The sequence below is a fragment of the Saccostrea cucullata genome, unplaced genomic scaffold (genome assembly GCF_032062105.1).
Source record: "Saccostrea cucullata isolate Sc308-1 unplaced genomic scaffold, CSIRO_AGI_Scuc_v1 ctg3166, whole genome shotgun sequence".
Taxonomy (NCBI): domain Eukaryota; kingdom Metazoa; phylum Mollusca; class Bivalvia; order Ostreida; family Ostreidae; genus Saccostrea; species Saccostrea cuccullata.
The window spans coordinates 34,868-106,956 of record NW_026923775.1 but is presented as its reverse complement, the minus strand read 5'-3'; the positions used below and the strand labels follow the sequence as shown (position 1 = coordinate 106,956).

The 72,089-nt window shown below is 34.5% G+C and overlaps 3 protein-coding genes across 3 annotated transcripts; 2 read left to right on the top strand and 1 right to left on the bottom strand.

Moving 5' to 3' along the window:
- Positions 1-22,670: 22,670 nt before the first annotated feature.
- On the top strand, positions 22,671-24,368 carry LOC134264882 (uncharacterized). Its single transcript, XM_062747140.1, has one exon. It carries the CDS (start codon positions 22,812-22,814, stop codon positions 24,366-24,368), a length of 1,557 nt encoding a protein of 518 aa, XP_062603124.1. The 5' UTR covers positions 22,671-22,811.
- A 7,864-nt stretch (positions 24,369-32,232) lies between these two features.
- Positions 32,233-34,471, top strand: LOC134264888 (uncharacterized). The gene has a single exon (XM_062747145.1). It carries the CDS (start codon positions 32,235-32,237, stop codon positions 33,786-33,788), a length of 1,554 nt encoding a protein of 517 aa, XP_062603129.1. The 5' UTR covers positions 32,233-32,234; the 3' UTR covers positions 33,789-34,471.
- Positions 34,472-53,592: 19,121 nt separating this feature from the next.
- Positions 53,593-61,821, bottom strand: LOC134264887 (SCO-spondin-like). The gene is made up of 3 exons (XM_062747144.1): positions 57,555-61,821; positions 57,342-57,461; positions 53,593-55,351 (listed from the first exon to the last, which is right to left on the bottom strand). The coding sequence occupies exons 1-3, from the start codon at positions 61,777-61,779 to the stop codon at positions 55,254-55,256; spliced, it is 4,443 nt and encodes a 1,480-aa protein (XP_062603128.1). The 5' UTR covers positions 61,780-61,821; the 3' UTR covers positions 53,593-55,253.
- Positions 61,822-72,089: the final 10,268 nt, after the last annotated feature.

Genomic DNA, 72,089 nt, shown 5'->3' with positions numbered 1-72,089 from the left:
CACGAGCTTTCAGGCGAAAAAAAATTATGTAAACTAATGGACCGTTTCTGCAGCCTATTATCTAGTTGGCACGACCGAGAATGAGAATTAAGTACCCTGATACCCGGGGTAGATTGCAATTCCCGACCACCCCCGGGCCTGTTTTTTGAAATCTGGAACTGCAGAAGTCTGGGTGCTTTGAAACTGGTTTTTGCTGTGCACAGAGAAACAAGTCGCGTCTCTTTGGGGCACATGATATTAGGGAAATGCAACAATCATTTCTCCCGGCATAATATGCAGATTTTTATCAATGTACAGATGTCAAAACCAAGAAGATGGATTGATTGCGATCTAACGAACAGATAACAAGCGATTTTTGTCGGATTATATTTTTTTCTTTGTGTTGGTCATCTCTCATAAATTTATCTTGAAACATGAAGGATTTTTGACGTATTGCAAAAATATAGCTAATTGCTCAACATGACTTGAGGTATTTCCGCAACAGGAAATACAAAAGAGATTGCATTAATAACAAAAATAAATCATGTTCTCTCTTTAGTCAATAATAAAAATTAAAGCTTTATTATCATTTTTGTGTCAATTTTTTGGTAAATTAGGGCAATAAAATAATAAATTTGAGATGTCATAGTAAAAGCTTTTATTAATGACATGTGTACCAAGTGACCAGATTTTTCTCAATACACATTATTTATTAGTGATTAGAAACACAATCTTTGACAATATTTAAAGTCTTCAAATAACTATAAAAATATAATTACACTGTATCTCTTAAAACATTTATATAAATTTTCCCTAAAATATGTACGCTGTAATATTCATTGATTGTAAAGTATACAAGGGAATGTTTATCCAAAAAATATATTTAAAAAAAATAAAATTCATATCTGAAAATAATGTTTTCAAAAAATACAACTTTAACATTTTTTGAAAATAATTATGATTTGAAAAATCATTTTAAAAAATATTTTCTAAATTTTAGGAAGACTCATTTATATTTGAATTGGGTGAATAAATAAATGGATGTTATGTTATTTATATTTATGTAAATTTTTAAATTAAAATTAAAAATGTATAATGAAGGTTGTTTTGAAAAATGTCCTCAGAATTTATAATGATTTAATTATGAGAAATTTTTATTGGTTAGATAAATAAATGATATTGTGTAGTTCTCACCCAAAATTAAAACATGCATATGTTCACGTTATTAAAGATTAGGAGACTTGTTGGATTAAACATCTTGTTTAACATTTACACGTGTTCTATTTGTGGTGTGTATTGCGTACGCACCTGTTTACATAAAACATATGCATGTACTTCATGTAATTTTATTCCTGTACCGTGTAATTTTCAGTGCGTTGTTAACACTTAAGACATGTATCAATAAATGTGTCTATTTTAAAAATGTTTGTTAATATTTTGATATGTGTATCAGACGTACATGGATTGTATTGTTCTGAAGAAAAAAAACGGTATACATTTTTCCTGGACAATCATATAGTGTGGATTATTAAATGTATGCATGTAAGTATACAATAAGAATTTTTTTTACAGATTCATGATTTCAGTTGAAATTTTACAAAGTGTTTTTTTTTTTTAGTTCAAACTATTTTTTTATTTAAAAAAATAATAAATACGGAATTTAATATTTTTAAAGGATTAAAAAAAAGTTTTTTTCTTTTAAATTTTGCGCTATTTTCAAAATGGGAAATGCAAAATGAATGAAAGCGAATAAGAGTAAGTGCAAGGAAAAAGCTTATTTTAATGCAGTTCAATTTGGAGGGTGGGACAATTGACAGAATTTTAATCCAAATACTGGTAACAGAAAAACGGAGAGAGAGTGAGTTAGTGTAACTACTCATTTTTTTTTAATGTAGAAGCTAAGGTACGGTGAATTTACATCATGAAAGCGTAAAGGTTTTTATATTATTAGTTGTTGTTTTTCCAGTTGATTTTTTGTTTTTTTCTTTGTTTATTTGTATCAGTGTTTTTATTATCATAAGGGTTTTTTTTAATTAATAGAATGAATTTTCATGTAATTGAAATTTTATTTTTATTCTATTTGAGAATTACTTACTTTTTCCCGATTTTATTTTTAAAACAGTACAAAACACGATTATAAGCAAAATATTATTACTTTAATAATACTTATCTCGTTTCTTATCGATCAGAAAGAGTCATTTAAACCGATATTCTAATGGGCAATAATGTTTTTAATACGTGTAAATACAATTTACCAAATATTTATAGGTGAATGTTATTATTGGCCAAATAATAAACACAAATTTTCTTTAAAATAACCCATCTTTTAATTCACTTCTCATTCATCTAACAAATTATTTTTGCAGTATAAAATACCGAAGCATCAGTGTGTCTGAACCACGTGTCAGAATTTTCTTAACGACCTTAAACCCGAAGGTGACCTAGTTTTATCGCATACCCGGAAGGGAAACTCACACCATCCAATATTATTATCACCATAACTTATGTTATCTTGAAATAATTATTGGTTATTAATGGCAGCGTATTAACACATTTGAAGCATTTAACGATTCCCAGAAACGCTGTGTGTTTTAACAAACGGAAAAAGAGTATCATTGAGGTTATTTTAGGAATGGTATACTGAGATATTGCAATATAATTAATTATTCATTTATTAAAAAACGATGGTATACTTATGATATTTTCCACCACAATAAAATTGTCTAAAATTGCAAGTTAAATTTAGAGATGTTTATATTAAAAATAATATTTGAGAGAGAGAGAAGGAGCTCATGTATGCATGTACTAGTACATGTAGATGTGGATCTCTAGCTGTTCTCGAAATATGATAAAATAATAGACTAAAAACTTACAAATACTGCATGTACTTAGCTTTATGATGGTAAATTTAAACTTTAAAATCAAACATGAAATTTTATACTTTAAATTTTCAATAATTCTTGATTCATGATCTGCAAGTCTATGCAGGAGTTATCATTCTTTACATACTACAGGGTATTCGAGTGCATGAATCAGGGGTAGTAAACATTATCAAAACAAATGTAACAATATTTATATAAATTACATTTGTAATTTAAAAGGACCACAATCTCAATAAAAACATGGGGCATGGTAAGAAGAAGTACATGTTATAAAGCACATTTCTGAAAAAAAAAATGGTTATCCCATCCCAAAAACATGAATACACCCATCTTTTTCTGACCTTGATGACAAAACTTGGAATAGTGGCAAAAACAATAATAACCACAAAAAAGATTTAGATTTAAGGTCCACCTATATGACCCCTTATTGTATTCTCCGAAAATCGTGATTGATGTATTTCTAATTAATTAACGAGTTTCCAAAAGAGAGAGATAGAGACTAATTCGGCATTTGTGCAAAGTTCCAGATAATGGAAAACTCATATATAATTCTACTATGGAAATCACTTGAATTGAATATATAACAAAATTTAGGTTATTTTTCTTTAAGACGTTTTAAAACCATTGTAGACATTACAGAATAAGTAACATGTAGGATAAAAGAAATTTCACATCACAAAGAAATATTCTAGAAATGCATTAATTTTCAAAAGTTATTCATAACAGGAAATAGTAAGGGACATTGCATTCGTGATAAAGAATGATTGAAGTTTTACGATAAAGACATTTATTCCATCTCTATATATAGAAAATCACTATACAGTCTTAGATATTTAGAATATTTTTCGTGTCTGTAAAATACTGATTAGGGAAGCGTTACATTAAAAGTTTTAAAATTATCTACAGATAAGTTTAAATTGATCCAAAGCAACCGTTCTGTTCCATTTTGCAAAGAATTGCTTCACATTTAATTTGGAACCAACATCAATCACCCTTTGAAAATATTTAGGAAAATTGAACAGATCTTACAAATGAAAAAAAAAATACAAAAAATATACTAATACTAGAGCGTCTGTTCTAGAGTCGCGAAGTAAGGAGTTGATCTTTACGTCGCTGTTCGAATCTCACTGTGAGACATGGAGACCAGTCCTTCGAATGAGACTGTATAAACCGAGGTGTCTTCCTACTTTGTCAACTCGACATTTAAGGGTCATTGATACTTTAATAAGAGAGATAACTCTTAATGACATAAATGTCTATTATTCCTTTATACGTTTGCCAAGTTGAGGTGCCTTTTTTGTCAAATTTTGCCCCAGAAGCTATGCTAAAATTGTCAGTATTGTGCTTATAAATTACATTTCTCTTGGGAAATCAAGGTTCAAGCAACATTTTATATGAGTGAGCAGAGGGTTTATGAACCTTAAATATATAATATACCTTCATCACCTGCATATGGAGTTTATATATTTCAGTTGATTCGATACGTGAGAGCATGCTTTACGTATGAACAAATTCTAAAACGAGGTAAATTATTCATAAACAAGTTGATAAAACAAGAATATCAGCAGTCTCGTTTAAAGTCATCATTTCACACCGTGCATAACCCCACATATGGGGGCGCGGAATGGTGCCACCCGGGGTGAAGAATTCGAAGCGGAAATTGCAATGTTCGTTGACCTGATTAGCTTTCCTACAGTGATTGAGATGAAAATAATCCTAAATTCACTTATGGCGGAACACAGTGATATCCTAGCTTACTGTTACTCGTTTCCCAGCTCGGGACTCGTCCTAGAAATACATGAACACTTCTGCAATATCTGGCAAGAGCATGCGGGAACGCAAATTTAACCGTTTCTTTGTGAAAGTTGGTGCCTTATATATCACTAAACTTCATTTGACTTATGTGAGGGACTTCTAGATATGATTTTGCTCCAGACACTCTAATGTTTTGGAGAAATCCACCTCAAATAAATGGGACAGACTTCAATATAAGTGTGTGGCACTCGGGGGTGAAGAATTTAGTGGAGACTGGGGGAAGGAATAATTTTTAGTCATTGTATATCAGTCGTAATTCTTAAAATCTGCTCTGTTTTAATTGTTTAGATCTTGGTATATAGATTTAAATTGGAACTGTCTTTTTTAAATGATTCGACACTGCTTTGTACAGGCACGTAGCATCGTTTTTGAAAGGGGGGGCAAGAAAAAATTTTACTTACCTGTAATAGTTGACAAGCAAAAAAGAAGGGGGGGGGGGTGTTGAAAAAACTCGAAAATCCTATTTCGGGGGCGGGGGGGGGGGGGTAGTGGCCAATTTTTGTTTGGCATAGTGATACAATACTACATTTCCTTGATATCACTATACTGTGGTAAGAAATGGGGGGGGGGGGGTCAACCAACCTTTCAATGGACATTTTCAATAGTAAAGGTGATGTGAAAAAAAGTGGGGGGAGGGGGGCTTCTGGTCATCCTGTTGCTACGTGCCTGTTGTAGCAAAGATTTTTACAAAATGATCAATAAGATGATTAATGACACATTTTATGTTTGTTTAACTTTGATTTTGTTGTGCAAGTCTTTCCACAGATTTCACAGGGAATCCGCGCGTACTTTCAACTTCTACATGAAAAATACATTTAACAAAAAAACAGAGAAACTTAATTCTAATTACACTTGATAATATTTATCCAATTTCCTAAACAACAGATCTATGTTAAACTGAACATTGTCATTTGTACTACTACGGAAAATAGTCGAATATGGCAAGCTAATCCTATGGTGCGACAAATATGAAGGTGAAATAATACAATTCAGTCATAACAAAAGTTCCTTTCATCTATCATTAATTTCTTTTGAAGAATCTCCACAATTTGCAAAAATCTTACAAAGATTGAAATTATTTGCCAATAAAATAGCATACATGCTTGTAGACTTAAAAGGCCAAAAGGGTTCATTTTCTCATACTTTAACACAATTTTTCGATTGCAGTGGGCCTTTTTTCCATTTTGTAACAGGAAGTTTGCGTAAAATTTACATTTTTGGGTAACAAAAGCATGGAGCAAAGACCCACTATCCTTTAGAATACATTTCTATGACACAACATTCGATTTTTTTTTCGGATAAATACTTAAGTCCATTTAGATAAGAGTCTACTCTAGTCTGGTCCGATTTATAGAAAAAAATACTTCTAACGGCAAATAATTATTATTTGGTCCAGCATAGTCTTTTAACCTATTTCGAGTATGCTAAATCCGAAAAAATATGCTGGCCTTCATGAAAATGGCGATTCAAAATGGCGGACATCCAATTTTTCTAATTTTCTCTTAATATCGTTCAAAAAGGAGAAATAATGTGTGAATATTTCACTGAGTGTAATACAAGTATAAAAATGACAATAGAATGCTAACATTATTAGTTTAACTCAGAAAATTTAGTCGTTTCTACACTTAATTCGAATTTTCTCTGATTTATTTGGTCTATTGTTCTATATTCCGCTTTGTTCAGGATTTTACTTTTGCAAATATCCATACACTGCAGATTTGTATTTTTCCTCTGCATCTCACTATTCTACAACTGAATAATGGCGCAGCTGTAAGTTAAAAGTCATGGCGATTCAAAGTGGCGGATATTCATCTTTTTTCTTAAAATTATTTCTTAATGTCGTTCACATAGGAGAAAGGATTTGTGAATATTTTACTGAGCGTAGTACAACTATGTAAAATGCCAACAGAACACTAATTTGATCACTTTAAATCGAAAATTTAGTCGTTTAAATTTGAAATGTGTTATATAGGTCAAAATGGCGATTCAAAATGACGTCTGATACACTCGAATTTCGTAGAAACTGCTTAATTCTGGTTCGTTTTGCACAAAATACATTACAGTTTTTTTTTTTTTTATATATATGGTATATTGATTAGTCCATTAAATGTGAGCAAAAAATACTTGAAAAGATTCCTTTTTTTTTGGAAATAGTTAAAACAAAATGACTTAAGAGTTTCCAAATTTCCCCCTTCGTATTTGACCGTACGTGTTCCAAAGCCTCTGAGCCCCCGTCCACCTAAAATCACTCCCGAATCCTGTCATTATCAACTCGCACTTCTACCTCAACATCCCTCAGCACACCATCAAATATATCTGAAGAAATTCTTGTCCAATTTCATCAAACACTTTGTTCTAGCTTTTTAGCACTTATAAGATCCTAGTATTATCCCCTAACATCTTCTATTCCAGCTTTATTTGCTATATGTTTCAGTCTGTCTTCGGAATTTTGGTATTTTCAACACTCAAGTAAAATGGTGCCCCGTGTCAAGGATGACAACCCCATTAGCATGTAAAAGATCGTTTCTCTGGAGTTCGAAAAAGGGTAAGCTCACTGGGGGCCACCAGAGAAACCAAAATCCTTCAAAACCCGATTATTTAAACTGAAAGTCCGCAGAAACATGGCTGAAAAATTGCCGACTCGGCGTTAAACAATATACAATCAATCAACCAACACACAAGGAACAACACATTTATGTTCAAATGTGAAAGTCCATTTTGTTTTCCAAAACTATATGCAAAATGAACTAGAGGTACTGTGAGCAATTAGCTCTCTAAATGATACCCCGGTCTCCCATATGAATATAATGACAGTGTCCATGTTTTGCTATGGGAAACCCAAAATATGTGTCGGATCAAAAAATAAAATAGGAGGTCACAATGGCAATATGTAATAAAGATTCTGTGAAAGTTTCAAATTTCATTCAGTGGTATGAGAGGAGTTGCGGATAAGAGATGGGTACCCCAAAGCGTAACAGACGGAGGGACGGACGGACATACCGATTACTCTATACCCTCCCGCTTTTCAAGCGGAGGGTACAAAAATATCTCTGATATTCAAGACATGTAGCTCTTTATTTTGTGACCTCGTATAGATTTGTTGTCTTTTAGGGTAGAAAGGTCATTCTATTAGCAAGAAAATTCTCAAACTTGATCATCTGAATCACATTGTGTGCATATTTTGGTGAGAAAAGTTGCAAAATTATGCAATTTAAGAGCGCCTGCAGATTCCTCGTGATTCCTATCACTTACAAGCTTTCGTACTAATAGGCCTAAGCCATTCCTGATTTCGATCTAGTTTACACTTCTCTTGACAACAAAATTTTCTTGAACACTTTAAGAACTTTACAAGGCAACTTGATCCACACTTTTTTGTTAGGATAGTGTAAGGTTGTATCAAGAATCGACGGGGGATTGAACACAAAATTTTCCACATGAATATAAACATTTATTTCTGTCTACACTGGACTAAAAATAGATCAAGAATTTCCAACAACTGAATGTTCACTCGCCTTAATGCTCGGGGGATACTGCTCTTGGGGTAGCTTAATTTTCATATTGTCCTCAAAACAGAAATTATTGTATGATATTATTAACTTTTTATATCAAGAAGCATGGTGAGACGGGTAAAAGGTAAAATGTCTTCGGAATTGTCGTCAAAAATTAATCTTAACAATAGAAGTAATTAAACAAAAATCCGTGTTTTAAAAATCCTAAGTCATTAACAAAAATATCCCTCAACTTTCATTGCATATTTGAACATTATTTCATGAATTAAAAAAAAAACAACTGTAATTTATTTTCTACAAAATGTAGAATTAAACAGCTTGGGTATTTTTCGAATTTCGAGTGTATAAGATGTCATTTGAATTGCCATTTTGACTAAATAACACATTTTAAATTTAACGACTAAATTTTCCGATTTAAAGTGATCAAATTAGTGTTCTATTGTCATTTCATATAATTGTACTACGCTCAGTAAAATATTCACAAATCCTTTCTCCTATGTAAATTTCATTAAGAATTAAATAATTTGAAGAAAAAGATGAATATCCGCCATTTTGAATCGCCATTTTGACTTTTAACTTACAGCTGCACTATCATTCAATTTTAGAATAGTGAGATGTAGAGGGAAAAATACAAATCTGCAGTGTATGGATATTTGCAAATTTAAAATTTTGAACAAAGAAGAATATAAAAACAATAGACAAAAAAATCAGAGAAAATTCGAATTGAGTGTAGAAACGACTAAATTTCCTGAGTTTAACTAATAATGTTAGCATCCTATTATAATTTTTATAGATTTATTACACTCAGTTAGATATTCACTCATTAATTCTCCATTTTGAACGACATTAAGAGAAAATTAGAAAAATTAGATGTCCGCCATTTTGAATCGCCATTTTGAACTCTTTTACGCCATTTTCATGAAGGTCAGCATATTTTTTCGGATTCAGCATACTCGAAATAGGTTAAAAAAACTATACTGGACCAAATAATAATTATTTGCCGTTAGAAGTTATTTCTAGCCTTCTTTTAAAAAATCAGGACCAGACTACTCCACTTTTTATCAGGAGATGTGCAGTAATAACATTTTCGACTGTATCAGTCTGAAACGATTTACTAGTATTTGAAAAGGCTTATAGAAACAAAAGGGTTACATTATCAATACATGTATCAAGTAATGCGTAGTATATATATGTAATATATGAAAAAAACTTCGAAAAGTGTGTCAATCCCAAATTTAAAAAGAAAAAATGGAAAGAGGGGTCCAGCCCTCAAGTGTCTGTGGTGATACTCAATGTTTTTATTGCTAGGGGTTCGAACCCCAGGAATACCCTTTACAATAACAGGTCTGGAATAATTTTTTTTTTTCGATAAAATTTTTCTCAGAAAGGTTTTGTTTACCTTTATTTCAATAATGAAAAAACTACTCCAAATTCTTTTCACAAATTGAATATGATTTTTATATATCTGAAGCTATGGGTATTCTGAACGCCTTGTTAGCTCCTCTCCTTTCAATAGTCAGTATATTTAATTAACTTCACTGCATGAACACGCGTATATATAATTCTAAATCAATTCTATATACATGGAACATATGGAGATAATGAACAGTATTAAAGATCAAAAGTTCATAAAATAATACAAAACAGGAGCAGAGCAAACACGGACCTGCTAAACATCAGAGGTGAGATCAGGTACCATGGAGGAGTGAGCATCCCCTGCCGACCGGTCACACCCGCCGTATGCCCCTTGTCATGATCTGGAAAATCCCTCGTCAATTCAGTGTATGAATAACGGACTAACAAGTAGTATATATGTAATATGTACTCTTAACTATTGCTCAAGTGTCTCTTTACTGTAAAAGAAAGATATGTATGCCTCAAGTTTATTTAAGGAATGAATCTTATCTTAACCTATTATATACGATAAAACTTGGACCAATTTATGTATATACATGTATCGTATAACATGGGTTACATTAAGCTTCATTCCTTTTAATTTCAGTGTAAACAAAGAGTCAATTTTTTCCTCCAAAAATGGCTTCAAACTGAGCAAATTTTAAAATTAACGTCAAGCGGAGTATAAACGTTTTGTCGTAGCTCATTGTGACGTAGCCAAGTTATGTGATACAATTTAAGTTAAATCTTTTATCCAATCAAATCACGTGTTACAACTAAAATTAAATTATATCAAAATACTCAGTATACAAATAGATGTCTAGTAAACAGTTTAAATATGCGCTAAAGCGCACTTATTCAGGGAAAAGGTTTATGAAATTATGAGAGAGTTAATAAATTTATTGTAGCAATTCAATGCTTGTATAATCAATATAATTTTTATAGAAACGATTCCTTTCCATTAGTTAGAGATTTATTCCTTCCCCCAGCCTCCACTAAATTCTTCACCCCCGAGTGCCACACACTTATATTGAAGTCTGTCCCCTTTATTTGAGGTGGAATTCTCCGAAACATTAGAGTGTCTGGAGCAAAATCATATCTAGAAGTCCCTCACATAAGTCAAATGAAGCTGAGTGATATATAAGGCACCAACTTTCACAAAGAAACGGTTAAATTTGCGTTCCCGCATGCTCTTGCCAGATATTGCAGAAGTGTTCATGTATTTCTAGGACGAGTCCCGAGCTGGGAAACGAGTAACAGTAAGCTGGGATATCACTGTGTTCCGCCGTAAGTGAATTTAGGATTATTTTCATCTCAATCACTGTAGGAAAGCTAATCAGGTCAACGAACATTGCAAATTCCGCTTCGAATTCTTCACCCCCGGGTGGCACCATTCCGCGCCCCCATATGTGGGGTTATGCACGGTGATTTCGTAAGTTCTATGGTCGATACAATGGCCTTGTCAGCAAATACAATTTATCATCAATTGAGTCAAATGCTGACTGACGTTTTTCATACTAATTGTTAGTCCATTATTTATACACTGAATTGACGATGGATTTTTTCTGTTATTCCCCGATCATGAGCACACGGCAGGTGTGACCGGTTGGCAGGGGATGCTCACTCCACCATGGCACTTGATCCCACTTCTGATGTTTTGGAGGGCCGTGTTTGCTCTGATCCTATTTTGTATCGTTTTAGTGACTTTGATATTGAATGCTGTTCGTTATCTCCATATCCTTCATTGAAAAAAAAATACATGTAAAACACAGATAAGTCTGTGTTGGCTAAGTTGGAATTGGGTGAAATTAGAGAACAAAAGATATACATGTACACTGTAAAGTATTTTGTTAATATATTAATCATTAACCTACTTTAAAATGACATCATTTGCTTCGAAAGACTCTATTCTTGTCAATTAAATCATTTCAGAAGTCTCTGGTCGAATCTCTTAATCGTAAACCACTCATTTATTCCTAAAAAATTACCTCGATACAAATTAAGACATCTTATAAGATACATTTACTTCCGGTTGGTGTTATAGATGTACGATAAAACCAGAGACCTCGGAATGAATACTCGGAAATATTTTGGTCAGTAGCAGTATATTACAGATAATATAAATTATCTGTCATCTATGTCCTAACAATTTACTGAAATTTAGTTTTTGAGAATGTATTGTAAACCCTTCTTCGTCTTCTCTATCCTTTAAAATAACACTTATATATACAAAGGTGCTCGTTTTCATTCCGGTTAATGGTTCTGCAGTCAATGCCCGGGCCTAAATCAAAGCCTGTTGACGTAATGGTTGATCCCCCTGGGAGAAACGGAGGGAAATATATGTATAAATGGTACATATGCACTTTTCCTACTAAAGTATCGTGTTATTGTATAGTACCTCAATTGTATGATTTTAATGTATATTTTCTGAAAAAAAAACAAGAATGAAGTAGATACATATAATATTCACGTTGTTTTTACATTGAATCTTCATGGTAGAAATGATAAAATTATCCCCTAATATTTTGTACATAAAACGGAGCCGATGATGTCTTTTTGAATAATTGCGATTTTAATATACTACCTATAAAATTAAGGGGACGGGGAATTTTATGTTTCAAAGAGAACAAGAAGTGTATGCATAGTTTTACTTTTATTTTTTTTTTACGCCATTTCACACTTGCAAACAATTTTGCCCAGTTTTAAATTCGCAGTCACAATTCTGTTCAAGAAATTATACCGTTTTTTTTTTTGGTAATTGAACCGTTTTAAATTCGTATCATATTAAAACCTATAATGTATTTAACTCTGTCAAGTATGTTTGAGAATGACTCGAATTCTTGGCAGTAAATGACTTAATTACTAGTTCAATAAAAATACAAGTAGTACTACTTATTCGCTTTATTTTACAATGCAAAACAGCTATAAAAGGCTACAAAAAAATATTTCACTGCAGTCTTATTTTACCCATTAATATTTTGCATGCGTTGAGTGATGATGTAGAGATACTAATGCGTTACTCAAGTGTTCATCGGGAAGTTGTCTTTTTTTTACTTTTCAGTATGTATATTTTTATCTAAATTTATTTACATCTAATCAAGCTCACGGTAAAGCAAATAGTTATTTCCTTATTACCAGGATATAATTTATAAAATACTATCCACTCCCACGTTCGCTTGCATAACATTGCGTCTGTAAGTGATAAAATATCAACTGTTATCACAGTAATTTGTTTATTTTATCAAATGTTAAAGCATTTGAAAATGTGATAGTTTGTAAATCCTTGTGTAGTGTGTGAAATACGTGCCAAATTTAAAGAATGTCGAATGGGATGAAAATTTTAAAACTTGTATTTGTCATTCCTTTTTCCATCGGACATCGAGATGAGCCGTCGGGGAGCAGAGCGAATGGCAGTACTTCAGCTGTGGTTTTATTTTCTTGCCTCGTGTCAGCCATCATCGTGGTGGTGGGGACATTCAGTGGACTACACAGATTCAACGAAGCCTCAATGAAAGTCATCTGGGGACTTATAGTAACGCTAGTGACTACTGCAACACTAAGCATATTCTTGATATTTTTTCACATTCGTAAATTTCCATCTCGAATGACTTCACCTCGAGTCAGAACTGACGCTTCCTCTAAGCTACAGATTCGTTTTCTATGGACATTTGGTTTAGGATTGCTGATAAGGACGTCTTTAGCTATTGCAACTAATATCGAATGCATTATAACGACAAACCTACCAACAGAATCCGCAAGCTTGGTGTCGTCTTCCGTTATGATCGTCTTTTTGTTTTCACAAATAGGTCTCATCACCTACATGAGAGACTCCTCATTTCTTCACTCCTCCTGGATTTATTATCCTCTAGGGATTATCCTATTGGCGAATGCAAGCATTTGGATAAACTTTGCGACCGTTGGGATAGCTGAAATTTTTCATAAACCAGTCATGAATATTTCTGTCACAGACAGCAATATCAACAATGCAAGTTTTGCTTTCTGCTTTTTTCAGTCAAAAATATACTATTTTTCTTCTAAGATTAAGCCTTATCTATTCCAAATTTCTTTAGATTTCCTTTTACTGGCGACATTATTTATAATGCAAACATGGCCATTCTCAGAAGTACATTTTTCCTCAAACCTTGGCAGTGAATCATTCAATCGAGACATAGGAATGACAAGGACAGATCACAGGAAAACAGGTATAGTTTCCGTGGTTCTCGGAATTATTCTACACATCCCTTTCTTGGTTTTGGCTTTACTTATCCGCTTTGTTTACCTTGACAACATGTCTTTTATCCGCGAGGTGTGGCAAATAAGCGTGATTCTGCAAAAGACAATCATGCTTCTACTTATTCTTATAGCCTTCTCACATGTCGGGGAAAGAATCAAGGAAATACACTTATGGAGACTCGATTTTAGTGATACTATTCTTCTTTGTTGTTTATTGGGGAAGATTGCCATGCACGCATTTGGTATTCTTTCGGCTACCTACTGCAACAAAAATAACCTACTGTTGATTAAAAGCCTAGTTTCATTAACGTTCTATTTCTACCAGACGCTGTATATTATGATATCAAAGAGGTCTGCGCAACACGTTTTAAAACGGTCACGTGTATCTACATCTGCTCACGTGGTTTTATTCACATTGAATATCACACACTGGGCGACTACAACGTTTATACTCAGCGATCAGGGAAGTTATGTTCTCAATGAAGGCGAAGGATGCCTGTTTAGGAACCATACTGTTTGGATAATGTTACAATATATCATTATTCCCTTTAATGTGTATTATGATTTTCAATCGGCGATGTATTTTTATAGTGTACTGCCTCGTTTTAATTATGATCACTAGTAATATATGAATTTAGATATCTATCATATTTGAAATAATAAAGTTGTTATTTATTGTACTAAAAAATGTGATTTGAATGAGAATAAACGTGCAAATACGAGCGTTGATCAAAAAGTTCGCGAACTAATTGAATAACTTCCAAAAAAGAAATGATGTATTACGGTTTTAGTGTTGAAAATTTTTCAAGGTAGTCTAGATTTTAACGTGCATCTGCAATCGTTCTGCCCTTGCGCGGATCACGTGATATAGGCGATCACATTACATACTCCGTAGCGTTTTTTTAACAGAAGCTTAAAGATTTTCCTGACTCTTACATTTTTTACTATGCAAGTTATTTTTTTTTATAACAGAACAGTCCATTTGTCAGAAATGGCCAAATCTCGGCAATAGTATGGAGATAATGATATCCTTTTCCAGAATGAGCACGGAGACCATCAAAACCCAAGTCCTCTCCCTTTGGAGCGTCGTTTATTCAATGTGGATAAAGTATGGGAGCCTTCTTTTTATCATATCTAATATGTTTAAAGTCTAAAGTAAACAATATTTTAGGGATTTGATAATTATATTATTGTAAAGATATTCAACTATTTTTCTAACACTACGTTGGCGATCTTTCATATCAAATTACTTGACAAAGGACACATCTCTTCCCCAGCTTGCTTTCACTGGGCAACAGAAAAAACAATTTTTAGCTCACCTGAGCCGAAGGCTCACGTGAGCTTTTCTGATCACATTTTGTCCGTCGTCCGTCCGTCTGTCTGTCCGTCTGTAAACTTTTCACATTTTCGACTTCTTCTAAAAAACCACTGGGCCAATTTTGACCAAACTTGTTACAAAGCATCCTTGGGTGAAGGGGAATGTCTCTAAATTGTTAAAATGAAAAATATCCCCTCGCAAGGTACGTTTAATAAAGGCTAAATAAAATCAAACACCATGGAGATAATCAAGAAAAGACAAAAATAGGGTTGGGTCATTAAAAAATCTTCTTCTCAAGAACCACTGGGCCAGTAAAGCTGAAACTTATGTGGAAGCATCCTGGGGTAGTTTTTTTTTAAATTGTTCAAATCATAGTATTCAGCATGTGGAAGGGCGGGGCCACAATGGGGAATCAAAGTTTTATATAGAAATATATAGGAAAAATCTTTGAAAATCTTCTTCTCACGAACCACTTGGCCAGAAAAGCTGAAACGTATGTGGAAGCATCCTGGTATAGTGTAGATTCTAAATTGTTCACATCATGACCCCCGGGGGAAGGGCGGGGCCACAATAAAAGAAAGTTTTACATAGAAATATATAGGAAAAATCTTTGAAAATCTTCTTCTCAAGAACCACTGGGCCAGAAAAACTGAAACTTATGTGGATAGCATCCTGGTATAATGTAGATTCTAAATTGTTCAAATCATGACCCCCCGGGGAAGGGCGGGGCCACAATGGGGTATCAAAGTTATATAAAGAAATATATAGGAAAAATCTTTGAAAATCTTCTTCTCAAGAACCACTGGGCCAGAAAAGCTGAAACTTATGTGGAAGCATCCTGGTATAATGTAGATTCTAAATTGTTCAAATCATGACCCCCCGGGGGAAGGGCGGGGCCACAATGGGGAATCAAAGTTTTACATAGAAAGATATAGGAAAAATCTTTGAAAATCTTCTTCTCAAGAACCACTGGGCCAGAAAAGCTAAACTTATGTGGAAGCATCCTGGTATAATGTAGATTCTAAATTGTTCAAATCATGACCCCCGGGGGAAGGGCGGGGCCACAATGGGGAATCAAAGTTTTATGTAGAAATATATAGGTAAAATCTTTGAAAATCTTCTTCTCAAGAACCACTGGGCCAGAAAAAGTGAAGCTTATGTGGAAGCATTCTTGGGTAGTGTAAATTCTAAATTGTAGGAATCATGACCCCCGGGGGAAGGGTGGGCCATTATAGGGAATCAAAGTTTTACATAGAAATATATAGGAAAAATCTTTGAAAATCTTCTTCTCAGGAACCACTGGGCCAAAAAAGCTAAAACATATGTGCCCATGGAAAGTTCATGGGGTAGTGTAGATTTCAAAATGTCTAAATTATGATCAGTGGGGTAGGGTGGGGATGCATTATGTATAACAAGGGTGAAATCTTGTAAAGAATCAAATTGCTTAACAAAGGACACATCTCTTCTCCAGCTTGCTTTCACTGGGCAACAGAACAAATATTATTTTTTAACATCTCCCTTCCTTCACTTTAACAATTAATGACCAAATTACTGCAATTTCTGTCTTCACAAACCGTGTACAAATTATTACATGTTTCTACAAAGGAATTTGAAAGATTCATATACGTTTAATTTACAGCTGTTTGTTGCTCGAATACAACTGAATGAACCATTTTTTGTCACAATTGATCTACATATTGATGTCATCTTCACATTGTGACGCCACAAACATGGAATAGAACATTTCATTACATATGCTACATGTATTTATAGAAAATGTGTATGACTCTAAGTGTGCCAAATTCATTCTGATCTGAATTGAGGTTTTGTTAATATAGAGATAGTTCGCCAAATACTAGTAAATGTATATAATCAACACAAGAAAAATAGATTAAATAATGATTTAATATTCTATGTCTTTTAACACACTGTTAACTGCAAAATATTATACTTTGAGCTCATAAATCGTAAAATCATCCACATAAAGTTCATTTTCTCCAAAAAAGACGTAAAACCCACTTGATAGATATTGGGTTTTGTTATTATACCCCTATATAGCAGTTCCTGTGTAACTCTATACGAAAAAAAGTCCAGCATTTTGACTGTTCCGGCGACTGAACTGTCAAAATCGACTGTTAAAAAGACTATTGACCGATGACGTCATATCGCGTTAAAACGAGTTATCTTTCCTGTCGTTTGGTTAAACAAAAATGGCGGATGAACGCTTTGGAATCCGAAATGCCAAAGAAGAGGAAATTCAGGCTATTTTAGAAAGTAGGGACAGCAAAAACACAAAGAATGTAGTGAAAACGGCAGAAAACAATCTTAATGATTATCTTCTGACCTGTGGCTTATCCCTTCGCCTGTTGAGAGATAAATCATGCAGTGATTTAGTGGAAATTTTCAGAAAGTTCTCTTGTTCCGCTAGGAAGAAAGACGGTAACATGCACGCAAAGAAATCCATGATTTCCATCAGATACGGTCTTCGAAAATCGTTTGAAAAATCACATGCTGTTGATATCATCAACGATTCGAGGTTCAAGACGGCAAATGATGTTTTTTTTTCGCTACCATGGTTCAAATCAAAAAAGAGGGCCTAGGTAAAATGCAGCACAAAGAAGAAATTATTAAGCGAACAAGACTTGGGGACATTGTACAGCAGTGGAGTTTTTAACTGTGATACACCCAAAACACCACAACACAAAATTTTCTTTGAAATCGTGTACTTTTGTAATCGTGGGAGAGAAAATCTCCGAAACATGAGAAAAACTGATTACTGTAAAATCACATATTTTTGTGGGATCAAATTGTGGTGGTTTGAGTAAAAACTCTTGGTTCGTGGGGATTAGAATTCGTGGATGAAGAATTGTTCAGTAGATATATATATGTAATATTTTACATTTCGCGGTGGACATGGAATTTGTGGGTCTGCTCATACCTCGAAAACAACGAAAATTAAACCCCCACGAAAATTTGTGATTTCACAGTATGTAATCCGAGAGGACCATGATGGCAGGCGATATGTTGCCTATACTACCGCCAGGTTAACAAAAAAACCACCGGGGAGATAATTCAACTGACGATGACAGGATGGTGGAAGGATTTATATGAGCAACCTGGTAAGTGCATGACTTAATTAAGCCTCTAAATTTGCAAAGCTTATGTAATTTATGTACATGTACATGTCATACCTATTTGCTTTTTTAAAAAAAACAACATTTTCTTGTAAAATATATTTTCTTGCACATGCAGTACATCATATTTATATTGTTGTATTAAATGCTAGGTAAACCAAACTGTCCAGTCATGAGCTTCGAAAAGTATCTCGCTAAGCTAAATATGGACTGTGACTCTTTATGGCAACGGCCGAGGATAAATGTTACTGATCAATCCCCTTTATGGTATGACAGCATGGTTGTTGGGAAGAACACTTTTGGAAGTCTGATGCAGAGGATCAGCAAAGATGCAGGGCTTTCGTGTGTTTATACCAATCACTGTATTAGAGCTACTTGTATAACCATGTTGGATGAATGTGGGTATGAGTCTTGGCACATAATTTGTATATCTGAGCACAGGTCTGAAAGTAGTTTGAAACACTACTACACAAATTAAGTAATTCCAAAAAACACACTATGTCAGATTCCTTGGCTGCAAAAGTATCTACATGCAAGGCCACAAGAATTCTACAACCCCTGAGACCAATGGAAAATAACAAAATGCCTTATACAGCCTCCATTTAATCTATTCAAGAACTGTCCTGAAGACATTGTAGATGTAGACGACCGAGACTTAGCCGCTATCCTTGATGATTCTATGTTTGGAAGCCTGCAAAATACAGGTATCAGCATTCCTAATGTAAACACTGCAAAATCTGTGTTCTCTTCCTATGGCCGCAACATAAAATTTCATATTTAATTATTTATGTGCTGTTGAAAATTATCATACTGGCAATCCGCGTAATAATAAAATTTCATATTTTTAATTATTTATGTGGAAATTAATTGAAATTGACTTATGTTTATTGGCCAAAGTATTTTATAAACTTCCAAATAAATTGTATAGTTTATTTTTATCATAGAACATTCAGTATGTATTTGTTTATGTGGGTATAACAAAACAGTTGTTGACAGCTATGGGTCTCGGCAACAGTTGATCTGTCGGACCAGTGTGTAAACTGTTACCCTCGGCCTTGGGCAACAGTCTGCACACTGGTCTGACAGATCAACTGTTGCCCCAACCCCAGTCAACAACTTTTTACTTTTTATTATCTATATATTTGCTATATATATTATTATATACGTACAGGATGTCCCAAAACATATGTTACACTTTTAATTATCTATAACTTTATCAAACGAAAAACAATCACATTAAAGATAATTATTGTATTAGAATAATCTGACTACTAGAAATTATGTTAAAAAGTCAGGTACATGAACTTATGGAATTAAAGTGCTCAACCGAGAGCTAATTTACAGACTTGAGAGGAAGTTTGAGATAAAAGGCACCAGAAACAGCTAATAAACGACTCAAGACACTATTCCGTTATTAAAAGACCAAAGGGTTTCGGCACCAAAGAGATCATTGATGCCATTGAAAGGTTTTTACTAAAACTTTACAAAAATCTGTAAAACGGGTACTGCAAGTAAACAAGATGGCACCATTAGTAAATCTGGTGTTCATAAAATACTCAAATTTGAATCAAAATTGATTTCCTACGAGATAATTGTGATGCTGCATTTAAAAGAGACAGCCATCAGAAGCCGTTTAGTGTTTGTCCATTGGATTTTAATTAGACCATACTTTGAAAATTTAACAGATGCTGTATGGTTAATTTTCGATGAAGTCAACTTCCATCTAAACAATGTTGTCAGTAAACAGTATCTTAAATTCTGGGGTTCGGTGAAACGGTAAACCCCATTTCTACATGGAAAAACCTCTAAAGCTTGTTGAAAAAAAAATCAGAAATCTTGTTCAAACAGTTTTAAAGGCAATGGAACGTCAATTGGAACATGTTGATATACATGTATGTTTTTCTAAAGAATATTTTTGATGATTAATAAGGAAACTGTGGCAAATGTACCGATATGCTTGACAAATTAGAAAAAAATGTTTATATGTTTTAAATTCCATTTATGTAATTTAAGGCATAAAAATTTTATAACAGCTAGCTTAATAGTTTAACATATGTTTGGGACACCCTGAGATAGCATTTGTGGATGGAGTTGCGTTTTTTACGTTATTGGGATATTTCCAGAATCAAAATACCTTCGCCTAAAATAAAAAAAAAAATAAAAAAAATCACCAAATGCTTTATATTTGTTTCTTTAAAAAGGCACTCTATACTGATTACTGGAGAAATTTCGCCCCAGTATAGTTTGCTCTCTTAATTCCTTCTCGTATATTCAAAACAGGGCAAATTTAAGTAAATGAAACATTTGGAGATAACGAACGGTATTCAAGATCAAAAGTCCATAAAACAATACAGGAGCAGAGCTAACACGGACCTCCAAAACATCAGAGGTGGAATCAGTAAAGATGTGAGCAAAATCTAAGACAAGTTTGTTTGAAAAATCAAAAAAAATTAAATTTAAAATCATCTTCAATTGTGATCAAACGAAAACAGAAACCCATTCTTACATTAAAGTCGCACAAAACAAGACTTTATCTTTTTTTTTTTTTTTTTTTCTTTAAATTTCGTCACAATTAGTAAGGTCGATTATTTATGAATAACGTTGGCTTTTTTTCTAAACATAAAGAAAACTAGTGCTAATTGTAACGGGGACCGTTACAGATGTTCCCCAAACGCTCCCTAACTCCCTTTTAGTGCCATATTCCCTGTAAGCTTCATTAAATAGGACAAAATCTATGCATTTGAGACTTTAACAACGCCAAGTTCATTCAAATTTTAGCATTGCAAGCGTGCGCATAAGAATGCATGTGCGTAATGACCATATCATCTTGTCTACACAATCTTTATATTTTTCTATACTAAATATTAAAGTATTTAATCCAAAAGTATTAAAAAATACGCTCATTTAAGTGTATTTTTGATTTATCTCATTTCGTGTGCACGCACGTGCATACATATGAGCATGGTGACCATATCTTCTTGTAGAAGTCCTTTACATCTATCTATGTTCTTAATCCCACCACGTTTGATTGAAAACAAAGGGAAATATAGCTGTTTAAAGTTTCAGCCAATCAGATTACAGCGCACGTACACGCACGTGTATGCATGTGCATGGTCTTGTAGAAGTTCATTATATCTATCTATGTTCCAAATTCGTGTATGCATGTGCATGGTCTTGTAGAAGTTCATTATATCTATCTATGTTCCAAATTCCATCCTGTTTGGTTGAAAACCAAGGGAGTTATAACTATTTAAAGTTTCAGCCAATCAGATTGCAGCGCACTTGCATGCACGTGTTTTCATGATAATTGCTATATATCATGTTGTAGGATATCTTAATGCATGGCTATGTTCAAAAGTTCATAGGATTGCGTCAGAAAACAAGAAAGATATAGATACTTTAGTTTCAGCCAATCAGAGCGAAGCGCACGTGCATGCGCGTGAGATCTTGCTTTTTTGATCATGTCATCTTGTCTACGCTACTTATATATCCTTACATTATAAATTTCAAAAGATTTCATCAAAAAATAGAAAAGTTACCGCTATATCCATTATATTGGTCATTTCACGTGTTGCACGTGCACGCTCTTGCAAGCACGTGCGCGCAAAATGGCATGTTGACAATGTCTTCTTATCTACATTTATAATATGTCTATATATTCTAAATATCAAAGCATTACACCAAAAAATGTAAAAGTTACGGCAATTTCAAGTATATTGGTCATTTCACGTGTTGCACGTGCGCGCTCTTGCAAGCACGTGCGCGCAAAATGACCTTTGTTCCGCAAATCTACATAGCATGGGGATTGCCTACTTATCCTAAAAAGGTTTCCCCTTAATCGGATGTGTACTTTACAAGATCATTCGCGGACAAAATTTTCACAAGAAGAAAAATAATAATAGTAAGAAACAGAGTAAAAACAATATGTTCCCCCAACTTCGTTTGGGGAACATAACAAGGAAGTCAATAAAATCATATGCATTTTTTTTTTAATTGTAAACATGAACAGTAAGCATGTTTAAAATCCAAATATAGAATACAGAAAACGGAGTCATTTAAAAAAAAAAAAAAAAGCATCACCTGTCTGTCATAGATATTGATACGTGTGCTCGAAGATGTACTAATAACTACATTGAGTATACGTTTAATTAAATTATCTAGTCAGGAAGAAACGTAACAATCTATATGAGAAAAAAAATACGATCTAAAATCGTGAACATACATGTGTATGGTACTCATAATGACTCAATTTATTTAAAAAGGAAGTAATTATAAGTATTTAAAAAATACCGATGTTACCGCGTTGCATGTCTTGGCGTTGTACGAGAGCATTGAGGTGAAATTTCCTTAATCTTATACAGCGGAAGATTTTATTCAACAGTCTAAACTTTATAAATCCTTTTTGCTCACAAAGGTTTGTTATAAGGTTTGGAACTTTCCCTTCTACATGTTCGAGAAACTGAATTTTCTAGACCTCTCATAGATACATAGTTTAACATTTGAAATTAATATTTAAAGGGTGCTTTTAAATCAGAAAGATTCGAGAATGTGTGTTTTGAAATTGAGAAATACGGGTTCATGTTTTCTGAAAATCTTGAAATTTATTTTTGGGATTCCCTTTTCTATCAGCAATCAACAAAAGTCGGAGGATTTTAACCAAGGCATGGATTCTTCGTTCGTTATATTATTCTCTTGTCTTGCTGCGTCACTCATCGTTATTGTGGGGATATTTAGCAGTAAAAAAGATGACGTTTCACGTACAGTGGTTTGGATCCTTATTACAGTGTTAGTAAGCATTGCAACAATAAACATTTTTGTGAACTTTTTCTTAATTTATAGACATCGATCCCGATGGATTTCTTTAAGGAGACAAACTGATGCCTCCTCCAAAATGCAGCTTGGGTTTCTTTGGGCCTTCGCTCTCGGGTTGTTACTAAGAACATCACTGACAATAGGCACGAATATCATATGTATCACTGTGGATACTCTGACTAAGGACCTAGGAAGAATTGTTACTTCGTCAGTAATGGTCGTCTTTATGTTATCACAAATTGCCTTTATAACGTACATGAAGAATCTTAAATTTTGTCGTTCAATTTGGATAAATTATTCCATTGGTATCATCCTGCTGGCTAACGCAAGTATTTGGTTTCAATTTGCCACTCAAGGCACTGCAAATATCCTTCATAAGCATAGGATAAATTCCACCACTGTGAATGCCGATGTAAGGAATACTAGTTTCAATTACTGCTTTACACATTCAAAAATATTCCATTTCACCTCAACATTGAGGCCGTTTCTGTTCCAGATCTCTCTGGATTTTCTTCTGCTGGCGACATTATTTATACTTAAGACATTGCCTACTTCGACAATGTCCGATACATCAAGCATGGAAAATGTACAAAGCATTGATGAATTACAAGCCACAGACACAGTTAACAAGAAAACATGTGTTGTTTCTTTAGTGTGTGGTATAATTATTCAATTCCCTTTCATTACATTAGGATTAATCATCCGATTTGTACATTTTGAAAACGTGACAACATTACGTGAGATATATCAAATCACTGATATCATACAGAAAGTCTTTATGTTACTTATGACCTTGGTTGCTTTTTTACGTATTGGAGAAAGAAGTAAGGAAAGCCGTGATTGGAAGCTGAGCTTTAGCGATATCACGCTCCTTTGCTGTTGGGTTGGGAAAATTGTTATTCATACGTTTGGATTTTTTGCAGCAACAAATTGTCTTAGATATGAACTTCTTCTTGGAAGCAAGAGCTTAATTTCCTTATTATTTTATTTTTATCAAACACTTTACATTCTGATATCGAAAAGATCATCGGAGTCTTCTTTAAAGACAAACAATATGTCCGTGTTCATTCATATTGTTTTATTTACATTGAATATATCACAATGGACGATAACAATATTTATCCTCACTAATCAAGGAACTTATGTTCTTAGTGAAGGCACCGAATGTTTATTCATGAACAAAAATGTTTGGGTTATGTTACAGTATGTTATCATTCCATTTACACTTTACTATGATTTTCAGTCTGCTATGTATTTTGCCAGTATATTCCCCAATTTTAATCGTCCTTAGATAATATTGCATGAAAACTTTTTTAATGTACATGTATTTGTCACCATGTAAATAAAAAAGATGAACCAAGACGTATCTCACGCACTTAAAAATGTAATGAATAAGGGGAACATAAAAGAGAAGGAAAGAAAGAAAAACACTAAGGTAAGAATACAACAACTGCAACACATACAAGTAAAATAACCTGCGCAAATTTTAATGGTTTGCTTAACGTCCTTAGGGACATTTTTCTCTTCGACTGAGAGTCCAAAACTTGCCGGTGGAGGACTGTAAATATACATCTTACTCGACATTTTGGGCTTGCGATTGTTGAACAAGGAGTGAGTGATCTTTCTGTGCCACCACTGCCACAAGGTACGTCGGTTTATATAGTTTCATTAAAAGAACTGCTCTCCACATCCTGCAATTGGATTCGAATCCTCAAACTACAGTGAAATAGTGAAGATTGCCCTTGTCATTGCGTTTGAAGAATTAGTTCAATTAATTCAACTAATAATTTGAAAGCGGTTGTCCGTCCAATTTCTTTTTCATGATGATTCCTAATTTACTATTCAAGGTCTCGTTTATAATTTTCTCAGGAACCTTTCGTTGCACGCGGTAGACTCTAACCAAATTCTGATTTCCCCATTGTTTTTCTTGGATAAAAGGTTTCCTTTCTCTTACATAAAGAGGTCATATGATTGGTACCCAAAGATAGACATCGTCGCAAGGAATACGTATCTGAAATACGAGTCTCGAGTCATAGCCACCTAATTTAAACGTTTTGGACAGAGTTAAAGTTTTTGCGGATAAACAGCTATACAAACAAACGGAAAGGACATAATTAAACAGTAGTTGACCAAGAACGAGTTCGCAAAATGGCGTCGTCGTAGATGTAAACAAATACTCTGTATATACGTACTCTGTATTAACGTATGTTTTTTGTTCAACCTATGTACAGTACTAAACTTCTTTGATTAGTATTTTGTAATTTGCCCCCTTGCACGTACATGTATTTCACAATTGAGTCTGCGGGGTATGCTGGCATACAAGCTCTGTTTTAGTGAAGAGGTGGAGCTGTCCATATTTCTTGTACTACAAAGTTCAATTTCTCTGCGTTTTTAATTTCCCCCAGACGTCTTTGTACACGGTTTTTTAAGGTATTCCAGACGTTGTTTGTGATGCTGAGATCTGAACGCTGGGCAGGCGATGGCACTTATCGTTGTTAGACTTCCATGCATTAGCATGAGACACAAATACAAAGCATGGGGCATTGTCTTCCTGGAAGACGTACGGTAGGTTTGGGAAGTGCTACTACTGGCCATAACTTGTCATCAAGAATAGGAATATATCAATTTGTGTCTATGTTGCCATCGACTGATGCTTAAATTCTTACTCCATGGTAAGAAATGCACCCCCAAAACATAAGGTGGCTGATGTTCCCTGTCTCCAAGCTCACCCAGGCATTCGGGTCTTAGAAATTCGTAAAAATTCCTCCAAACGTATACTTTAATATTGGTCCCCAGCAATTCCATCACTGAAGATGACCTTGCACCAATTATTCTGATCAGTCCTTGTCAATTTTGGTCGACAAAACCTTGTCCTCCGATCTCTGTTTACTTGAGAAATGGTAATCCGTTTGGAAACCACGCATCATTTAAAGCTGTCAGCACAAAGTCGTTGTCTTATAATGTAGTTCTTTCACACACAAAATATCTTGTGGAATTGTTAAATCTACTTGTTAAATCTTTTGATGCCTGTCTTCTGTTTCCTTTAACCCGTCTGAATTAAATTTTGTCGTCACTCGGCGTTGTCTTTTCTTACCTGCACGTAGCTGCTTGTTTCTTATGCTTCCCCTCTCGCTCACCCTTTTCAAAATTTCCAAACAATGCCCCTATTTTATATTTGAAATCTCTTGAATTTTTTAGATCGAAAAACCATTATTACAGGTATCAATCAAAGGCCGAGATTTTTAACCGTACGGTTTTCTCAGGTAAAGGGGGGGGGGGCTTAATGTTACAGCTAGACCTCTTTTCGCTCTTTATTCCGATAGGTCTCTTCAAAGCCGACTGGTTGAGCGGCGGGGTTAAATCAAAGAAGCATAGAAACACCTTGAATTATTATTATATAGATCACTGCTAAAATGATAGGTTAACATAAACGATTCAATATACTTCATTTTTGGTATAAGCCATCTTTAGTGGCTATAGAGTTTAAATTTAGATTTCTTGGAATTTGTAAATAAACGATATGGAGAAACGCAGTTACAAGCTCCGCTTACTGCAATTTGATTGCTCGGCGGTTTGTCAAAAACCTAGTTACCCGTTGTCATGTATATGTTAATCAGCATCCAGGAAGACAACCAATGAACTAAAATTATAGGAAAGAGCGATGGATAGCCAAGAATCTTACGTAATGCGAGAAGAAATACCCAAGAGAGATGCATGCTATATGACAGGGATATAACATTTCTTTTTTTCAGTTGTCAATTCTTTTCCGTGAGTAACAGTTATCGCACGCGTGGCGCAGTGGTTCCCACTGTGTAATAGACGTGGAGACCGGCCCTTTGTGTAAACCGAGGTCCCAAGTCGCAGTAGGTGCTGGTACGAAAAAGAACTCTCCCTGCTAAATAGTTCCGAGTACCGAGTATTACATGTAGACAAAATTTGTAGCTCTTCACCGGCAAGTGGTAGCGTCTCCATAAGAGTGAATTCTCGAAAGGGGCGTTAAACAACATACAAACAAACAAACGTGGAATCGTCGTTTCTTTGCAGACGATTATCAATTTATCAAAAAGAAATATTCCAGTAGTTGCAAAATTTGAAAAAAAAAACTCGGATAAAATTGAATTTAATATCATCGTGTTTCATGGCAAAACATTCCACTTTTGAATCGGAAATGGTAATACGAACTACGCTGCCATTTTGCGAGTTCATCGCCAACTACTGTATACCCCCAAACCCCCAATTACGGGGACATATTAATAATATCTCTCTTTAATTCTTTAGTAAAAATAGGCACACTATACACTAGCAACACCACTTCATTAATTTATTCCTGCAGATACGACATAATCATAAAAGCTGCCCTGAAAAGACCATTCTTATAATGAAGTAATTTCAGGCACAAAAAAACTGTATGTGGAACCTGCGTTGAATGGTATTAAATTTCTGAAACTTTTCCGGTTACATTTTCTATAATCAGTGAAGTAGAAAAAAGCCGGACGTGTAGAGACGATCTACATTACATCGACTTTACAATGGCACGCTTGATGAAAATTCTGAAAGTTTTATTTTGTGTACCGTTTTCTCTCGCCAACCAGTATGGATCCGAGGAAATAAGTCACGAGGATGGGCTACCTATTATTTTATTCTCCTGCCTTGGTGCACCCATTATCGTCCTAGTCGGAACATTTAGTGGGAGAGTTGATGAACTTTCAAACAAAGTAATATGGGTACTTTTCGTGACGATAGCTACCATCGCTACAATAAACATATTTTCCATCTTTTTTGTTATCTATAAATCTCAGTCTCAGAAGATTTTAACTCGTCAACAAAATGATGGTGCTTATAAACTGCAGCTTGGATTTTTGTGGGTGTTTGGTTTGGGAATGCTTTTAAGGACCTCTTTGTCTATTGTAATCAACATAGAGTGTATCCGTGAACGGACTATCCTGGAAAACGCTGGGCAAATGATATCTTCTTCGATCATGATAGTATTCTTGTTATCACAAATTGGACTCATAACATTCATGAGAGATTCAAAATTCCTTCATATTACATGGATTAAATATTCAATTGGAATAATTCTCCTCGCCAACGGTAGTATTTGGTTAAATTTTGCAAAGTTGGGTGTTGTAAGTCTACAGGAGGGGAGAGACAAATTCCTCTGAGGTGAACACAACAGAATTTCATTCCTGTTATTTAAATTCAAAAACATATCCATTCACTAGTAATTTACGACCATATCTATTCCAAACCTCTTTAGAATTTTTCTTGCTGGCAACTGTATTCATTTTGAAAACATGGCCAACATCCACAATTTATCAATCCATAGATGTGGAAGAAAATTTGAGGACAATAGATCAGCAAGTACCCAGATCGGATCTCAGAAGAACATGTGTATTATCTATGGTGGCTGGAGTTATTCTACAAACTCCATCCATTGTTTTAGCACTACTTATCCGGTTTGTTTATCTTGATGATGGAACGTCTATGTTGCAGGAAATCTGGCAATACAACTCAACCGTGCAGAAAATAATCATGCTCTTTCTCCTTCTCATTGCGTTTTCATATATTGAAGGACAACACAAAGACGTACAAATGTGGAAGCTCAGTTCCAGTGATTTTATTTTGATGATTTGTTACGTAGGAAAAATTATACACTACATTTATGGAATTGTCACCGCAATCAATTGTTCTGTAAACAACGGGACTGTACTCTTTACGAAAGGAATAGCGGCTTTGTGGTTTTATTTTTATCATACCCTTTACATTCTGATATCAAAGAGATCATCCCTCTCGGATATGAAGTTATCCAACGCGTCAGTTTTTATTCATATTGTTTTATTTTCGTTGAATATGACAAAATGGGTTACGTCAACATTCATTCTTAGTAAACAAGGGAATTTCATTTTGAACGAAGGCATAGAGTGCTTGTTTGAAAACTCCGATATTTGGGTAATGTTGCAATACTTAACTTTTCCTTTTACCACTTACTACGATTTCCAATCTGCTATGCATTACTTTAGTATGCTGCCCTCTCTAACAGTGTGAATTCTTACTGTTGGAGCATACGGTGTTTCTGCATCTCATATGTTTTGATACTGTACCAAGAGAACACTCCGAATACGATTAAACAAACAAATTAAATTAAAGTTAAAAAAGAATTTTAATAACGTTGGTCAAAGTAAGAATTTCGAAAAATCAAATGTCGGTTATACATAATTAAATATATTGTACAATTTTATCCTATCATTGAAAAGTATTTGGTTTATAATTGAAGAGGTTTGTGTTGAACATACTTTTTTTGGCTATAGGAATATTTCGTCTACCTTATCAATACTCAGTGTTCAACAGCCATTTAAAACAAAACAATCTGGTCCTTCAGCTGGAATTTCTCACGGTCTTTGTTTGCCCTGATGATGAATTGCATTGTGTGTGTACATTATACTGTAAAATTACTTATTTTTGAGGGGTCAAATTTTCGTGATTTGAGGAAAATAAATTGGTTCATTGGGGTTTTATTTCGTGGTTAAAGAATTGTTCAGTAGTATTATATGTTAAAAATTGCATTTCGTGGTGGGTATAAATTCATGGGTCTCTTCATACCTTGAAAACCACAAAAATTAAACCCACACGAAAATTAGTGATATTACAGTATTACCGTGTATCATCACCTCTTAACATTAAAGGTAACGTTGATGATAAAACTCAAATGAAATTATTACAAGTACATGTACGTGCAAATCCTTTATCTGGTGTTGCAATGGAATCGCAATTCAAATTAAACCTATTTGCACAGATATTGAGCAGTTTCATGAGTTCTGAAAAAGGGACAATAAATTTTGTGATGCCCTTTACAAGAACCCCGACATTTGATTTGTTCTTCCTCTTTTAACCCATTGGTGTCACCAGAAACTTTGTACATACAATTTTGTTGTTAATATTGTTTGTGAATAAATTTTGAAATATTTTTTTTCCTTATTAAAAAAATACATTCTCATGTACATGTATTCTGATCTTGATAATTTTTCCTTGTCGTGATAGGAACATATTCTTATTACAATCAGGAAACGGAATCTTCTAAGGAAGAAATTAAATGCATTTTTATTTAATTTAATTATCTGTGAATTGACTCTGCAGGTATTTAAATCGTTTTCAATTTCCTTAAATATATGTACCACTCTCAAAAAGAGCACAAAAAATACATGTAAGTAAGGAAGTATAGGATTGATTAAATACTTGTACTAGTATTTCAAAACCGTTACGTTTAAATTGGCATAATCTTAATGAAATTTTGATATTTCTATTTAATATGAATTGTATTTGTACTACAGCAAAATCAAACTTTGCGTTTCAAAAAAAAAAAAACCCAGTATTTATGCAAGGACGTTTTGTAAAAAAATTTATAATGAACATGGTTGTGTATTGATAGAATTTCATGAATATAAAAGTTGATGTAAAGCTGAATCATTTCTTTCCAAGACAGGCATTTTTTAAATTGACAGAAGTCTCAAAGGCATTTTTCGATTTACTCTTTTGTTTTTTTATAATGTGTTTTAAATGGCTGTCATTTCTCGCTCAGCACCTTCCTTTTGTGGCTGATGTCCCATATTGCTCAAAAGACTTAGAATTGCGATTGTGTCCATAGAAAACACCAGTAGTTCTCAGGATTTTTTGAAAACCCAATAAACTAGTATATATTTTTTGATCTTCTATCTGTGAGGTTATGTTAAACAATGTTAATATAGAGATCTCTTATAATCCAAATAGATCTAAATGAAAAACTGATTTAATACCTGAATTTTTCTGATGTAACTTTTATCCCCCCCCAAAAAAAATTGATTGAAACTTTTGTCCACATCTTGATATTCATAAATCTTAATAGTAAATGTATTTTTGAATGGTTGCTGTTTTGTTATACCCCCGCTTGAAAAGCGGGAATTCTAGTAACATTAATACTACTCCGTCAATTCTGTTACAACCATCGATCCGCAACTCCTCTCATACCACTGAAGGAAATTTAATGAAACTTTCACAGAATCTTTATAACATATTCCGTGTACACCTCCTATTTTACTTTTTGATCTGACATATATTTTGTACACACACAACATGGACAATTTTATTCATATGGGAGGCGGGGGTATCATTTAGTGAGCTCATTGCTCACAGTACCTCTAGTTTATATTTATTAAACAAGAATATGAACATGGGAACCTGTAAAAATTATGAAATAATACCGGAAAGAAGTTTATGCGGTATTAACCAATATTTGCCCCCCAAATCAAACTTTGATGGAGTAATAATTAATTAAGTACTTAAGCAGGGGAGTATATGCACTTCAAAGCACTGAATAAAAAACGTCATATGTACGTTGATGTCACAAACATGACGTAAATTTCAGTTTTTTATGAATTTTACTGAAAAATGTACATATTTCGTCGATATTTTGAGTAAAAGTCACCGAGCGCATGTGTGTTCAGATAAATATTGATATAAACAATGTTAATATAAATGAAATATGTCAAATTGTCCTGAACACACATGGATCTATAAATTTTAAAGCTAAAATTGTTGAAATTTTGTCCATTTTGTCCTCTTTCTGAAAAAGGAAAAAATCAGAAAATTTTGTGACATCTAAAAACAAAAATTGTGAATACACTGCAATGGAACTATAATATTTTCTGTTAATTTATATTTCTCGTACAATTTATTGAATTACAAAAAATATAAAAATTTGAACTTTTGTAAAATCATGAAATAATATACCGCATATAGTTCTTTAAGAGGATATTAAATTCAAATCTATGTTTAAGGCCCTTAAATATTCCATGATAAATTAAGGAAGTACTGTATATTTTTATTTCCATCTTTTCGGACATCATCTGACCAGGAAGTTATTCATATGGAAACTTCCCTGTGCATGAATTTATTTAAGCTTTTTCATTTACAATACAAAGAGGCCATAATTTTATTTGAATGAATTTCATTATGCCATTGACACAGACATAAGGATAATATGTTTGTTTGCTAAATGGACAGGTAAGGTACATGTATATATCAATCTAAGGTATGACAAATTATAACCGTTCATTTTTTTCAACGCTTGAGAGTAAATGATTTTTTAAGCATTAAAAATGTTGTCTTTTACAGATAAAAAACTATGAAAGTGCGATCGTGGTTTTCAGCAGTTCTCAGAACGATTCTTATTCCATTTTCAACTGCCGGAGCAGAAGTGAATTCAGAAGAAAACGAAAATGATATGAACGAAGAGATATCTCCCACACTGACCTTTGCACATTTGGTATCTTGCCTCTGTGTAGTTCTTGGCATTTATTCCGGCAAACAGACGACGGACGATACCGCACGGTTTGTAGTGTGGGGATTGGTCATGGGACTTGTCGCATGCGGATTGCTCGCCTTGGTTATCCTGATATGTTCTAACTCGTTCATGCAAAATCAACCTGAAACAGAAGTGCCTAAAGACTATTCTCTAAATTTAAGAGTTGTTTTTCTCTGGCTCTTTGGACTGGGTGTCATCTTGAAAAGTGCCGTATATATTGCTATACAAATAGAATGTTTTTCAAAAGTGTCTCAAGATTTGATGATGTACGCAGGTATCTTTAGTACAGTTCTATTTATTTGTTTTATTGTTTTGCAAATGGGAACCATAACATATTACAGAAACTATCATTTCAGAAAGTCAACTCGAATTAATTTTGCAATCGTATTTCTTTCGCTGGCAAATTTTGCAGTGTGGTTGAATTCTGTTGTTAGCAGTTTAAATGGAATTTATGCTACAAATCCCAATGAAACCACACACATGAAAATTTTTAAAAACGAATCGAAATGCTTCTTTAGCTCTAAAATCAACAAAGAGTTAGCACAAAAGCTCATTCCCTTTTTGTTGCCAACTCAGATGGAATTTTTCATCCTAGCGTCAAGTTTTGTGCTGTCATTTTGGCATTCCTTGCCAGAACAGCGAACTGAAATTGATCTAGAAGAGACAGGAACGTTCTCCGAGGAATCGCAGGAACTGTTACCACTGTTGCCTCGTAATACTGAAAATCGGGCTAGCAACGTTGTTGTCATTATGATTTCCGTTATCCTGAATCTGCCAACGTTTCTGACATGGCTTCTTCTTTCGTTCGTGTACACAGACAATAATATAGGACTTCGCAATGCGTATGAAATTTGTAACTGTATCAACTCTATTGCGACCATCACAATTGTTTACGTTGCCTTTGACCATTTGTCGAAAACTTATTCCATGAGTAAATATCAGCGTTCTCTGACAACGAGTGAAATAATTCTTGTGTTCAGCTCGGCCGGAGTAGTCGCATACAGTACTTACGGACTACTTTTCGCCCTGCAAGGAAATTTTGAGGAACATTCATCTGTCTTCTTACGAAACTTTATTGAGATAATAGAGACCTTTTTACAAACATCTCTTTTGATACAGTGTCAGCGCTACATATTATCTGAGCGAAGGTCCTCACTTCTTTCTTCTCTTGCATTAATTTTGACGATAACAAACTTAATAAATTGGTTTCTCTACTCCATATATCAAAATGTACCAGCAGAAGGACAGGAGAAAATTGTTGGCAACAGACGGAATTGGACATATGTTCAAACCATTCTTGTGCCATTGCTTATCTTCTATAGGTTTACATCTGCTATGAATTCGTATTCACTTTATCATCAGATTAAACCTTGATTTTATATATAATTGATGTAAATCTTTTTACGTATATAGGATATGTTATACATGTATATTAATGTGTATTTTAATTAATATACAAGAACTATATGTAGTATGTTGATGGCAAAATTGAAGATAACTGTACATTGAACGGTAAAATGTCTATCACTGCATGCAAGATACTTAATATAAACAAATTTTCTTTTATCACAATGATTTGAATTGTAGTGCAAGCATGCTACTTGTAGGGGGCATTTTATAAGCTAGTGAGTGTGATTCGATAATTTTCATGTAAAGTTTACGTTTCCTTCTTCAATATTTAAATATAACTATCACATGTAGTTTTACAGTCAATTTGTCTTAAAAGAAATGTGCGCTGAATTCCTAAGTCAACGAACTAGTTACTACCACAAATTGTAATACATGACTGTACATAAACCAATAAATCTAACAAAAACCTTATCAAAAAATTATATAGTAAAAGTTCATTACTTTTCATCTTTTAAAAATAATGACAGTGATCTTGGCATGAAAAAGATGCCTCACTGCTCAATGACCCTGAGTGCCGAGTATAGGTCTAAATTTGCAGCCGTCCATCGACAAGTGGTGGTTTCTATTCTTGAACAAGACATTAAACAAACGTGTATTCCTATAGCTATCCGATCAAAACGAGCAATGGGAGGCACCACGACATTATGTAACAAGAGGCCCACGGGCCTTATAGGTCATCTGAGTATCATGTAACAACTTTCCAGCGATTGTATTTGGTTCGTGTTTTAATCCAAAAGCCATGAAATTCACAAATTTTGAAAGAGGCACCATTGCTTATCAAAGGGCAGATTTCAAAGCATTAATTTATTTTTAGTCAAAGTACCCCCCGGTACCCTTGACCCAGCGGCCCTGAAATTATCTATTTTGAAAGAGGCCCCTTTTTTCATTATAAGGCCAGCATTTTTTTATGTTTAGGTTTAGTTATGAACATGAGAATAAAAAAGTCCCGAAGGAGAAGGAAATAAAATTTTTTTTGATAAATCAATTATTAACATTTGTACATTCTTTTTTTTATCATATGCTATTCTAATAGGCTCCTTACCACTGGACACATAATGCTTACAAATAGGAAAGTAGAACATTTAATTGCTTATTTCATCATCTGCCAGTTTGGGCCAGTTATATAAATTTTGTGATGTTGGTCAAAATATATTTTAAAAAATTCTTTAAAAGTTTTTCAATATATCTTCATTTTTTTAAAATGTGTTAGGTGAATGTGTAGACATTGTTCTAAAATTTACTTGATGCCTAAAACTATAATTCCTATCATAAAACAGACAGGGAGTATTGGGGAGTAGGGTGAACATTTTTTCAATTAAGTGTAAAATAATTTTTCTGGCTGATACAAGTGATACTACATGCCTGTATATATTTGTATATTCTTGCCTTTTAATAGTTGAATTTTTTTTTATTTCTTCAGGTTATTGTTTATTTCTTCCTCAAATGGACTTAACTACTCCCATAGTTTTATTCATTACATCTGATGCATAAGTAAACCTTTTCTGAAGAATGATGCTTAGACTGTAAGCTATAACATTGACCTAAACAATGTCGCTGGCAATATGCAGTAACTACCACGGGCAGTTTAAAACCTGGGGAAGGAAAACAATTTACAGATACTTTTGAAACGAATACATAATTATCTCACCAGCATGTCATTGTGCAACAAAGTCGTCAGCATTTTATTTGTCCTTTGAACGGGTGAAACGTTTTGAATGACACTCGTATCGATGAATTTTACACTAAACCAAGCTATCTTCTCAGATCTAGCTTTATTTACACGCCGTTTCATCTTAAAACCGGAGGTGCGTGTTCGTAAATCTGAAATCTCGATCCCGACTCAAATTTGACATCGGAAAGAAAAAAATTGTTTTATTTTTTCCTGAAAATTGAAAACCTTGAGCAGAGGGTTTGTAAAACTGAAAATAAAATAATTCCTGGCCTTAAATATGTAATTAGATCATTAGCATATTAACCAGGAGCAAAGGATAAGATGTTCAAAGAATTCATGCATTTCACTATATAATCATTAGAGCCCCACCCTAAAACAAGAACCCCTGACCCTGGGGCCATAAAATTCACAATTTTGGTATAGGCACTCTTGCTCATCATAACTATATACTTACTTAGTTTATTTAATACCCAGGAGCAGAGAAGAAGATTTTCAAAGAATTCATGTATTTTCACTATATAATCAATAGAGCCCCGCCCTAACACCAGAACCCCTGACCCTAGGGCCATAAAATTCACAATTTTGGTAGAGGCACTCTTGCTCATCATAACTATGTACTTAGTTGGTTTATTTAATACCCAGGAGCAGAGAAGAAGATTTTCAAAGAAATAATGCATTTTCACTACCTACTTATTTAGCCCCGCCCTAGCACTAGAACCCCTGACCCCAGGGCCATGAATTTCACAATTTTGGTAGAGGGCTTATTGCTGATTACAATCATGCAAACAGTTTGACTGCTTGATGTCCAGAGTAAAGAAGAAGATTTTTAAAGATTGCATTAATTTTAGTGGTTTTGGCCCCACCCCTCAGGCCCCAGGGGGACAGGGATGATGAAATTCACAATTTTTGTTCCCCTTTACCTATAGATGCTTTGTGCCAAATTTGGTTGAAATTGGTTCAGTGGTTGCAGAGAAGAAGCTGAAAATGTTCAAATGTTAACACACGACACACAACACACGACGCACGACGACGGACGAAAACAGATAGCAATAGGTCACCTGAGTTTACTCAGGTGACCTAAAAATGCTCCAGTGAAAGTTTCATCAAAGTTTATTCGAGAGATAACTGCATAGATATGAGTTCTACGAGTGTGACGGAGATACCTGTCAATGCAACACGAAAATAGAGGCAAAATAAACAGGACCATGCTATATATAGCATTGTAGTTATATTATCGTAGATTGATTGAATGTTTGTTGTTTTACGTCTCATTCGAGAAATTATCATGCACATAGAATGGTTAACATATACCGGTGAAGAGTTTCAAATTTTAACATTTACCCGGAACTCCGGGCCATTGAGCAGTGAAGGTTTTTTTTATTGTCGTGCCAATGCATGTTGTGAGACGGAACCTCGGTTTTTGCGTCTTTATGCCGAACGCTTTGCGAAGGAACAGTTGCTACCTATTTATTATCGAGCAAAGGCGAGTTGCAGACTCATATAGTTATAAATAATTGGGGTTTTTTCTTCGAAGAAGGGAGGGCATATTTTCTTTGTTGCTGTCTATCCATCTGTCTGTCGATCCACCATCAGTTTACGTTTATTTCCTTTGCAGCGGTTGTACACACTGAAATGAAATTTAGTAAACAGATTTATCATAAAAATATCTAGGTCAAGTTCTATTTTGGGTACATTGGAGCCATATTGACAGAGTTATGCTCCTTAGACCTAGAAAAATTCCAATAATTTGCAATTGCCGTTTATTTTCTTTGCAGCGGTTGCACATACTCAATCGAAATCTTGTATACAGACTTATAGCTAGAATATTCAGGTCAAGTTTTTTTTGGTACATTCGAGCCATTTTGACAGAGTTATGCTCTTTAGACCTTGAAAAATTCCAATTATTTGCAGTTTCTGTTCACTTTATTTGCAGCGGTTTCACATACTGAAAATAAATTTTGTATACGGATTTATCATAAAAATATCCATAATTGAAGTTTTGTTATGGGTACAATATTGAGCTATTTTTGACAGAGTTATGCCACTTGGACTCATAAAAATTTCAATTAATAGCGAAAGTTTTTGTTCATTTTCTTTGCAGTGGTTGCACATACTGAAATGAAATTTTGTATATAGATTTATCATAAGGAGATATAGGTCAAGTACTGTTTTGGGTACATTCGAGACATATTTGACAGTTATGCCTCTTGGGCTTAGAAAATTCCAGTTATTTGGGGGAGTGGGTCCTAAGTGTTTTACAAACATCTCTTGTCTCTTTAAAATATGTACAAATACAGTTAGGTGATTAAGCAAGAAGAATTTCATTTATTCAAGAAAAACCAAGGTACTAAGTGTGTTGTTTGTCAAACAAAGGGTTCTCAAAATATTTATCTATTCAGCTTGATCCTTGATATCCAAAATAAAATTTATGAATTTCAGGACCTCCCTCTCCTTCCCAGGGCCTAAAGAATAGGACTAAATCTTTCAAAATTGTGGCATTAAAAAATCTTCTTTACATCAGGACATCAAAAATTTAAACTCTGTTGACATGATTGTAATAAGCACCGTCTGGATCATTTGCAGTGTGAAAGTAAGAGCAGGGCTCTATAATCATATAATGAGGATGCATAATTTTATCTTCGCTATAGCGCTAACTAGCCAAAGGTTTCTGATACGTTACTCTCCTCATAAACTCGTTGGATTGCTTACTGGATTTGTTTAGTTTGTCTGTTGTTTAATGTCCCTCTTGAGAATTTTCACTCACTTAGATTTAGAGACGCCATCACTTGCCGGTGTAGAGCTGCAAATTTTCTCCCATACTCGGCACTCAGGGCCATTGAGTAGTGAGAGATCTTTTTCGTGCCAACTCCCACTATGATACGGGACCTCGGAAGGACTGGTCTCCACGTCCAACAGTAGAATTCGAACCTGCGACGTAAGGATCAACTCCTTACATCGCGATTCTAAAGCAGACGTTCAATTTGCCCCTGCATAACCAACATTCTTAAACAATTGTAGGTTTGATATCATTTACGATAAGGTTATTGAAAACACATATATATTTCGGTATGAATAAATTTGAAGTTTTCATTTGACATAATTCCAGATGACTCCAGTTTCTACTGCATGGATCGGAATTTCTGACTTGATAGAAGAAGATCGCTGGATTTATTCCTCTAACCTGCAGACAATAACTGTAAATGACTTTTCTCCTGGTGAGCCAAATCAGCATACAGATGCAAACTGTGTTGCTTTATGGGACAGGTATCATGGTAGATGGGCCGATGAACCATGTGGACACGTTTTCAGATTTGTCTGCGAGACAGATGTTGCGTAAGTAATGTTCCAAATGAACTTTTTGTTAGAATTGTCAATTGATTAATAATTGTTGATTTAATTTTGTGTATTCTTTAAAAGAAATTATTTAAAAATATTTTTAAAAAAATATTTATATACGAATGAATACTTCCTACTTTTATGATACCATCACTCAGCAAGACGAAATCCACGTAATCTTGTTTTCCCATTTAATCATTATATTATAATTGATTAATTTCTTGATTACAGTTCCACATTGTACTTGTTAAATTATATAATTATAAAAAAAATGCTTTCCCTGTTAAATGATAAATAACTGACCACTCTTAGATTGAATTACTTTGATCGATGAAGCTTTAAAGCAGGCGATGCATGTGTTAGTTGTCTTGAGACTGCACTTTTTAATATCATTAAGTTTTGGTATCTACTAAAATATATTACAGTCACTTTATCACTTTAATTGTAAATTTACAGCGAAGCAAAACTTATATAACATACATGTATCTTGATCCTTTTTAGTGAAGGTGACATCCTTGGCTAAATCCGACTTTCGAATCCAGAGAAAGGTCCATGTTGTAATAAAGATTATTCAATATCATTCATATTAGCTAGAACAAATGACAAAAGTACATGAAGTGTCTGCTGTAACCTGGATATAGATACCTGATGATGCATGTCTGTTGAGTTGTTAGACAAAACATTTAAGGGGGGGACCTATGTCGTTCTACGTCAAAGCAGCGTTTATGTGACGTCACAATAGCGACGTTTATTTTTTATACCTGTTGACTTTTTCAACTGTGATATAGGCATAATATTACTAATAATCAGTAACAAACACAATTTACAAAAAGAAAATTTATTCATCATTTTAATTTGATTCATGGAGTTTGTTAATATTAGAATTCTCTTCATTGGTTGATTATTCAAAGCAATTTCAGTTGTGAAGAAATATCTCGACGATATGCTGATATATAAGTGCAAAAAGATAAGATAAAATTCATCGAAGAAAGGGCTTAAATCAGGGAAATATGTTTAATTTTCATGTTTACCATTAATTGTATTTTCTGGATAAAACTAAGAAAAAAATTAAGAAAAGTAATTGTACCTATATTTGCTTATTGATTTATAGTACATGTAGATTTTATTGTATAAAGTCATTCCTAGGGTTCTAATCGGTGTTGGTTGTAGACGGGGTAATGGGGGGGGGGGTGCAGAATGATTGGAATGAAGAAGAAAAGAATTAATATGTTTAAATTGTTCTATCAAAACAAAATACTCGTTTTTCGCAAAATAGTTTTATATTCAGATGTTTGTCAGTGCTTACTTCCCTTTTTTTAGTGCAGAAATGTCAATATTTATGACACAAGAGTACGAAAATAAAAGAAAACGTCATATTTCTCGTTTATTTTATCATAAAGGTATACTTTTTTCTTTGTTAAAATAAAGAGATGAATCATTTCTTTCAAAAAATATGAATAACAACATTTTCACACAAAGACTTTTTAAGATACTGCCTGTTTTTCATGTCGGAATTGTAAAAAATACGACAAGAAAAACGGGGTGATACTTACATTGTGCTCTATTATAATTTTTCATGTGAGATGAATTATAATGAATTTGCCTTTATTTTAAAGATACAAGTCATATAAATTCAATACCTGTTGATTTTGAATGTGTTTTGTCATTTTTGGTTCTTTTTAGCGCATATTTGGGGTAAAACAATAGTGTCTGAAAATGATCTATTTTTAGCATTTCACCCTGTTTTTGCACGCGCTCCTGTGTAAAAATATGCACATAAAGGTATTGTTTTTAATACCAAAAAATTAAGAGCAAGTGGTCAGGAAAGAAATGTCAAAGTTTTGAAAATTTCACACAAAGACTTTTCGGACATAGGTCCCCCCTTAAATGTTTTGGGAATTGGAATGGAATGTTTTTGCATTCACTCTACTTCAAGGTCCATTCATGTCCAGTACACTTTATCAATTCGATATAGTCAACATCGCAATGACGACTATGCAATGTTGACACGATATTGTTATAAGATAGTCTACATTGTTTTTATTCATTATGAAGACATTGCAGTGTACACGTACGATGTTGATACGATATCGCTTTTACAACGTCTACATTGTTATAACTTTTTCATTGTATGTCGACATTGTCGACTTCGCAATGTAAACAATGTTGATGCGATATCGCGTTTACATCGTCTACATTGTTTTTATTTCTACATTGTGTAACGACATCACAGTGTGAACAATGTTGAAACGATATCGCGTTTACATCGTATACATTTGTATTGTTTCTAAATGTCGACATCGCAGTGTAAACAGTGTTGATGCGATATCGCGCTTACATCGTCTACATTGATATTATTTCTACTGTGAATGAAAATATACAACACTTATATAATATTATTTTATGCGTTAAATGTGTTGTGAACGATTTTACAAAGATAGATAAACATGAAAGGAAACGTAATGTTGACGTGATGTCGACTCCATTTAGGCCAACACAAATGTGTAAACAGGAAAATAAGAATGCAATGTTCACACAATATCTATACTCCTTATCGACCATCATGGCTGTGTCGACGATGTGAAAGATGTAAACAAGATTTTTAAAGAGGCAATGTTGACACAATGTCGACTCGATATCGACCAACATTGCGATGACGCCAATATGAATGATATAAACAAGAAAAATAAGGCAATGTTGACACGATGTCGACTCGATATCGACCAACATTGCAATGTCGACCATATGAATGATATAAACAAGAAAAATAAGGCAATGTTGACACGATGTTGACTCGATATCGACCAACATTGCAATGTCGACGATGTAAAAGATGTAAACAAGATTTTAAAGAGGCAATGTTGACACAATGTCGACTCGATATCGACCAACATTGCGATGACGACGATGTGAATGATGTAAACAAGAAAAAAAAGAAGGGCAATGTTGACACGATGTTGACTCGATATCGACCAACATTGCAATGTCGACGATGTGAACGATGTTAACAAGAAAATAAAAATAAGAAGGACAATGTTGACAGGATGTCGACTAGATATTGACCTACTTTGCGATGTCCACGATGTAAACAAGAAAAAGATGGCAATGTTGACACAATGTCGACTTGATATCGACCAACATTGCGATGTCGACGATGTGAACGATGTATACAGCAGAAAACGGGAAGGCAATGTTTACAAGATGTGGACTCTATATCGTTCAACAAAGTGATATATAAGAGAGATAAACAAAGGTGTTCTCCAACATTGTCATGTTAATTATGATATTAGGACTGGTATTTTACAGCGATGTCGACAATATCGAAAAAAAACATCGTGCACTGGACATACCTACAATGTTAACGTTAGAAATAAGAATTATTTCTAGTTCTTAGTCAGATCGTTGAATTTCTAAAATGCAATTTCAACGGAAAACTTAATTTCTGGAACAAGATCATGCATAAATCAAAGTACTCAGAAATGCGAAGTGCAGGGCGCATAAACATGCAGGGAAGTGACCAAAGATTGGTTTATATGTTGTATACAAAGAGCATATCTGTTCTATAATGATACACAGCATTTAACATCGATCCTGAAGCAAATTACGTCACTTCCGTTTTTCACAAGTACAAACAAACACATAAATACGTTGCAATAACCCTTCCTACTCTATCATTGTAACTTAGGCATAAACACAGACCTTGAATTATTCAGACATTCCCCACATTCATATATTTACTTCTTTTAAGCCCCCCCCCTCCATTTCCGTCTTCCATTTTAAGGAACATATATTTCAGGCAGTTCACATTTTCATTAGTCTATTCATAAGCAATTTGAAAAATAAGGAAAGAAAATTAAGCATACATATATATACAAATGAATGTAATATTTATAATTGAAAACTAATAATGCTTATATTACTTGAATGAGAGAAAAAGAGGTTTAATATGTTTAAATTATGTGACAATTTTTGGGGACCATATTGACAACAAAATAATACAATGAAACAATAATTTTATATTATAACTATATTTTTCAGATGAATCTACAGACATGATCATCCAGAGTAATAATTAACTTCACCACATATATAAAATTCATATAAGTTTTAAAAAGAAAGCCACTTCAAGAATTTCTTTTCGAACCATTTACTGTTTAGAAGATTGCATCGAAATGGTGAAAAATGCTACTCCTGACTGAAAGTAAAAAAAAGAACATAAGGGTATTAAGGTATGCTCAATAACTATCCAAATATGAGAATCGGAATGGTTCTTGATATTTCTCGAGTATCCTCCCATGGTGTAATGAAACCATAAACTTAAGTTGTAAAAAGACAATATAATGCAGATCGTTTTCTCATTCCATCTTAAAACTCTTTTCGAGGTTCCTCTCAGTTTTAAAATCAACAGTGTTTGATAGAATGACGTAACTTGTGAAAAAAGTTCTTTAGCTAAGACAAGATTTGCCGCATCTGAAATTATACTAAATGGGGACGCTGCTAGGATGATGGTGCCTAATACAAACACGGCCATCAAAGACAAGATCAGGAGATACGATGGTGAATCATTGACGACTGGCTTTGTGATTTGTTCCTTGTTTGTAGAATAGGTCACCCAGTGGATGAAAATAAAGCTTATTAGATTTAATACAAGTAAGACCAGTTCAGTTGCGATAAAAACTGATTGTGAATTTTCTTTAATAGCTAGTTTCCCTAGACAGGTTAACAGCAGAATAGGAAATATCATAAATATTCCTAAAACAAAGCCAACATACGACCGATTGGATGAACTTTTCTGTAAAACGTCAGAGGAGGATAGATTTTTCCAAGCTGAACATTCAGTTGGCCATAGTTGGAAAAGAAGAATCGTAGCCATAAGGCAGAATTCCAGTCTAAATGGAATCAAATATGGCAAGAATTTCCAAAACGCAGAATTTGTCGATGAATTCATTTGACATTCTATCTCATTTCTCAGAATAGAATGGGTCAGATTGAGTTTTGGTTCCAAATACAATCCGTATATGTCTGACACAAAGGAGTTCATCAAAATCGCCATATTTGCTATAGAAATAATTCCAATGCATGCACGACTGGTAAATATGTCACTCATTCTTTTGTTTCTACTACTGATCACCAGAATTATTTGCAGAATGATAAAGATCATATACAAAAGGTATGTTAGCAGAGAAAACACTCCATAGTAAACGTTGTACTGGATCTTCCAAAAACATTCCAAAACACGCACCATAGCGAACACAGGATAAATTATATTAACTACCCCACATAACCATAGGAAAAATAATCGCAAATTTGTTTCCTTTGTACTGACCAACACTGGTTGTACAGTTTTGCAAATTAGAGCAGACGCTGTGATTTCACATAAAATTCCGGATACTACAGCAAAAACAAGGATACTCCAAACTACAAATCGTGCCACGTCAGACGTGTTTTGGTGTCCAGCATACCAACATATAACAGTTAATAAAATGGCTCCAACACTTGTGAACAGCATTACAGATAGCATCTCCATGTCAACACTTGCTTTTGTCATGACTCTTGTTCAGTCCTAATACTGTGCTCGAAAATTAATACTGACTAAAATAAGTCACTTTTCCTTTATAATTTATTATCTGCTGCAAATAACGGACAGACGAGTTAAAGATATAATATTCTGTGATAATCCATGGGATAAAGCTTGTTTATTTCCTACCCAAGCGGTCACTTTTCTTTCTTAATGTGATAACAAATCCCAAAATGATAGCATCCATTTCCCTTTACGGCCATAAAGCCTTAAAAGGAAGAAGCAAATCTGTTTATTAATCTCTTCAATAAGTTACAGAGGCACACTGAATGATATTTGTATCATACAGATAAATCTGTCTAAATCAAAGATAGTAACATGCCCATGTTACTAGCTGCTGAAGTAGAATAACTTTATGATATTTTGCTTCCATCGATATTACTCTTCTGTCATTTTACTGCCATAATGTGATATCGCCTGTTTAATATATTAATATAGCTTTTGATGAAGTCGGTCCATAGATATATCGACTTCATAGAAAAGGATATCGACCGACCTTGATGGGGTCGATCCATAGATATATTGACTTCACAGAAAAGCATTTCGATCAAGCATGAGGGAGTAGTGAGGATCCCCTGTCGTCCGATACGGTTATACTCGCCGTGTGTTCCTTGCATGTCCTTAAACGAGATTGTTGATTATTTTGTTTCAACAACTTGTTTGTCAATAATTAAGCTTGTGGTAGAAATTGTTTATACGTAGAGCCCATCGAATTAACTGAGCAATGTATATAAATTATGTACAAGAGGGTGATAAATTATAATCTTGCAATGGGCTCAAACTAGTAAGTGTTTCCTTACTTTTCTTCCAAATATTTTCTCAGAATTTTTTTTGGTGACATTACTTTCCTAATATTCTCATCGGTCATTCTTGGATATGTTTTAAGAGAACTCTCAGCTTTGTGTCAAATAACCGACATGATATGCTGACTTGGAATTTGTGCCGAATCTAGCACGCTTACAGTTGGCTGTGGCTCGACATGAATGATTTGTGTACATAATTTATCCCTGCACTTACACAAAATCTCTCTTTATATACTGACCTAGTTTATTATGTTTGTTTGTGCTGTTTAACATCCCTCTCGAGAATTTTCCCTCATATGGAGAGTTGGAGACGCCACCATTTGCCGATGGAGATCTGAAAATTTTGTCCTATACTCGGCACTTAGGGCGAATGAGCAGTGAGTGATCTTTTTGTGTTAACACCTACTGCGACAGTTCTCGATTTATGCCGTCTCTTTTGCAGTACCGGTCTCCACTTCCCATTGTGGGATTCGGACTCGCGACGTAAGGATTGACTTTTTACTTCACGACTATAGAGCAGACGTTCTATCCACTGCGCCACGCAAGCGACTAGTTCATTATGACTCACAGTGATGTTACTGTAGTGAATCTTGTCTTTTGGAACACCCAGAGGCTGTTGGAACAATCTTAATCCTAGGTAATAATTAAGGATTAAGTCGTCAACGATATTTCACAAATCTTTATACAGGATATCAGTCAATATCTGAAATTAAACAACACAAATTCCAAAAACTGCTGATCACACTTAAGGGTGATGATCATAATCATAGAAAAAATAAGATTTATTTATCCTTGTTTCATTTACAATTTAAAGACTCAGCTTTAATCTCATACATCCTTCCATCAGATGATTTATCGTTATCAGCTTCATGATTCTTTGTCTTCTCATCTTTTGTTTTGTAAAGAAACAACATGCAGATTTCCCTCGCCTTTCATTACTGCAATGTCTTGTGTCAGAGAGGAAAGGTTTTCTCGGCGTATGTATCCATAAAGTCCAAACAACATGATACATCTAACATATCCGATAAACTATGAAATTGGCATCAATTTCTTATTATCATTCAGTGGATTTTTATTACATATCGAACAGGTCTATAACAAAGTTAAAGTACCTACCTCTTTCTGCAACATTTAGGTTAAATGGGTATATATATTACTTCAAAATATTCGTTTGAGATTGATTGATATCCAAGCTATCTTGTCTTTGAGCTATTTAGTCATTCACTTGAAAGCCTCTGACGAATTTTTAAGAACGTTCTTGTCTCCTCTTTATATCTGTATGCCCTGTCGATATGACATTTGTTGTTGTTTTTTCCCCCATACATTTCCCCCTCTCTGTTACGCATCTTTGGGTAAAAGTAAGATAAAAGTTTTTCATTGAAAGATTTGCACTACTTGTATGCGCTCTCCCAATTAAGTGATATATAACAATTTCAAATAGGGGATATCACTTCTTCGTTTCATTTTATTGTAAGATAACTCACACTGCAATCTGAAGCTCATAATGACATTGAATCTAGTTCAAAATAAAATTCCATGGTCTTAACTTTCTCTCGTTCATGTACCGCTCTTCTAAGCTGTACTAACGTGTCTATTTAAGTGAGCAATTCTCGAATGGGACGTAAAGCAACAGGCAATCAATTAAGTTTGTACCTGTACAGACAGTCGATTCCAAAAGATTTCTTGTCATTCTTATTAAATCATTGAACATCTACAAATCTCAATCAAAATTTTTTTAATATTCGTTATCCTGCAAACTGTGGCAAGCGTAAAGGAGTAGCGTCTGTGCTTTCCCACGATATGCGTGTTTATGTTGAAATGATACAGTTTTTTCTTCAAAAAATAGATAAAAGAGATAAATAACCTCTCCGCACCACTGCATAGGGACTGATCATCTGATTTATTCAGGTTAAAGGACATTGAAGAGTGTAATCTTATACCTTAAGTGACAATCGTACCATCTTCGCTAGCCAAGGGCTTCAGACACGCTACTCTCCTCATATTCCTTTGGCAAACGGTGCTGTGAAAAGACGGGATGGTTTTCGTCACTTGATCTCGAATTTTGAACAGGTACGTACAAACTGCGTCATCGACAGCCGACAGTAAAAATTCAAAATATGTCCCGAACGTAGATATTGTCATTTACAAAAACAATTGCTGATTGGTCGAGCGATGTCGATGGACACCAACCACAAATGGGGAAAAATCCCAACTTTTCTTAATACCTTAAGCTTATGAGGAGAGTAGCGTATCAGAAGTCCTTAGCTAGCGAAGATGCAATAGTACATGTTCTGTTTCTTTCGTGAAATTTGCCGGTAAATTCATGAGAAAGCTTTCAAAGTAGATTTTTAAAAAATTTATGTATTTTATGGTTGCATCAAATAGCATATATACTATATTTTTTGGCATGGGCATTTTATTCCCATAATAATCATATTTTCCAGGACATTTATAATCATCCTGAGGATATAATATTTCCTCATTCCTCTGTGAAAATGTACAATCTCATGTTTAAAATACTTCATGATCATAAGTGGTTCAAAACTTTCCTGAAAGCTTCCTTTAACAAGCATTTCCAAACATTCAAGCCTTGCACGGTGACATTGTCTAGGGTTTAGCTCTCAGGTTAGTTCATCCTTTATAACGCATCTAAATATTTGTAGTTTGTCTTAAATGAACGAATCCGAATTTCTACAATGTCAAATTAGTTCTTGATTTCTTTGAAAGAAAGTTTTTAGAATATTAGATTTTTATCATTTCTGAGGGGTTTTTGTCTTTTTGGATACTGTTCGTTATCTCCATATCCTTCTCATAACTTAAAACAAGCAAGGAGGACTAACACGGCGCTTAGAAGTCTACTGAAATTTACAGTAGGTCTAATATTGGTAATTGTTTTCAAGCGTTTGAGAAAGTGTACATCTATACAAAGCGAATTGACTGTATTTTATAGGGGACAAATATTAAGACATTGACAGCAAGTTTAGGAAACACGTAATTCAGAATCTTTTTTTACAAAGAGGTAGCATTTTCGTAAAGACTGAATTTACCGTCGTTTTGAAATTTGAAAGGGAGGATTACAAACGATGATAAATCTCATCAAACGTACATCCACTGAATAATAATTTTATTTTTTATGCAAACCATGATGAACGTATATGATCTCTGGGTATTTTTAACCAAATTGAACAAAAAAAAGCCAACTTCTATTATATTACATTTTTTATTTGTGTATAAAGTGCAAGAGATAATAATATACAAGGATATAAGTTGAAATATTGTATATATTGTATATTTTATAAACAATACTTATCATTATAATTTCGTTTGTAAATAATATAATTCAATTCAGACCTTGGCGAACATATTGACCATTGTACCTCGCTGCTTTTAATAATATCCTTTCAACCCTTCTTGAACATTTCTAATGAGTGGAAACTTACTCTTGAAATAATTTGTAACACCTGTTATTAAATTTGAAATGACGCATCATAGATATATTTACAAGACCCCTGTTTTTTCAAAAGTTGATTGGTTTATGCTCGAAGAGCTTTCATCAGCTTTTATCATAAAAAGATAAACTAAATGATTGCAATGGATTTTAGGGATGTTTATAGGTTTAACGCTACAATTATGTTAATTTAATTAAGGATAAAAGGTTGAACAGTTTAGAGTTTTTATTTCTATTCCAGATATGGACAATTGTAGAAGGAAGATTTCAAATTTTCTAAACTTCGTGTTCATTGTTCCATTTTCTTTGGGAAATCCGACCGCCACTGTTAATTCGGACGGAAGTACCTCTGCAACTGTTTTCTGCGCCTGCTCAGCAGCTGTCTTATTAGTCACCGTCGGAAGTTTTTCTGCTCAGCCGAGAGGTGATCTTTTTGCAAGTAAAATATTAGTTGGGATGTTAGTGAGTTTATTGGTTGCAGGAACAGTGGGAGCAACGATTCTTCTTGTGTTAATATTTTTCTGCAGATCTCAGGACATTGTTCGAAGACAGCAATTTCAACAGAAAAGTACTAACCTGCAGTTAGTATTCTTATGGTTTTCTGGTCTTGGCGTTCTTCTTCGCACCATAATTAGTTTAGCAACAATCATTGATTGTGTCGCTGTCAATTCCGAGACAACTTCCGACGGGATTAAAGAAATATTTTATACATTACCTAAAATAACATTCATGTTGTTGCAAATGGGCGCCATTACTTATTTAAGAAATTCAAGATTGGAAGGTGTTATTCTAACAAACTATCTTATTGCTGTAATACTTCTAGTCAATTTAAGCATATGGATCAATTTTGTAACTTTACAAATTGTGGATATTTACACTTTTGGAAATATAAATTCTTCCATGACCATTCCAAATGCTACTGTTTATGATTATTGTTACTGGCATTCTAAAATTAAAAAAGAATCGACATTTCTGAATCCGTTTCTTCTAACTGTTAGTATGCTCTTTCTCCTGATATCATCTATGTTTTTAATTAAATTATGGCCTTCAGTCGAAAGTAAATCATGGATCGAACGATTAAGAGTTGACAGAAATTGGGAAGACGGTGATTCGACAACGGAAAACAACGACCAAGTAATAATAAGCAATAGCCAAAATTTGAAGAATGTCAAAATCATCTGCTTTTTTATTGGAATAGTTTTGGTTGCACCATTTTTTACCATGTCCGTGTTGATGAGATTTGTGTACTTTAATGATATTATCACAGTGAAGAAAATATGGGATGTTTCCGTTATTGTTTGTCTAGCGATAGCATTGACCGTTGTCCTCGTTGGAATCCATAAGTTTGACAGTACCTCTCCCATAAAATTGACAGTATCGACCTGGGACGGCGTTCTCCTGTGTTGTATGGCCGGGATCGTAGTCCTTAATATAATAGGAAGCGTCTCCGCTATTTCGTGTTACGTGGAAAGATCGGGTACAATATTCACAAAAAATATCCTCCATCTGTTCCTGACATTTTATCACAGTGTATACATAATCCTTGTCAGAAGGATCCCAACTAACATTCTGAGAAACTCCGTGGTTTCCCTGTCAATTCACGTTATATTGTTTGTATCGTATCTTGGGCGTTGGATACTTCAGACGTTTTTGCTAAGCAGACATGGAGAGTACCTTTTAAAGGAGGGAGAAGCCTGTGTTTTTTCAACTAAAGAATCCTGGCTAATCTTTCAGTATTTTGCAATACCTCTTAATGCATTTTATGATTTCCAGTCATTTGTTTTTTATTACAGTGTAATATGGTAGATCTGACATTTGATATGTTTGAATTTATTTTTGTTTCCTGATTAAGCATGGCGCCTGCTTGGTGCAGTTGTTAGAACGTTTACACTAGAGTTGTGGATTAAGGAGATGATATGTGTATAAATTGAGCCTCTTGTCGCAGTAGATGCTGACACAAAAAGTTCTCTCAGTGCTCATTGGCCTAAAGTGCCATGTATAGGTCAAGATATTTGCAGCCCTCCACTGGCTGCATTTGAACTGTATTAAAGCTATAAAATATTCCTATCTGTAATTTTTTTGAAATATGTACATATTAGATGTTTCTTACTTGGGCAGGCACGTAGCAACACAGGGCGATGGGGGGGGGGGGGATGGAAAATGTCCATTGAAAGGTTGGTTGGCCCCCTCCCTTCTAACCAAATTATAGTGATATCAAGGAAATGTAGTATAGTATGCCAAAAAATAGGACGTGAAAGGAAGTTGGCCTTAAAAAAAGTTGGCCACTACCCCCCCCCCCCCCCCCCCCCCGAAAAATGATTTTCGAGTTTGGGTAGTTTTTTTTTGCTCGTCAGCTTTTACAAGTAAGTAAAAAAATTTCTCTGGTCCCCCCCCCCTCCACTTTCAAAAAAACGATGCTACGTGCCTGTTGGGATCATGATTTTCCTGCAGGGATTCCTTGACTTTGATTTATTAACATAATTATGCCACCGTAATCGAAGACTCGGGGGTATATAGTTTTTGTCGTCTGTCTAGCTGTCTGTCTCTCTTTCTCTGTCTGCAAAATCTTTATCCTTGCCCATAACTTTTGATTAAGAGAAGCCATGACTTTCATATTTCACATGTGTATTCCTTGTGACAAGACTTTTTTTGGATACCATCAAATTTGACCTTTTGACCTTGGTCATAACTTTTGAAGGAAACTACAAGGACTTTCATATTTCACATATGTATTCTTTGTGGAAAGACCTTTTTTGGATACCAAGAACTTTGACATTGACCTTGGAGATTTCCGTATTAACTTATCAACAAACTTTAACCTTGACCAGAACTTTTGAACAGAAAAGGCTAGGGCTTTCATACTTCACATATGTAATCCTTGTTAGAAGACCTTTCATCGGATACCATGAAATTTGACCCTTTGACCTTGGAGTACGACCTACTCTTAACGAACAAACCTTGACTATACTTAAAGGGCTAGGGCTATGACTTTCATACTTCATATATTTAATCCTTGTGACAAGGATTTGATATCAAGAAATTTGATCATTTGACCTTGGACTTTTTAAAAACTTTAACGTTGGCCATAATTTTTGAAGGGTTAGGGCTTTCATACTTTACGTAAGTAATAAGACCTTTCTTAAGAATTCATTTACTTTGACCCTTTGACCTTGACCCTGGAGTTTGACCTACCTTTCATAACCATAACTTTTGAACAGGCGGTACCAGGGCTTTCATATTTCACAATCATATTTCTTGTGAGAAGGCCCTATTTTGGGTACTGATATATTTAATTTGAATTTTAAAAAAGTTAAATCTTCGCTTATTTGCTATACGGGGGCATCTATGTTTCACAAACACATCTAGTATTCTATATATTATTTATAGATCATTTCTAACCATTTTGAGTTTAGTTAAGAAGATTACTCTGCTATTTTGTTGTCTTCCGCTTTCGCGAAAGCGAAGGGACATTAAATCTCATTCTTCTGTCCGTCAGTCAGTCTGTCCGTCCGTCCGTCACAATAACTTTAAACTTATCCATAACTTTTGATTATGCACGTGTTTTCCTTGTGACAAGACTTTTTTTGGGTACCACCAAATTTGACCTTTTGACCTTGAAGTTTGACCCTCTTTTACACAAAAATTCTAACTTTAATTTGGCCAAAACATTTAATTTGGCCATAACTTTTGAACGGTAAATACTAGGACTTTCATATTCCAAATATGTATTTTTTGTGGAAACACCTGTCATTGGATACCAAGAACTTTGACCTTGACGATTTCCGTACCTATGAAAAAAGCTTTAACCTTTGCTAAAACTTTTGAACGATAAGGGCTAGGGCTTTCATACTTCACATATGTAATCCTTGTGAGAAGAACTTTATTGGATACCGAGAACTTTGACCCTTTGACCTTGGAGTACGACCTAATTTTAAAACAAACCTTGACCATAACGTCTGAAGGGTAAGGGCTAGGAATTTCATACTTCTCATATTTGATCCTTGTGACAAGATCTTTCATTGAATATCTAGAAATTTGACCCTTTGACCTACTTTTAAAAACTTTAACCTTGGCCATAACTTTGATCGGTTAGGGCTAAGACTATCATACTTCAAATATGTAATACATGTGAAAAGATCTTATTAAGAAACCAACATCTCTGACCCGTTGACATTGGAGTTTGACCTACCTTTCAAACTTATTATAATATCCTTGGCCATAACTTTTGAACAGATGGTTCTAGGGCTTTCATATTTTACAATCGTATTTTTGTAAGAAGACCCTACTTTGGAAACCAATATATTTAATTTGCATTTCAGAAAAGTATAATCACTGTCTTGTTCCTTATAAATTTTGATGAGAAGAGATAGGGCTTTCATATTTGACATGTGCATTAACTGTGACAAGATATTTTCGAGCATGCTATGATTTCTGACGCCTTGACCTTATTAAAAACAAAATCAACTTGTGATAATTTCTAAATGACATGATAGGGCATTCATACATGTAATTGACACAATATTTCATAAAAAAAAAATAATAATAAAATCTCACCCACAAAAACACCGAAATCAGACCACAATTCTTTGAATTTGCTTGTTTAAAATGAACATTTTGTGAACATTTGTAATCGTCGTAAAAAATTAAGTCTGGTAATGTCGTGGTAAAAGCATGAATGCTACATGCATCTTTTTTCCCCGCTTTCACTGAAAGTAAAGGGTTTTAATTTCGAACCTCTGCCCGTCCGTTCGTCTCTCTGTAACACTTAAGATTCCGAGCGATATCTCGAGAAGCTTTTGCAATGAAATTTTAAATAACAACTCTCTATCGTGCTCTTGATGATGTAACAAACCGGATGTTTTAATATAAAGAATAATTTAATATGTTTAATGTAAGATTAAGTAGCATAAACAAGCAACTATAAGCCAAAATATATATACTGAATTTTAATTCATTAAAACAAAACTTGCACAGCTTGAAAACTGTAGCTCTACTGGTTAATAGTAGTCGTAGAAAAAAAGCTTAATTCAAATTCGAAAAATTTCTTTTGTTTAAAATTCCGGAGATGTGCACACTGTTGGTTGATGTACATGTGTTAATTGATACATTTTTAATCCTGTACAAAGTTGTTTTATAAAAACCAAGAAGTATTTTAGGAAGATATTAAATATAACTATTCATCAAAATCATAATGCTATAAAGAAACAGAATAAAACCTAAGCTTTGTGTACTAAGTAGCCGTGCCTGCATACCATAGGCCTATAAATTTTATGGATAATCAGATGAAATTTGTATTGATTACAGATTTGAAGTAAAATATGGTAAGGTTTCCATGTAATACTATTGTTCAAGTATTTATAGCTAAATCATCTATAAAAACATTTACATAATATTATTAATAATTTTTTTTTAGTGTAGTGTTATTCCAAATTACACTAGCACTGTACATTCTTGTTAACATTGAATACATGCATTTCTAAAAAATAACTGACCAGCACCTATTCGGTTAAAAGAATCAGACTGAAGTCAAAATTTCAAACGCTTACAGCATAGTAAAGTAATTTTAAAGATGATTTAAACAATATTTATATTTTCATTTGAATTTTCAAAAGATGCTCTTAAATTGAAATTAAGTAATGATCATCGGAAGTTTTATTTAAATCCGTTCTCAGTTTATGGCTTGGAAACTGTCCTACCAACATTAGAGCTAGAAATGTAATTACAGGAGAAATAACGCTTGATTTCTATCTACTCAGAAGTTTTGTTTGGAACACAATTCAAAACTAAAACAAATAAATGTCATAATTACATGAAACTTGCATTTTATACAAGATACTTCTGACTTTTTAAAAAAAAAATGAATGCATACTAAAAGCTGACTTTGTTTTAAATTGAAAGCAAAATATTACTTCTTCAAGAAATTCTGAAAAAAACAAGAGGACCATAGGCCATATCGCTCACCTGAGTAACTTTGCTCATGCTGTTCTTTAACAACGATTGTGAAAACACCCTACCCCCATGGGCCAGGATTTGTACAATTTAGAATCTACACTACCCAAGAATGCTTCCGGTTTCAGGTTTTCGGGACCAGTGGTTCTTGAGAAGATTTATCAAGATTTTTCCTATATATATATCAATGTAAAACTTTGCTTCCCTATTTTGGCCCCACCCTACCCCAAGGGTCACGATTTGAACAATTAAGAAATTACTCCACACCAGGATGTTTCCACAAAAGTTTCAGCTTTTCTGAAGTAGTTCCTGAGAAAAAAATTTAAATTACTCAAACCCCCTATTTTTGTCTTTCTTGATTATATCCCCATGCTAGAGGACGTTGTCCTTCGTTTCTATAATCTAAAATTTCCTTTATCCAAGGATGTTTCTAACTAAGTTTGGTTAAAATTGGCCCAGTGGTTCTCAAAAAGAAGTTGAAAATGTGAAAAGTTAAGAGAAAGACAGACGGACAACGGTTGATCAGCAAAGTTCACTTAAGCTTTCAGCTCAGGTGAGTTAAAATGTTTATACAATATAAAGTTTCACAAAAATCATTCACTAAACTTTTTCGCAATTATAAAAAGTTCTCCTTTAAAGAGAACTAGCAATCAAACTGACTTTGTTTACAAGACAAATCAGGACATCTAAACAAGCCTTCGGGACAGGGTGGTAATGCGACTTTGCTTTCTTCGGGATTGCCTGTAAAAAAAAATTTTAAAGTTCAAAAATCATAATGTTTCAAATTTTGACAAGCTAATTGAAATTTATTTTTAAGAATAACATTTACAAATCACAAAAAAAGAAAGAATTAAAAGAAGAAAAACATATAACAGAACATAAGAATTCCACTTTCATGGCGTGTTGTCGCTTTCCATGTCAAAAATTTAATTCTACGCCAGTTTTGAAGTTTCGAAGTTAGCTACCCCCTACTATGCCTGTAAGCGAACTACTTAAAACAGCATCGACCTCTAATGAGGATCAAATATGTAGGGAGAGGGAGTCTGGAGGACGCTCTTATCGAAAAGTATCCTCAAAACATATCCAACAAGAGATTTTTGTGAAACACTTATTCCCCCCTCCCATCAAAAGGCATAGCTCAAAAAATGTCGATTCTACTTAAAACAAAACTTGACCTTGATATTATTATGATAAATCTGTTTACCGAATTTCATTTCAGTATATGCAACCTCTGCAAAGAAAAAGAACAGAAGCCGCAAATAATTGGAATTTCCAAGTCCTAAGGACATACTTCCGTCAAATATTGCTCGATCGTACCCAAAACAAAACTGACCTAGATATATTCTTATGTTAAATCTGCATGTATACCAAATTTCTTTTCAGTGGGTGCAAACTCTGTGAGGAAAATAAACGGAACGTTGGTGGAGCAACAGAGAGAAAAATCGACCGACAGACGGTAACAAAGCAATATGCGATCCCTTATTAGAAGGGGGCATAATAATTGGAAGGATGTGATTAAGTACATTCCTTTGTACAATCCATGAGAAATTAAATTATTTGATTCCTTGGGAATTTGCCTTTTTCATACTTGCAAATAAAAGTTAATGCATTATACATTGATTACTGGATTTTTGTAACGTTTTAAGCAATCCAGGCTTTTCTGAGATTGAAGGTAATTTTTTAAAGATCAAATGTGCAAAAATAATTTTTGATAGATATTTCAAAGAATGAAAGAGAGGCGGGTCGTGTGCGTGTGGGTTGTTAGATATTTTATATTGTTTATGTAAAATGTTCAATGTTCAAAATTTATATCAAAATGTTAACGTTTTTATGTGTCACTATATATATAGTCATCTAAAGAGGTCAAAATATTGGAAACCAAGGAAAGATTTTGTATCCAGAAACTTATATATGATGAAATGTAGAAGTGGCACGTTCCAAAATTATAGCAAAGAGGAAAGTTTTTCAAAAAGGTCAAACTTAAAGGTCAAAGTCGAGGTTTCTGTGATTAAGTATTGGCTATGATAAAGTAAACCGGTAACAATTTTTAAAAAAGATGCAAAACGGTCAAGATCAAGAGATCAAATATGTACATGTAGGTACCGAAGAAATTCAGAAATTCTTGTCGTGGGTAAATATGAAAACCCTTATTTAAACCATTAAAACGTTTTTGACAGGAATAATGTTTTTATAACAAACATAAAACAAACAGACAAAACTACGAAAACGGGGACATTAAAATGATAAATGATTTTAAATGATTTCCCTTCTACGCAGAAATCTAGAAAAAAAATTACGCAAAAATTAAATGTATTACATAATGATTTGAATTTTCTGTGCTTCTGTATTAATCAAAGATTCGGGAGCATATAGATTTGTTTCGTCTGTCCTATTTTGCCGATGTATACTAGTAAATGAAATAATGCCGACTCTGCGCTGAATAGTAATAATCAATCATAATCAATTTGTAATTCGTTTTGTCTGTTTATCTGTTATTCCACAAATTCCGGGTAATTCTTTTGATGTGGTGTTATAGTTATGAAGTATGTGTATTTAAATTTCTCAACATGGAAAGCGCCTTCACATTGTTAGTGAAATACTTGTGGAGTTCTGCACAGAGTTATATTGCAACAACAAAACTAGTTATTTGAATTGGCAAATATTTCGATTCTCCCTAATGCCTTGCAAATATTGTAATAGATGATAGAACTTTTGAGAAATCTTTACTTACAGGCCTGCTGTGATTCATCACTCTCATCAGTACAATCAGGGTAGCCATCACAGACAAATGATTTATCAACGCAGTATACTTTGTTATGACATTCGAATTCAGAACTAGGATTTGCACAAACTAAAATAATGAATGGGAATCAATATCACAAAGGGTGTATATAACCTACACAATGATTTGCAATAATGTTTTCTTGAAAAAAATTGCACTCACTTGAACAGCTTTCTGTGTTGCATACTCTAGTTTCATTCGTAGATCCCAGGCAATGTTTACCTCCGTATTGTGGAGCTGGATTCGAACAGCTTCTTCTACGGAGTGACGTACCTCCCCCACATGTGACGGAACATTCTGACCATACACTCCATTCACTGAAACCTCCATCTATTGGGCATTCAACAGAATTGCAAGTCTTTGTCTGTTCAGATTCACCAATACAAGTCTTTCCTCCAAACTGTGGAAGAGGGTTATTACAACTGCGAATGCGTGTTGTATTACCCCCTCCACAGGATACAGAGCAGGAAGACCAAGACTCCCAGTCGGAGTACTGTCCATCTATAGGGCACTCTTGTGTGTTGCAAAAGAGTGATTGTGTCATCTCACCATCACATTCCAACCCACCATATTGTGGAACAGGATTTGTACATGACCTGTTTCTTAATTGAATACCTCCACCACAACTAACAGAGCACATTGTCCATTCGCTCCACATACTTAGTCCTCCGTCAATTGGACAAGGGAATGTGTTACAATCGGAAGACTCGTGGAATGCCCCTGTACAGTTTTCCCCACCGAATGCTGGAATAGGATTATTACATTCGCGTGACTTTGTTTTTGTGCCACCGCCACATGTCCTTGAGCATGTCGACCATGTTGCCCATTCACTGAATTTACCATCTATTGGGCAAGGCTGTTCATTGCATGATGAACTTTCATTATCACTGCCACTGCACTGTTTTCCTCCATACTGTGGCGAGGGATTATTGCATCGCCTTGATCTTGCCTTTAGGCCACCTCCACACGTTAAGGAACATGCTGACCAACTACTCCAATCATTATATCTTCCGTCGATGGGACAGTATTGTGTGTTGCAGTTTGTAAATTCTTCAAAGGCACCACTGCAATTTTTACCTCCATATAAAGGAGATGGATTTGAACATGAACGGGATCTTTTTGCTTTTCCTCCACCACAAGTTACAGAACATGATGACCATGCACCCCAAAGTGAAAAACTTCCATCAACAGGACACTGATGAACGTTACAATTCAGAGATTCAGTAAAGTGACCATTACATGGCCTTCCACCATGTTGTGGGGGTGGGTTGGTGCATGTTCTTAATCGTGTTTTCACACCTCCTCCACAACTTTGCGAACATTGAGACCAAACAGTCCATTCAGTAAATCCACCATTAATTGGACATGGAAATTCATTACACTGTAATACTTGAGAATAATTGCCATCGCAATTTCTTCCACCATGGGCCGGAATAGGTGAATTACATTCCCTTTCTCTTCGTTTAGTGCCTCCTCCACAACTTGAGGTGCAGACAGACCAAGATTCCCAATTTCCAAATCCACCATCCACTGGACACGGTAATGTGTTGCAGTTTTCCGTATCCTTATGCTGTCCAGTGCAATTTAGACCTCCGTATTTTGGGGAAGGGTTACTGCATGTCCTTTTTCTTATTTTTAATCCTCCACCGCATGATGTAGAACACTGTGACCATAAATTCCATTCACTGAAACCACCATCGATAGGACACGGATTCTCCATGCACATTTGTGATTCACTGAATAATCCGGTGCAATTTTTGCCACCATACTGAGGTCTCGGGTTTGCACAAAAACGTGTTCTATTCGATAAACCTCCGCCACATGTAACTGTACAAGGCGTCCAACTTCCCCATTCCGTGAATTCACCATCAATGGGGCATCGATGAGTGTTGCATACATCATATTCAGTACTAAGTCCATTGCATGGTTTTCCACCGTATCTAGGACGTGGATTGGAACAGGTACGTGTTCGATTTTTAGATCCTACATTGCAACTAACAGAACAAATCGACCATTCACTCCATTCAGAAAACTGTCCATCTATCGGACAAAAAAATGTGTTACATTCAATATCCTCAGAAAATGATTCAGTACAGTTATTTCCTCCGAAAGCAGGCACTGGGTTATTACATCTTCGTTCTCTTATTTTCTTACCACCACCACATGTAGTGGAACAATCCCCCCACATTCCCCAATTACTAAAACCACCATGAATGGGACAAGGTCCAATGTTACAGGACTCATTTTCGGAAAATAAACCACTGCAATTTTTTCCTCCATACTTTGGTAGTGGTTTATCACAATGCCTCTCTCGATGTTTCGAACCTAGCCCACATGATTTTGAGCAGGTTGACCACGCGCTCCATTCATTAAAACCACCGTCAATCGGACATAAATTTGTTTGACATATCCTTGTTTCATTAAATTTCCCGGAGCAATTTTTACCCCCGTATCTTGGAATTGGATTCGTGCACAAGCGTAATCGCTCTGAGATACCTCCTGCGCAGCTCACAGAACAAGATGACCAGGATCCCCATTCACTAAAACCACCATCAATTGGACACAGTTGAAAATTGCAATTATTATAATCAATAAAATGTCCAATACAGGGCCCCCCACCATGTTGCGGCAAAGGATTATCACATGTTCTGTTTCTAGTCTTTACACCACTGCCACAACTTCGAGTGCATTGTGACCACTCATTCCATTCAGCAAAACCTCCGTCAACAGGACAAGGATTTTCATTACACTTGGATTCTTCTACATTATGTCCAACACAGTTTCTTCCTCCAAAGGATGGAGCTGGTGAGTCACATAATCTTGTTCTATTTCTTATTCCACCTCCACAAGTAACTGGACATATATTCCACGATTGCCAGTCACCAAACATTCCATCAATAGGACATGGCTGCGTATTGCAATCTTTTTTATATTCAAATATGCCTGAACAATTTTCTCCTCCAAACTGTGGTTTTGGATTATCACAAAATCTTTGACGAGTTTGTTCACCTGTACCACAAGTTATCGAGCAAGAAGACCAGACACTCCATTCACCAAATCCACCGTTTATCGGACATGAATTATTCATACACAATACTAATTCTTCAAATTCGCCCGAACAATTATAACCTCCAAACTGAGGAGGTGGATTGTTGCATTTTCTTGCTCGTTTTGATATTCCTCCGCCACAACTGGCAGTGCAGCTACTCCAATCACCCCAAGAGGAAAAACTACCATTTATAGGACAGGAAAATGTGTTACAATTCATGGACTCCATGGAATTTCCAACACAATCATTTCCGCCATACTGCGGAGATGGATTTGAGCAAGTACGTCTACGATATTGCCTTCCACTTCCACAGGTTTGCGAGCATTCTGTCCATTCATTCCAGTCTGCAAATTTTCCATCAATAGGACATGGTCGAATGTTACAAACACTCTCTTCTGTATATTCCCCACTGCAATTTTTACCACCATACATTGGTATTGGCTTATTACAATATCTCGATCTTTTCTTTATTCCATTTCCACAAGTTTGAGAGCAGTGTGTCCATGCTTCCCATTCACTAAATTTTCCGTCAATGGGGCAGTTTTGGATGTTACAGTTTAAGGATTCTACAAAATGCCCAGTACAAGCACGACCTCCGTGTTTAGGATCAGAACACACCCGATTTCTAGTTTGAATTCCCCCACCACAAGTACGGGAACAAGCAGTCCAAGCTTCCCATTCATCAAAATAACCATCGATGGGACAGAGAAAAGTATTACATACAGTTTCTTCAGAAAAATTACCACTGCAATTTTTACCTCCAAATAATGGTCTCGGTGAATCACATATCCGAGTTCTCGATTTTTGTCCACCGCCACAACTTACAGTGCAATCTGTCCAACTGACCCATTCACCAAAGCTGCCATCAATAGGGCATTCAAACAAGTTACAGTTTTTACTTTCAGAAAAATCACCCGTACAATTCTGACCTCCATATCGTGGATACGGGTTATTACATTTCCTCACTCTAGATTGGGTCCCACCGTTACATGATCTGGAACAAGGGGACCATTCCTCCCATGGCCCAAACTGCCCATGTATTGGACATGGATTACTTTGACACAAGACAGATTCGACAAAATTGCCTGTGCAGTTTAATCCACCGAAAGCTGGAGATGGATCATCGCAGGATCGCTTTCTGAACATCAGTCCTCCTCCACACGTTTTTGAGCATACTGACCATGTGCTCCAATCCGAGAACCCCCCGTTTATTGAACAGTTTCTAACTATACAATCGTCACCTTCCACTAAATTACCAGAACATGTTCTACCACCAAAAGCTGGAGATGGATTATTACAATCCCTGTATCTTTGCCGTTTCCCATATCCACACGTCATACTGCAGTCTGACCATTGCGTCCAGTCGCTAAATCCTCCATGAACTAAAAAAAAAACAATTGCAGTAAATGAATGTTGATTCCACTAGGCAAAAAACTATAAATTCAATCAATGATTGGATAGATCGTTTTAGTGAAGGAAGGCAGATGGTTAAAAATGATACTTGTTATGTTGCCCGGTGAAAGCAAGTTTGAAAAGGGATGTGTTTTTAATTAAGCAATATGCTATCAAAGACCTCCAATTTACACTTTGAAAAATACTTGAATATTTCAACAATAATATGACTATCAAATACCTAAGATATCGTTTACTTTTTGATCACCCCTCGTATACTCTGTCAAATAAACATTTAATTTTCATTACAGCGGAGCTACATTTGAAAAGGAATGAAATCATTCAGAGTGGGTTAGAAGATTTAATGAATTAAAAAAACTTTTTTCTATTTGCCCATTTTGTCAAAATAACAATTTTACAGAGTAAAGAAAAAAAATAAACATGATTAAATATTTTATACCATCTTTAAAATGACGTTTGGTGGTCCTCCCAACTCAGGGAAAAATTATTGGGTCAGTATTTATAGGTAAGAAAAAAACATATTTGTTGACGGAAGAAAAAAAAAACTGTGTAATGGGATGTAAAAAAAATTGAGTCGGGCCATTTCTAGGCAGTAGATCGGGAGAGAGGGCAACCAAATATTTTTATAACAAATGGTCTTATAAGGCTAGTACATGTTCCATCACATACTTAGTAATGCAAACATTTTGAATCTTTGGCACTATTTTGAAAAACAAACAGAGGATTTTTTTTTGGGGGGGGGGTGGTTGGTTTAGCCTCTCACTTTTTTTTCGATGAAAGACATAGCATATGCAATGGACCTTTCTTTGCAAACATTGTGCTTGCTTCTAAATTTCAAAGAAACAACTCAATATATTTTATCAAGCTTCGTATGTTCAATGAGCGAGAGCTGACAACGTTGTCAACATTATGAGACATGATGCGTTTTTATGTCCGAACATTACTCCATATACAATGTGTGGGTCATTGCAAACAATCTAGCTATTTATGTGAGGTGCCTGAAGGAAATCTTATAACTGCCTATTTTTTCTATCTAACTGCTTAACAAAATAGACATATTTACCAACTTTTCGAATGTAAGACATGTAATTACACTTTGTTTTTCATGCACCGCATATTGTTTAACATTTTCAAATTAAATGCTAAGCAACCTCCTTGCAGTGCCCCATTTGAAAATAACTTCTATCGCCACAGAAAAGAGACCCGACGTAAGCACATATGTTTAGGACATTTTTTATCTTTTTTCTTGAGTTTTAAAGAAACCAACAAATTATCAAGACTTGTTCCATGAAAAATTAAATATAATCTTGGTAATAAACGCATCTATCCACGGCAGATATATGCACATGCCAACCACGTGCTCAGTGGAATGATATTAATGAGGAAACTCGAGCTGTAAACAGAACAGTTTTTCCCGATTTGCTGTAGTGGGGTTAAAATCGCGTTTTTTCATTAATCAGACGATGCGATGCAACAAATAAAAGTAGCAAGTAATATAACCTAATGATTATTACTTAGTAATTTCTTGTCTTGATGTTATTATGGTCGCATTTATTGTAAAATCAATGTTATTCGAACTCTGTGTGACAGAGGAATGGCGGACGAAATAAACACATGGCCTCAGGAATACACCCATATGAAAAATCAAATTTTCAAGAATTATGGATAATGACAAGAAAAAAGCGAAAAAAAATGGTTGTAGCCATTTTATCAATGAATCAAATTAACTCCATTTTCAATGCATTTTTCATCTCATGAATGCTGTAGCTGCGCAGTTCTAACATGATTAATTTCCTTCTAATTAAGACAAAATAAACTTAATTATTTACTAATTTTGGTCTCTAACAGTAGGTAATTAGTGCATTAGCACTTTGAGTAACTTTGGGCTAGTTTAGTAGAGTATTAAGCACATTCTTGGTATTTCTTCGTTTACACCAGACTAGATCCAATATGGCTTGTACATCCCCCTTAACTGTGTAATGATTCAACATCTGTAGAAACCACCTGATATATACATAATACAAAAATCCATGATTTTTTAGATAGCGTTGAGGTTCCGGGGGGGGGGGGGGGGGGCTTAGAGAAATAAATACCTCTTTTCAATGAAATAGTGCGCAATATCATTAATCAGTCAAACTGTATATTACGTTTGTTTTGATAACACATCAAAAAAATTTCATAGTCTTATCAAACATTTTATTTAATGAAATCTATATATTACAGTGGTATATATAATTCTTACACCTGTCGTTCACGGTCCCAACATACTAGTAATCAGTCTTTCGAATTCTTTCTATATCTTTAAATATTCAATCACGTCTGATACGACGATTTTGTCGAACCAGCAACAACTTGGACACCGTTATTATGTTCCCCAAACGGAGTTTGGGAACATATTGATTTTACTCTGTTTCTTATTATGTTCCCCAAACGGAGTTTGGGAACATATTGTTTTTACTCTGTTTCTTATTATGTTCCCCAAACGAAGTTGGGGAACATATTGTTTTTACTCTGTTTCTTATTATTATTAAGGTCTTCCGTTTCCAACGGAAGACCTTATTGTTTTTGTTCGGTTTCTTTTTCCCTATTATTCTTTTTTTTTCTTACCGATTTTTGTGCACGCGAGTTCTCGGAAACGGCTTGGTCGATTTTCACGAAACTTTCAGATCTGATAGATATTGGTCTGAACCTTATTGGAAATTTTTTTATATGTACGTCGTCACTTCCGGTCGTGAGATATGGACGATTTCCTGATTTTCAGAGGGTCAGCTTGTCCAGGCAATCACTAAAAAACGAATGAAGATATTGAGTTGAGATTTTCAGTGAAGATAGAAGAAGGATAGTAGAATTGCTTTTTTGAGTCTACATCTTTCCAGCGCAAAAGGATTTGAAGCTCGCATGGGCTCGAAAAATAGACTCACAAATATCTCGCTAATTTTGATACGTTTTCTTTGATATCTTTGTACCAGTAGATAATTTGTTAAAGGATATACAATAAAAGTTGTTCAGAATTACAAGTTCTTTCATTTGATAAGAAGAAAAAGGGTCTGACCCCTCAAATAAGGGGCATAGAGGGGCCAGAACATTTTGATTTATAACTCTTTAGCTATCAAGAATTTGTTATACATTTCTGAAGCAAAAATGTTTATTTTAACAATTTGAAACAATATTTTGTAAAAACATGATCATATGTTACGTAATAAGGGGCCAAAAAGGGGCAAGATGCTAAATATTTGCTTCTTTTTAGATCTCGATAAGCAGTATTGAATAAAAGATGCTCAGAATCTTATTCTTACCAATATACAACCATTCAATTTTTGCAAAACGACCACATTAAGGACTTGAAGGGCCGGCCCCTATATATTTCTATTTTACATAGCTTGAAAACGAAGAGAAATTTATGAATACTTATTGAACAAAAAATCTTTCAAATCACGAGCCTTATCATTTGATATGAAGACAAATGGTCTGACCCCTTAAATAAGGGGTCTAGAAGGGCTAAGACTTTCATCTATTACTATTAGATAATGTTATCTTTATCAAAAGGATTTCATCAAAAGAGAGAAAGCTTGAAATCATTATGTTTTAACAAAGATAATAGTCAAAATCATATCATTCTCATCTTATTGAAAAATCGGACGGAAGACCTACTCGTTGCTCGCAACGAGATCTCATCTAGTTATTAAGGTCTTTCGTCTTCACGGAAGACCTTATAGTGATTCTACTGTTTCTTATTATTAAGGTCTTCCGGCTTCAGCGGAAGACCTTCTAGTGATTCTTAGGTTTCTTTTTCACTTTTCTTATTAAGGTCTTCCGTCTTCAGCGGAAGACCTTCTTGTTATTCTTAGGTTTCTTTTCCACTATTTTTATTATTATGTCGCCCCGAACGAAGTCGGGGACGACATATTGATATTGTACGCATGTTTTTTTTATCCAGGCTGTTTCTCGGAGATGGGTGGGACAATCTTCCTGAAACTTTCCTCAAAGGACGATCACTGGTTGTAGTTGTGCAGTGAGGTCGTTCAGTTCCAATATGTCTACCGTTGCCATGGAAACCTGTAAAAAGCGACGAATTTTGTCCGCGAGTGTTCTCTCTGGTTCCTTAAACGTTCGTCATGAAACTTCTTTTATTTTTATGATTAGTATCTGTAGTTGTGCGATTTGCATTTATAATTTTCAAATAATCGATTATTGCCATGGAAACCTGGGGAATGTTAAAATTCTTTAATTTCGATTTTCTCAATAACTACTCAAGCAATCGTTTTGAAACTTTCAATGTTAATTCCTTGCAATGTGTCAAAGTGATTTCTACTTTCAAAATAATTGTAATGAGTCGCTCACGGTTGCCATAGAAAAGAAACAGAAAAAAAGGTTCAGATGTACACATGTGTTCTCCAAGGTCTAGGTCAAAGGGTCAAAGTTCTTCGTGTCCAATAAAAGTTCTTTTCACAAGGATTACATATTTGAAATACGAAAGCCCTAGCCCTTACCGTTCAAACGTAAGGTACTATGTTTAAGACGACCCCCCCCCTTTTGAAGCGCACTGCCAGGTAGATACACAGATATAGCATAACTTACAAGTAACGTTTTAAAAGTTTCATTCATAAAATTCAGTTCTCCTGATGTGATTTGATAGTTTGCCAACATTCATTCTTCTGTCTTGTCTCTAGATTTTATAATTATTTTATTTTATCTATATAAAAAAATAACGATTGTCAGCTGCATTTATTAGCATTTCGCGTTTTTTTGTATATCTATTACTTGTATATTATTAATTTCATTAGATAGTGCAAGTATAAATTAGAAAATTGGTACGTTATTTCCATAGTTTTTATTCATTCATAAATCCTTGGATCCGCTCCTACAGGTGCGCAAAGCCTTGATCACTACTGTAAACAAAACATTCATCTCGCCGAAAATGTTCATGATTCCGCTAAACTGAGAAAGTTTACACATGATTTATCATCTCATAAGAAACATCAGCCCTGTGCAATGTAGAAATGCTCGAACTGAAGGTGGCATGTCAGATTCGTTTTCCGGCAGAACCTCTAAAAATGAAAGTGAAAGTAGGGAAATTTCAGAGTTCTCACTGGCGTTATAATACACAAAATAATTCGGCTGATCTTCTTAATAAATTACATTTGCCAAGCTTTTTTGGTAGGAAAGATAATGCCAATTAACAAGTATGAGGCTCAGTTCAGTACATCTGCCCAATTTCTTTTATGCAAGTCTGCAAATTTAGGAACTTGTAATTTTTTCCTGCACTACTTTCTTCTCCTACCGATTCTAAAAATAAAATGGGATGTACCCAATTAAGGTCTTCCGTTTCCAACGGAAAGGACTGATACAACTCGATGGTTGTCCAAGCTTAGCTTAAGGACCATTGTTTTAGTGATGATAAAAATGAAAGTCTTGTCCAGTACGGGGCGACATATGCTATTGCTTGCAATAGCAGACTTTCTAGTTAAGGTCTTCCGTTTCAGGCGGAAGACCTTATAGTGATTCTACTGTTTTTTAAGGTCTTCCGTCTTCAGCGGAAGACCTTATTGTTTTTCTTAGGTTTCTTTTCCACTATTTTTCTTCTTATTATTTTTTTTCTTACCGATTTTGTGCACGCGAGTTCTCGGAAACGGCTCGATGGATTTTCATGAAACTTTCAGGTCTGATAGAACATCAAAAAATCTAGAAATAAAATTTTTTATTTTGATGACGTCACTTCCGGTTCGGAGATTTTCGCAATTTTGTCATTTTTAGAGGGTCACTTTGTCCGGCAATGTTCTCAAAAATCGTTGAAGATAGAAGTATGAAATTTTTAGTGATGATAGATCAACCTTTGGAGAAGTGCATTGAGTATATCATTTTCACTGGAAGTAGGTAGCGCCAACGCTCGTTATGGCGCGAAAATAGTCCTATCAGGAAATTTCAAAATATTTAGCACCTTTTCTACGATAAATTTTTACCTAGAAATATTTTGTTAAAGCATGTAGAACAAAAAAGATGTAGAATATCAAGATCTACCAAATGAATTCTCGAAAAAAGGGCTGGCCCCTTAAATTAGGGGCCTAGAGGGGCCGAAAGTTTTTCTTTATATCTCAAAAAGTTTTGAGAATTTGTGATACGTCAAAGAAGCAAAGTTGTTCAAAATGTCAAGCTTAATCTATTGGAGTCGTCAAAATACGCCCGGCGTCGTCACTTCCGGCCAAACCGGAAGTAGTCGGAAAACGCGTATTTTTGCCGTTCTTGATAAGTTTTTTGGTAACATATGTCTCTGGGAGCGTTAAAATTAATTTTCCATCCGTCGTCATCACTTCCGGCCAAACCGGAAGTAGCAGTAAATGGCTTATTTTTGCATTAATTAACATGGATTTGGAGGATTCAAACCATTTTTGGGCGTTATTTCTCATTTTTGTTAAAAATGAAAGCTACTTCCGGTCAAACAGGACGGAAGACCTACTCGTTGCTTTGCAACGAGCTTTGCTCTAGTTATTATTATTATTATTATTATTATTATTTTTTTTTTGCCTTTTTGTTTTGACGATTTCTCAGAGATGACTGGACGGATTCTCATGAAATTTTCAGGGATGATGGAGAGTAAAAATATCTTTCAGATGCAGTTTTCAGTTTTTCAAAAGTCACTTTCGGTCGTCAGATATGTCCAATTTCCGCTTTTTTCAAAAAAGTTTTGTCCGAGTCATATCTCAGAAACGGTAAGAGATTAAGACACCAAACTTATATGAGTAATAGATCTTGATAAGTAGGCAAAACCAATCGGGGTAAGATTGTCTGCCGTCACTTCCGGTCGTCACAGGAAGTGATAAAAAAAATCGAAAATTTCAACTTTTCTTTAATGAAATTTTTTTTGTATCAGATTATAGCATCTTATTTGTAGTTTCGAAATATATCAGTCCGACCGGAAACAAAAACGACAACTTCCGGTTATGAGAGAAAAACTGCATATTTTCAGTATTTTTCTTTCCCATAAATATTTTTTATAGATAATGTATTTGTAGTGATTTTTGGATATGTTATTCAGACTGCAAATGACTACAGTGACGTCAAATATCTTTTTAAAATTCACTTCCGATCGCGTGATTTCCTGTCCTCAAAATGAAAAGTTATCATAGCTATATCTCGTAAACGGTAAAAGATTAAGACACCAAACTTATGTAAATGGTAGATCAAGATAAGTAGGCAAAATCAGTTGGGATAAGATCGTCAGCCGTCACTTCCGGTCGTCACAGGGAGTGATCCAAAAAATCAAAAAATTTCAACTTTTCTTTTATGAAACTTTTTTTGCATCACATTATAACATCTTATTTGTAGTTTTGAAATATGTCAGTTCCACCGGAAACAAAAAACATCAACTTCCGGTTATAAGAGAAAAACAACATAATTTGAGTATTTTTCTTTCCCATAAATATTTTTTATTTATAAAGTATTTGTAATGATTTTTGGATATGTTATACAGACTCCTTATGTCTACAGTAACGTCAAATATCTTTGTAAAATTCACTTCCGGTCGCGTGATTTCCTGTCCTGAAAATGAAAAGTTATCATAGCTAGATCTCGTAAACGGTAAGAGATTAAGACACCAAACTTATACAAATGGTAGATCATGATAAGTAAGCAAAATCAGTTGGGATAAGATAGTCAGCCGTCACTTCCGGTCGTCACAGGAAGTGATCCAAAAAATCAAAAATTTTAACTTTTCTTTCATGAAACATTTTTTGCATCACATTATAACATCTTATTTGTGTTTTTGAAATATATCAGTCCCACCGGAAACTAAAACAACTTCCGGTTATAAGAGAAAAACTACATAATTTGAGTATTTTTCTTTCCCATAAATATTTCTTATAGTTAAAGTATTTGTAATGATTTTTGGATATGTTATTTAGACTGCAAATGTCTACAGTAATGTCTAATATCTCAGTAAAATTCATTTCCGGTCGCGTGACTTCCTGTCCTCAAAATCAGAAGTTATCATTGCTAGATCTCGTTAACGGTAAGAGATTAAGACACCAAACTATTAGGGATGGTAGACCTTGATGAGTAGACAAATCCTCGAAGTTTAAGATCGTCTGTCGTCACTTCCGATTGTCACAGGAAGTGATCAAATAAATCAAAAATTTAAACTTTTCTTTAAGGAATTTTTCTTGTATTACCTTATAGCATCTTACAAGTAGTTTCGAAATATGTCAGTCCCATTGGAAATAAAAACGACGACTTCCGGTTATGAGAGAAAAACTGCATAAATTTAGTTTCTTACTATCCCATAAATATCTTTTATAAAAAGAGTATTTGAAATGATTTTGGGACATGTTATTCAGACTGCAAATGTCTAGAGAAACCTCAAAATGAGACCTTTGACCCTTACTCAAAAAGTAATAAAGAAATATCCATTACCTTTATCTAGATTCAGCTTCAAGTGTTTATCTTAAGTTTACCTCTCTCTCTCTCTCTCTCTCTCTCTCTCTCTCTCTCTGATGACCTTGACCTTTGACCTTGATAAATGACCTTGTACTTTAGCCCCAAAGGTCACGATCAAGCTTAAGGTCGTGGAGGTATCTGCAACTCTTACTCTAACAAATGCTTATAAAATATCCCCTCTCTTCTCTAAAAAAACAAAACAAAACAATCAACAGCAACGTAGAGAAAATGTCTTCAAGCCAAACAGAACGAAATATTGACATTAGATTCGGAATAAAAGCAAGAAGAGACCTGAAAGAAAGTGTCCTGAGGGTTTTAAGGTGAGCCTCTAAACTATAATGAAATTGTAGTGAATATCGGCAAAATCTGCAATTTTTTTTTTCTTTCTGAAATTTAGTTATTGCTGAGCATAAACATTAATTAAAGCTCGCATCGGCTATTTCTACAATTGTTGTTAATATCATTCGATTTTTCTGCTCTAATACGACATTTTAATACCAAGTATTCTTGCTTTCTTGGGTGTATGGAATTTATTTCAGCTTTATTTACATTAAAATATGAATCGATCGAATCTTGGAAATGGCGATTTTCATATCAATTAAATTTCCACGCAATTTAGATAGGTTAAATCAATTGCAGTTACCCCGCTTGGTACGATATGCTGTTGAAAACATGCCCATAACTCACTCTCTGTTTTTCCGGGATTTTGAATTTCCTCTGCAACTGACCACGTGTATTACTTTCGCTTTTACAACTCTGTATATGCTAAGTGTCATTGCTGCACTGCAAGTGTCCCATAATTATTCTAATCATTTTCCTACATACAATATCACATCAAACAGCCAGTATCTCAGTTTTTTTAAGAAATTTGACCGGGACTTTACTACAAAACTATTTCTTTCACTTCGAAGCTATTTCCTTCAACCTTAAAATAATAAGCTTACAAAATACCATAAATGTTGTGGAATTTGGTGGCTCGTTGGTTAGCGTGTCCGACTTTCATACTATTGGTTTTGGGATCGAGCCCAGCTGTAGGAAATTTTTTTTTTTTTTTTTGCATTTTGTCTATTTTTTATTTGTCTGTTTTTTTTTCTTCAGTAGAAAAATATCCTTCTTACAGATAAATAGAGAAGAACGGAAGACCTTATTTGTTGCTGTAGCAACAAGAGTTTCTAGTTATTATTATTATTGTTTTTTTTTCTTACCGACTTTGTGTGCACGATTTCTCGGAAACGGCTCGTTCGATTTTCATGAAACTTTCAGGACTGATAGAACATCAAACAAACCTGATATATAATTTTTTGTTTTGATGACGTCACTTCCGGTTTTGAGATTTCAGCGATTAATTGATTTTCACGGGGTCTCATTGTCCATCATTTTTCTCGAAAATGCCTTAAGACAGAAACATGAGATTTTCAGCGATGATAGAGCAATGTGTGCTCTTTTGTCACACACCACTCTTTTTCTCCGGAAGTGCCGCACGTCGGCGCTCGCTATGGCTCGAAAAAAGACCTATTGGGAATTTAGAAATTGTTCACACATTTTTTGCAATATCTTTTTAGACGTTAATATTTTGTAAAGACATATAGAACAAAAGTTGTGAAGAATGTCACGATCTTTCGAAAGATATCAACGAAAAGGGGCTGGCCCCTACAATAAAGGGCCAAAAGGGGCCGAAAGTTTTTCCTTTATATCTCAAAAAGTATTGAGAATTTGTAATACATCAAAGAAGCAAAGTTGTTCTAAATATCAAGCTTTATCGAATAGCGTCGTCAAAATACGTCCGGCGACGTCACTTCCGGTCA

What these genes read in the sequence shown, in the direction of transcription:
- LOC134264887 (XM_062747144.1), bottom strand. Translation starts at nt 61,779, where the DNA reads ATGACGTGTGGATATGGGAAACGGCAAAGATACAGGGATTGTAATAAT. An exon ending in CAACACAGAAAGCTGTTCAA is followed by an intron (nt 57,462 to 57,554) that starts GTGAGTGCAATT and finishes TCATTATTTTAG; the next exon opens with TTTGTGCAAATCCTAGTTCT. An exon ending in TGATGAATCACAGCAGGCCT is followed by an intron (nt 55,352 to 57,341) that starts GTAAGTAAAGAT and finishes TTTTTTTTACAG; the next exon opens with GCAATCCCGAAGAAAGCAAA.
- LOC134264882 (XM_062747140.1), top strand. Translation starts at nt 22,812, where the DNA reads ATGTGTGTTTTGAAATTGAGAAATACGGGTTCATGTTTTCTGAAAATC.
- LOC134264888 (XM_062747145.1), top strand. Translation starts at nt 32,235, where the DNA reads ATGAAAGTGCGATCGTGGTTTTCAGCAGTTCTCAGAACGATTCTTATT.